Here is a 72,089-nt window from a genome sequence, read left to right as displayed (position 1 = left end):
CGATAACGATATATATCACGATATTTTACATTACATTACATTTGGCAGACACTTTTGTCCAAAGCGACTTACAATATTGAAGTGCAAATAATAGAAGAGGTTAAGTACAAAAATAATAGAAGTTAAAAATAAAGCATCTACAGATAGGGCCTTAAGGAGGTCAGAGGGAAATAATGGGATAGAGGAGTAGAGAAGAGGAAGAAGGAGATGAGGTTAGAATTAGTTAGTTTGTTAGAGGTGTTAGGAGAGTAAGTGCTCTTTGAAGAGCTCTGTCTTCAGGAGTTTCTTAAAGATAGCGAGAGATTCTCCTGATCTGGTAGTGGAAGGTAGTTTGTTCCACCATTGGGGAACTCTGTATGAGAACAGTCTGGATTGCTTTGTGTGAATGTTTGGCAAAGCGAGGCGACGTTCATTGGAGGAGCGCAGCGGCCGGGAGGTAGCGTAAGCCTTCAGGAGCGAGTGCAGGTAGGAAGGAGCATGTTCTGTCATCACCTTGTAGGCGATTGTAAGCGCTTTGAATTTGATGCGAGCAGCAACCGGTAGCCAGTGGAGCTCAATGAGCAGCGGAGTGACATGTGCCCGTTTTGGTTGGTTGAAGACCAGACGTGCTGCTGCATTCTGAATCATCTGTAGTGGTTTTACTACACAGGCCGGGAGGCCAGTCAGTACGGCATTGCAGTAGTGGAGGAGTGAGATTACCACAGCTTGTACCAGGAGTTGGGTGACCTGTTGCGTCAGAAACGGTAGAATTTTTTCGATGTTGTAAAGCGCAAAGCGGCAGGATCGAGCGGATCGAGCGGCAGGATCGATATACCACATTTGAGTATGTTTTCAGTTACTCTTCGAAAAAATGACAAAATAAGATCATAACTTATACTTATATTTATTTATAAATAAATTAAACACAAAAATTAGGGTATTCAAGCTGTGATTTCAGTTCGTTTTAGTTTTTTCTTTTATTTACCATTTTTATTAGTTTCAGTTAAGAAGAAATTTCACTTTCAGTTTTCGTTATTTTGTTCGTTTTCGTTAACAATACTACTTGGTTACTTAGCTATATGGTGATTATCATGCCATAGCTTTATATAAAATAAAAATAGTATTAAAAAACAGATGACTACATCACAGACTATTTCCTGGAGGCCGGCACACGGGTAAAAAACAAATATTAGTTAAATAAAAAAAAGCGTAAAAGTAAATAAACTGTGTCTGGGCGACAAAACCAAACAAAGAAAAAACAAAAAAAAATTACAATTTAAGAGCCAATAAAGTTGTACTAATCTCAAAGCAGTAACTTAACAGACAGAATACAAAGCTTTACCAGCGCTATGAGACGCAACACCTAAACAGAAGGAGCTGCGGACGCGTGACGGTTCTAGAGAAATAATTACAATTTTAATGAAAATTATTATATGGGTATATCTCCATTTTTCATACGTATGACGGTATGAAAAACTACAGTAATTTCATCAATAATTCATGCAAATTAGGGTTGGGCAGTATGACGGTTTTTCATACGTATGACGGTATGAAAAACCGTCATACGTATGAAAAACCGTCATACTGCCCAACCCTAATTTGCATGAAGAATTGATGAAATTACTGTAGAAACGATATATATCGTCATATCGCACAGCCCTACTTTATACTATATATTGTATATATGGATTGCTTGGCTGGAAGCTTTAATGCAAACAGCAACAATAGCTTAATGAACTGGTCCACACTGCAAGATATAGATTTCATGTTTTAATCTTATATCTTGCAAGTTGACAAAGCCAATGGCATATTGTTCAATGGCAGAAGTCACTAAATCAGTCAAAGTGTAGTCACCATAGTGTCACTATTAGAAAGTACAGCACTTACCTGACGTGTCCCACATATTCAGCTCAATCCGGTGTTTGTCTATCTCAAAGCTTGCTGTGTAGTTCTCAAAGACGGTGGGCACATAACTCTGGAACGACATTAGCACACACCTTTAAACACTTGCTAGTTTTAACATTTTTTACTTTCAGAGTTTTACAGTAACCTGCCAAAAGCAAGTTAAAGTGGCCCAAATCCGATTTGCTCATCAAATCCAATGTTTATTTCCAACTGTTCACACACTATTTTTTTTTTTTAAATGTGACCCAGATCTGACATTCATCTAAACAGTCTGCACTATGTAACTAATGCAGTATTGTTTCCAATAGGTACCATATATTTATGAGCTCAGTTACCCCATTATGACACCAATGAAACCCTTATTCACAACTTTCATCCATTTTCCTGTGTACTCTTATCTATTTTTCACTCTCCTCACTGCTTTTTTCTTCACCTTGACAGAAAAGTCACATGAATTCTGATCTGGCAGTTTCTGCAAATTAGATATGTATTGGATTTCAATACCACATATTGAAGTGGCCCAAATCGGATTTGAAAAGTGTCAGATTCAATGATTCAAAGTGTATTGACGTTCACACAGACAAACAAATGACACGTGTATCTGTGTCAAACAGATTTGGGCCAGCCTTAAATGTATGTTTTTAATTAAAAGTCACTGTGAAGTATTTGAATATTAGTTAATTTTCTAATTCTGTCACTACTGGTGCATTTTGACTGCGTTCACATGTTTCACAATCAATATAATACATTGTGAATGTGTTTATTACGGTGGCCGAGAAAGCCCAACGCAGTGCAAATGGAAAAGCGCTGCAAAAGCACAAAACACATCCATCAAAATTACAACACAGGCGCAGCAAATAGATAAACACGCTGCAAATACAACCACAACACAACGGAAGTGAGTCACAACACAACGGAATTTTCCCGGGGGACCTTAAAAGATGCTGTACCAGCTAAGCTGCGTCTTCAGTAACGTCTCGGACTTCACTATGTGTACAAAGGACAATAAGTGGCAAACAAGGCGTTTTGTGAAGCAGAACTTTTAATAAACATAACTTACTTTTCAGAAGCTTGTTTGCCACTTATTGTCCTTTGTATACAGCTGGTACAGCATCTTTTAAGGTCCCCCGGGAAAATTCCGTTGTGTTGTGACTCACTTCCGTTGTGTTGTGGTTCTATTTGCAGCGCGTTTTTCTATTTGCTGCGCCTGTGTTGTAATTTTGATGGATGTGTTTTGTGCTTTTGCAGCGCTTTTCAATTTGCACTGCGCTGGGCTTTCTCGGCCACCGTAGTTTATGTATAGTATTGTGATTTAGTTTTACCATTATTTTCCCCACTTAAAGACAACAGTTAAATAAATGACCAGTTTATATATTTTGTCTCATTTGTTTGATTTAGTTCTTACTTTCTAATTGTATTAAAGTTTTAGGTGGAAATAAATACAGATATATGTTAAATTCAGTTTAAAAAGTGTTTACAAACTTTTGAGAACAATTGTATGACCAGAACAAACACAAAAAAGTACAGCTCTGGAAAAAAAAATTAAGAGACCACTTCAGTTTCTGAATCAGTTTTTTCTGATTTTGCTATTTATAGGTATATGTTTGAGTAAAATGAACATTGTTGTTTTTATTCTATAAACAACAAACAACATTTCTCCCAAATTCCAAATTTAAATATTGTAATTTAGAGCATTTATTTGCAGAAAATGAGGAAGGAGTTCAGAAATCAATATTTGGTGAAATAACCCTGTTTTTTAATCACAGTTTTCATGCATCTTGGCATGTTCTCCTCCACCAGTCATACACACTGCTTTTGGATAACTTTATGCCACTCCTATTGCAAAATTCTAGCAGTTCAGTTTGGTTTGATGGCCTGTGATCATCCATCTTCCTCTTGATTATATTCCAGAGGTTTTCAATTTGGTAAAATTAAACAAACTCATCATTTTTAAGTGGTTTCTTTTTTTTCCAGAGCTATACTTTTTAAATAAAATATCTACATGTGTCACGTAATATTAGCCACATTATCCATAGTTACTGAGTTAAAGTGGTATGTGTAAACAGTGCTATGCTGTAGTTGTAGTGAACTTACCTCAGGGTAGCTGTCCTTAGCGAACACGTGCAGCAGCGCCGTCTTGCCACACTGAGTGTCGCCCACCACCACGATCTTACAGCGGCTGCCCTTCCCTTCCATCACCCGCTCCGGACCGCGACCACCGGGGAGACCGCTGTCAGCAGCAGCAGCAGCAGCGGCGGTGGGTGAGAAGGTGGGAGGGCAGAAAGTGTAAAATAGTCCTGAGGGAGTGAGAGAGCGAGACGAGCGCGGACAGAGTGCAGCTGTCTGTCTGAATCCAGAGAGAACTGAGTCAGAGAGAGAGAAAAAGGACAAAAAACAAGGGAGAGGGGGGAAAAAAAGCAAAAAAAAAAAAACCGGTAGAAAGAGTAAGAAAAGAGAACTATATGAAAGAGAGAGGTATAGAGACAGAGAGCACGCGCAGCCTCTCCTTTCCCACGGTGACACCGCGCTCGCTCCCTTTTGACACTTCGCGTCTCCAGTCTGGCGAGTGGGTCGCACCCCGCCCCTTAATCTGCATAACCACACCCACAGAACCCCCGCCGTCCAATCAAATCCCCAGATGGCGCTAATTCCTCGCCTTTGTTCTCATTCATTCCTTTGTGTGTGGCCGCGCGGAGCACTTTCATGACTGGTCACTTTTTCAGGGCACAACTTTATTATTACAGATGTTTAGGTGATATATTAGTTAAGGAATATATATATATATAATGTATATATATATATATATATATATATATATATATATATATATAATATAAATGTATTTATATATATAATGTATATAATATTATATATATATATATATATATATATATATATATATATATATATATATATATATATATATATATATAATGTGAAGGGCGCATTAAACTTTTTACGAATTTTTAATTCGAGACATGAGACACACATAATACTACTAATAAAACACTACTAATTTAGAACATCCTATTTTTTTTCTTTAATTCCATTTAAGCTTTTCAGGTCCAGTCAATATCCAGAAATGATACTAAATCCAGTATACAAAATAATAAAATAAAGAAAGAAAGAAAGAAAGAAAGAAACTTTATCGATCCAGAAGGAAATTTAGTAGACAATTAGATAAAGGATAACATAGTTACATAGTGGATACTATTATTAATTTATAAAATAAGAAATTATGTATTTACTGTGGATCTGTATTTCATGTGTGTATATATATATATATATATATATATATATATATATATATATATATATATATATATATATATATATATATATATATATATATGCATGTATATAGTATATATAGTATAATCACTGGTAATGGGATCATATTTGAAATGTGTAATTGAATGTTTGCTTCTAGTCCAGCACTACAGAAGGCATTTTAATACACTAAATTATTTTGCAGTTAGATCAGAACATAAAATGCTTCCAAGGATGGTTAAAGAAATAAATATAAATAAATAAAAAATCCCAGCCTAAAACTGTGTATGCCCCACCTCAAGCCCCCAAGACATTAACTCCAATATACATTGCCACCATGACCTTACATTACCCTACATAAAATTCTGGCACTGGGCTATTGATGACAGGGTTTTCATTTAGTCTTGTCAGCAGTTTGTTCTACAGTAGCTCTTCTGTGGGATTGGACACCCCAGGGTTGCCATCACTCCACAAGGGTGCACATGGCTCTGAAACCAGCTTCCGTTTGGCCTACTTTGGAGCACTTTCTGTCAGTACAGACCACTGTAAACCAGAATCACCCCACAAGACCTGATGTTTTTTTTTTGCAGATGCTTGGACACCCAGCCATTTAGCCATCCCAATCTAAGAGACAAGAGTCTCATACAAAACAAGAAAGCCTCTTCCACCACAAAGACCACCACACCCAGCCCAGCCCAGCTCAGCCCAGTCCAGCCTAGATTGGACTAGACCAGACCAGACAGTGATCCACACTGATGTTCTACTTATGTAAAAGTGGCTGGCTTACCATAGAGCAGATCTGTGATCAGAGACTGACGCTCTTTGTTCCTGAATTGACTGTCATAAAGTCCCCCAACCCCTCCCTACACCCTGAATGTCGAGATTTTCTGGCCTAGTTTAACAAGGCACGTTTTACTATATACAGCTCTGGAAAAAAAAAAAGAGACTTCTTAAAAATAATGGGTTTCTTTGATTTTACCAAAGTAAAAACCTCTGGAATATAATCAAGAGGAAGATGGACGATCACAAGCCATCAAACCAAACTAAACTGCTTGAATTTTTGCACCAGGAGTAAAGGCATAAAGTTATCCAAAAGCAGTGTATAAGACTGGTGGAGGACAACATGCCAAGATGCATGAAAACTGTGATTAAAAATCAGGGTTATTTCACCAAATATGGATTTTTGAACCCATAAAACATTATATGAACTTGTTTTCTTTGCATTATTTGAGATGTTTTTTATTTCAGCCATTTCTCATTTTCTGCCAATAAATGCTCTAAATGACAATATTTTTATTTGGAATTTGGGAGAAAGCTGTCTGTAGTTTATAGAATAAAAGAACAATGTTCATTTTGACTGAAACATTTACCTATAAATAGCAAAATCAGAGAAACTGATTGAGAAACTGAAGTGGTCTCTTTTTTTTCCAGAGCTGTATGTTACTATACACAAACACACACACAGTTACATATGGATCTATAAGATCCTGTGATTACACCTTGTACAGAAAAAAGCAAAAGCAACATTATCTCACTCAGACAGTGTGTAAATACGGACACCCATTGCCAAGCGAGTTGATGGCTCTGTGGTGTGCTGGCTCATGTAACTGGTGATGTAACTGAAGATTGAAGTGGCAGTGTCTTCTTGTGTATTTACAAGACAATGTCTGGATGCAGACTTTCTGGAGCTCTTTTCAATGCAACAATACAATGAGCCAAAACTCTAGTGAACAGTGATGTCACTGTCTTTTAGATGCTTTTGGGTTACTGCACTGAAAGGTACAGTTGTGGTCAAAAGTTTACATACACTTGTAAAAAAACATAATGTTATGGCTGTCTTGAGTTTTCAATAAGTTCTACAACTCTTATTTTTCTGTGATAGAGTGATCGGAACACATACATGTTTGTCACAAAAAACAGTCATAAAATTTGGTTCTTTCATAAATTTATTATGGGTCTGCTGAAAATGTCACCAAATCTGCTGGGTCAAAAATATACATACAGCAACATTAGTATTTGGTTACATGTCCCTTGGCCATTTTCACGGCAACTAGGCGCTTTTGGTAGCCATCCACAAGCTCCTGGCAAGCTTCAGGTCGAATGTTTGACCACTCTTCTTGACAGAATTGGTGCAGTTCAGCTAAATGTGATGGTTTTCTTGCATGAACCCGTTTCTTTAGCACTGTCCACATGTTCTCAATGGGGTTTAAGTCAGGACTTTGGGAAGGCCATTCTAAAACCTTAATTCTAGCCTGGTTTAGCCATTCCTTTACCACTTTTGATGTGTGTTTTGGGTCATTGTCTTGTTGGAACACCCAACTGCGCCCAAGACCCAACCTTCGGGCTGATGGTTTTAAGTTTTCCTGCAGAATTTGGAGGTAATCCTCCTTCTTCATTATCCCATTTACTTTCTGCAAAGAACCAGTTCCACTGGCAGCAAAACATCCCCAGAGCATAATACTACCACCACCATGCTTGACAGTAGGCATGGTGTTCCTGGGATTAAAGGCCTCACCTTTTCTCCTCCAAACATATTGCTGGGTGTTGTGGCCAAACAGCTCAATTTTTGTTTCGTCTGACCAGAGAACTTTCCTCCAGAAGGTTTTATCTTTGTCCATGTGATCAGCAGCAAACTTCAGCCAAGTCTTAAGGTGCCTTTTCTGGAGCAAGGGCTTCTTTCTTGCACGGCAGCCTCTCAGTCCATGGCGATGTAAAACACGCTTGACTGTGGAGACTGACACCTGTGTTCCATCAGCTTCCAAATCCTTGCAGACCTGCTTCTTGGTGATTCTTGGTTGACTCTTGACCATCCTGACCAATCTCCTCTCGGCAGCATGTGATAGCTTGCGTTTTCTTCCTGATCGTGGCAGTGACACAACTGTTCCATGCACTTTATACTTGCGTATAATTGTCTGCACAGTTGCTCTTGGGACCTGTAGCTGCTTTGAAATGGCTCCAAGTGACTTCCCTGACTTGTTCAAGTCAATAATTCGCTTTTTCAGATCCACACTGAGTTCCTTTGACTTTCCCATTGTAGCTTTTGTAGCTGAGTCTAATCACTGGGTCAAATGAGCCCTATTTAAATGGGCTCATGAGAAGTCAACAGCTGTAGTCAATCAGAATCACTTACAAGAAGTGAAGAGGCCATGACATGAAGCTAATTTGATTGACACAACTCGCTACATCACCAAAATTGACAAATTTTGTTGCTGTATGTATATTTTTGACCCAGCAGATTTGGTGACATTTTCAGCAGACCCATAATAAATTTATGAAAGAACCAAATTTTATGACTGTTTTTTGTGACAAACATGTATGTGTTCCGATCACTCTATCACAGAAAAATAAGAGTTGTAGAACTTATTGAAAACTCAAGACAGCCATAACATTATGTTTTTTTACAAGTGTATGTAAACTTTTGACCACAACTGTATCTGCAAATAAATGTTATTCAACATGCTACATGTATATAACAAGCAGCTTTTTAAAAACAAATTACAATAAGTCAATCCCATTTACCTGTCTCATAGCCATGTTTTGTTCAATGTAAAAGTAACTGACTACATGTACTAATACAAAAAAGTACTGGGACACCTGAAAGTAGGGGTGGGCGATATGGCTCTAAAATAATATCACGATATTTCATGGTATTTTCACGTCAGCGTTATTTTTGGCAATATGACTATTTTTTAAATTATTTAGAATTTTATCATTGCATGCAATATGATACGGCTAACAGATATTTAAAAAAGACTATCAGATTTGTAGAAGTCGTCAATGATCCAGAATGTCATGATACCAATAATGCACTCCAAATATCTACAAATATCCAGGATTAAAGTAAAATAAATGATAAGACAGATTAAATCTGTCTCTCGTCGATATATAATGAGTAATGTGAATTTTTCTTTTGCTAAATTAGGTAATTAGGGGTAGGTAATATGGCACGATAATTCAGGGTATAATATCGTTCACGATATTTACATTTTTTGGAGATATTACGTACGTTACGAAATGGCACACCCCTACCTGAAAGTTTATCCTTGTGACTTAATGGTCAAATATATTGTCCAAGAAGCAGAGATACACACATTGCATGTACACTTAAGGCTGCATTTATAAAAAAAAAAAGGCAATACTGTTCTTGTTGGGGCCTCTGGTTCTACAGTCTTGTGCAGATTTTGAATTAAGTGTATCAAACCAGAGAAACCCCAAAATTTTGCAAAAGCAATATGTCTCTTCCAGAACCAGAGTCCATCTGCTCCACCTGCTGTCATTGTGTTGCCACTGCAGCCGGGCGTGATCACATGAATTCTGAAATGTGTTGCACCTTTACAGCCAAATATAACTCAAAAGTGGTTCTTAGACTGTGTTTTATTGCTGTGAACTAAAGCAGTATGCATACCTGTCAAGTTTTGGACTTAAAAATAAGGGATTTTTTCCGCCGCCCCAACAGCCCAAACGAGGGGAAACATTTTTTTAAATACAAAGTATAAATATATATATTTTTTATTTTATATATATATATTTTTATTTAATAGATTTAAAATTGAAATTGAAGGGTGCACAAATTTACAAAAAGGACATGGATCAGATATATTCCATAAGTAAATAATAGTCCTAAGGGGCCTACACAATTAATAATCTTTCATTAATACTTCTTTCTATCGTTCAGTCCACTCCTGATCAGTTCAGTTAATTTCAGCCCTCTCCACATTTTCTCTCTCTCCAGCTCAACCATCTCTTCTACCCCTTCTAAATAATACATTACATTACATTATAATACATTACCACAATACTTGAGATGTAAACAAATTCTAACAAACCCTAAAACTAGCCCTGAACTAATAGAGTTTGGAAATGATAGTTATTGGCTGATCAGGCACATCAGGGCAGGGCATTATATGTATGTAGATTTTTCTCAAACCCTGAATATCTATCTAGCTAATTCTAAAGTTAAGCTAACTGAGTCACAAGCTATATTTTATTAAACACACAGTGAGTTTAATTTATGTTTTGATTCAGAGAAGAGTCTTTTTAACCAGCTATCAGAAACAATCTCATCACAGTTTACATAGTTAGTTACCTTTCTTTTAGAAAAATCTCCGTATATCCAGATTAGTTTTAACGACAGCTGCTCCGACTAGCTGCCTGAACTCACAGCGAGGGGAGGGGCGGGGCTTCCCGCACACTAAACTGCGCTCCGCAAAACCAGATTGAAAACTGATTGGCTGTTTCTCCTGAAAGGCGGGACTTTCTCCTTGAACCGGCACCACGATTGGTTAAGAGACACACAGCGGTCAGTGCATTGTCGCCTGTGGCCTATACATTTTTTTATTCAGTATAATACGGGAAATTTACGGGAAAATACTAATACGGGAGGACGGCGGGAAAAAGGAGTAAAATACGGTAGTTTCCCGGCCAAAACGGGAGACTTGACAGGTATGAGTATGTTTTAATTCAATCAGAAAAAGCATTGCTTAAAAGGAGACACCTTAAAATAGGCCTACCACAGACAACAAATCCTTCCAATAAAAGCAAGTCTTTCCCCCACATATCGGGATCGATCATGTCAATTGTATATTTATTCAGGTTAAAGATCAAACATTAAAAAATAAATGAAATACTCTTATAAAACACTAAAAACTAATTTTAGGGAGGTACCTTCAGCAAGACTCCCTGAACCTCACACCAAAAAAGGTACAATATAAGTACTTTCTTGCACTCAAAGCTGCACTTCATAATCATAGCCTTAAAGGTATAATATTGGTCTTTACAGGGTCAGATGTGTCCATTCACAAAGTCTTTCCTAACAGCAGAAAGTACAGATTTATAACATTTAACCAGCCAAAAGTATCACTGTACTAATAAATACACATTTTATTTTTTTTATTTTTTATTTGAAAGCCAGATAACTGGATAATGTTCTTGACAAATTCAGTTGATGTTTATACTTTTTACTGATACAAAACAAAAACACTTTTACTAAAAGGTACTCTATTGTACCTCAATGTAAAGTACAGGCCCAGCAATTTTAAAACATTTAAAAAACAATCCTGTACTTATTTTTATTTGTGTGTGGGAGCTGCAATAAAAGGTGTGTGTAAGCTTCAATTTAAAAAATAAAATAAAAATAATAAAGGACACTCTGAAACAAACCAGACACTAGGGAGCAGCATGAAGACAAAAAATCTTCCCAACTTACAATGGTTTAACTATGTTAATGCTTTGAAAAGAAAAAAAAATGCAGGGGTCATGGGATCAATAACATGACATTTTAACAAATATCTGCAAAATCATGAACACATGAGCTAAAACACTGTTCTCCAGCAACACACTTGGAGACACAAATCAGACAGTATGCAAGAAAGGAACAGAACAAAACCTAATATTTCCTACAAAGCAAAACACAAAATACTCCAAACTGGCCAATAATCAAATACACTAGGCCTATAGACACTAAACGTGTGAAATATACACACTTGCATCTTACTTACCTGTTTTATAAACCAAACCCCAGGTGGCACAAACAAATCTCTTATTAAACCAGGTTAATAATTACAGGTTAAATACCTAAAAACAAGGCAAAGCCCAAACAGCATGTAAAACTAAAGCTTAAAACACAAGCTTAGCAGTGTGTGGGCTCAATTAAGTGTATAATTTAAACAAAATTAAAACAATTTAAAACAGAGAACGCAATAATAATACGCTTACCACATCCGCTTCCGGCATTTAAAAAGTTGGCTCCTCCCTCAATTACTCCACCCAGGGCTCCTATTGGTGGATTGATTTCTCTTTTTTTTTTAGGGCAGGTAAGCAGGACTCCTGTGGAGGGCGAGCCTGGAAGCCAGATACAAACAGATACAGACAAAAGTAAGGTGTGGAAATAAGAAGATTGAGGTCATTTTTACACCTGTATTTCACACAGGCACAACCTACTAAATGCGCCACAACAAAGCACGCAAAACAGCATATGTGCATAGGTTTGGTAATTAAACCTTTACAGTTTGTTCCATCTACTGATATATAGTATAATAGTGGTACAAGTACTAGTATTATAGTACCAGAAGTAGTATAGAAAGTAGTTGTAGTAGTTATAAAATAAGTAGTAGTATTAGGATAAGCACTAATACTAATATAAAGAGCATTGGTAGAAGTAGAGCCAGAAGTAGTAATATTAGTATAAATAGTAGTACTAGTATAAGAAGTAGTGGTGTTAATATAAATAGTAATGCTGGTATAAGAAGAAATGGTATAAGAAGTAGTAGTATAAGTATAAATAGTAGACTAGTATGAGAAATATTGGTCAAACAATGTCAAAAGTAGTAGTACTAGTAAAAAAAAAAGTAGTATTAGTGTAAAAAGTGGGTCTGGTATAAGAAGTAGTAGTATTAGTGTAAATCGTAGTACCAGTATAAGAATTAAGGGAAGAATAAAATCAAAATAAGTAGTACTAGTTAAAAAGTAGTGGTATTGTATAAGAAGTAGTGGTATTAGTATAAATAGTAATACTAGTCTAAGAATTAGTGGTCGAACAATGTCAAAAGAAGTAGTTCTAGTACAAGAAGCTGTAGTATTAGCATGAATAGTAATACTGGTATAAGAAGTAGTAGTATTAAATAAGTAGAAGTAATATAAGAAAAGTATTGTCAAAAGTATTAGTACTATTATAAGAAGCAATATTGTATTAGTAGTACTAGTATATGAAGTAGTAGTAGTATAAATAGAAGTACTAGTATAAGAAAGAGTAGTATGTGTAAGTAGTACTAGTATAAGAAGTAGTATTATTAGTTTAAATAGTAGTATTAGTATAAGAAGTGGTAGTATTGGTATAAATAGTAGTACTGGTAAAAAAAAGTAGTAGCATTCATATAAATAGTAGTACTGGTATAAGAAGTAGTATTATTATTGTAAATAGTAGTACTAGTATAAGAAGTAGTGGTATTGTATAAGACGTAGTGGTATTAGTATAAATAGTAATACTAGTATAAGAATTAGTGGTCGAACAATGTCAAAAGAAGTAGTTCTAGTACAAGAAGCTGTAGTATTAGCATGAATAGTAATACTGGTATAAGAAGTAGTAGTATTAAATAAGTAGAAGTACTATAAGAAAAGTATTGTCAAAAGTATTAGTACTATTATAAGAAGCAATATTGTATTAGTAGTACTAGTATAAGAAAGTACTAGTAGTATAAATAGAAGTACTAGTATAAGAAAGAGTAGTATGTATAAGTAGTACTAGTATAAGAAGTAGTATTATTAGTTTAAATAGTAGTATTAGTATAAGAAGTGGTAGTATTGGTATAAATAGTAGTACTGGTATAAGAAGTAGTAGTATTAGTATAAATAGTAGTACTGGTATAAAAAGTAGTAGCATTAGTTTAAATAGTAGTACTGGTATAAGAAGTAGTAGTATTGTATAAGTAGTAGAACTGTAAGAATTAGTTGTAAAATAATGTCAAAAGTAGTAGCACTAGTATAAGACGTAGTGGTAGAAGCAATGTGGTATACTAGTATAAGACGTAGTAATAGTATAAGTGGCAGTAACAGTGATGGTAGTAATAACAGTATTAGTTGTAAAATAAGTACTAGTGTTAGTAGAATAAATAATGTGTAACAGTAGTTGGAGTAATATAATAAGAAGAAGTAGTACAAGTGTACAGTAAGTAGCAGTAGCAGTAGCACTGATATACTAGTAGTAGTTGCAATGGTAGATCAGGAAAATGTGCAGTACACAGAAGTGAATCCAGCAACAGGCAAAACTTTTAAGTGAAGTTTAAGTGAGGCCCTTATACTGAATTACTAAGTTTTACCAGAAGAGGGAGGCAGATTCTGTCCTTTAAACTACACATTACTCTAAATCCACCACACACTCGATTACCTGTGTATTAAAATATTAATATACTATTTATTATTTCATCTTTACACTTCTGTTAGTGGTTCAGGTGTAAATTGTGGAGTCATTTTTCTTCTTCGTCCTATTTTCTCTCTCTCTCTCTGTATAAATGCCTCAGAATGCAGTGCTTTGCTGTAAACAAACACTGCAAACCACAAGGATTGAACCACAACCACAGGGCCACAAGTGCTTAAAATTGTTTTTTGAATTGTACCAACAGTGGAGTAATGTAGAACCACCAACCAAATATGTGCAACCAATCTGAAGAACCGTTTAGACAGACAAAAACACTTGTCTAGATGTTTATTTGAGTTGTTATGAACTTGTCACAACCAGTTCTAGTGCCTTTACTTCTTTCTTGCCTTCCTATATATCACATAACATTTTTTAGATGTGGCCACAAATTGCTTTTAATTTTATACAGATTGTTTCATTGTTTTCATTAATTAATCAATTGGTATCATATTTTCTGTATTAGATCTAGATGTTTAATCAGATATGTGCTAATCTGAAAAAAAAAAAAAAGATGCTAAGTTTAAGCTTTGGCATCTCTGTTTGTTTTTTAACCTCTGATCCGGCCTACTGCCCACACTCCAGACCTATTTTCACACCCCAGGTTGCCAGGTACACACAGAATGCCTCGGCATCTTTCTACAAAACTTCATGACTGGACACGGAGTAAATTACAAGAGTGAATATTGCCATTGCACTATAGATTTGCATGCTGAATTGCATAATTTAATTATTCGATGAATTTTACGTTAAGTCAGGTACAAAGCAGTAAAGCCACTCCACTGAAGTTCATTGATATACAGGAGTTTCACTTTAGTTCTCCAGCACCGGGGCTGGAGTAGCATTAGCATTAGCTGCTAACTGCTATTTTCCCATTCAGACGTAAGTATTATCAGCCTGTAGCCTGCTGCTAACCCCGTCTAGAACTGCTGGAGCAGCATTAGCATTAGCTGCTGATGTTAAAACAAGCTATGTGGGACGAACTGCTTAGCTAATATTGCCCTGGCTTACGAGAACAATCAGGGTTACTTAGTGTAGTGCTGTCGGGGGGCATTAGCTGCAAACCTCTAGCAGTTAGCCACTAATGCTAATGCTTCAACCTTAGTTCTGGAGAAATTCGGAAATCAAAGCTTATTGTAAATAAACAGAAGCCCTTTACTTACCTAAATAAACAGGTTGCAGGAGAGAAATCTGTGTAGATTAACATCCAGCGCTCGTTTGACTTTAAAAAGAAAGTCTTTTTTGTTACAGTTTTGTTTACTTAGCTTAGCTTTATTTAACTTAGTTAGCTTCCCACCCTCCCCAGCACCCAGCGGTGAGACCTGCTTAATTAGAAGTTCCTTATAGTGTGTCTTAAAATGTGCCTTATAATCTGGTGATCCTTATGTATGAAAGAAGACCACAAAATAGATGTTCATTAATAGTGCGAAAAATACGATATATGTTGCCATTGCATAGGTTCTTGAACTGTAAGTACAGTGTCCTCAACCTGGCAACTTGTGTAAGCTTGTAACCTGTGAGGACTCTCTTATCCAGAGTGCCTTAAACAGCATTCTTTTAAATCCATCCAGACAATAATATTAGCTAGCATTAATGCCAGAGACTAATGGTTTGTACCTTTAATCTTACTTACTATCAAATACAGAGGTAAATTTGGACACCCAGACAAAAAATGTCCCCATACTCAACAGTTAGATGCAGTACAAACATTACATTCAGACTACGTCCGAATGTCAAAGGCATTACTGTACAACATGTAAGTGTAATCACAGGGATTTAATAAGCTAACAGAGCTGAATTAAGTGCTCTTGAAGGAGATGGATATTCACTCTGCATTTAGAGACAGTGAGCGACTCAGACGTTGTATTTCAAGACTGTGCTTGGAATGATTCACTGAACGTAGACCAACTGGCACAGTGCCAATTGTGCATTAGCGACTACGAGACAAAAACAGTACATACATTTCAGAAAATCAATCAATAATTAATCTGTTGATGTGTGTGCACGGCCTGTCAGCAGTTAGGCTGTGTCTGGATTTCCAAGTTTCCAGTTTTTAAAACCTTATACTGCACACATTTTGATGGTGCATTCATTTGGTGAGATTTTATAGATTAAAATAATAATTAATAATATGTCCCCCCACAAAAATCAACGTTTTAAAAAAATCACCAATTTATTAAGCAATTTGGGAAAACCTTTCAAATATTTCCATGCCGGATTTGGTAATGATGTAGCTTTGGTACAAGAGTATCTTAATAGCTAATTCTAGTTATTTGATATTGTATTAATAAAATAAAATCCCACTTGCCACTGCAATGAGAAGTTTAGTTGGGTGGACATACAGTATATATAGACTCACTGACAAAAAAGTATGAAAGCCTTGTGGTGAGTGCTTTTATATCCTTATTTTTATTGTGGATTTTTGGACTTTTATTGCATTATTTTTATTGCATGTCTACAGAGTCATTTAATCAAAGGCCTAAAATGGGAGTGGCACCACTATTCTACAATGAATGTATTTTATCAACATTATTTTAAAATGTTTTTTGCCAAAACCTATTGCATAAACTACCATGATCTACCATAAAATAATTTTGCAGGTTTTAGTGCTTTCATAACAAAGTTGTGGAAAAGCTTTTGATGTTTGGGCAAGCGGTTGTGGTTCCCTTTATCGCCATTGTACGCAATGTTGGCATGTTCTCTATAACAAAGCATTTCACAACAGCAACCCATACTACATGACTTTGTTTAAATTGAAATAATATACAGCACCAGTCAGAAGTTTGGACATACCGTCTCATTCAATGTTTTATTTATTTATTTATTTCTGTAGAAGTCATTCAGACTATGAAGGAACACATAAGGAATCGTGTAGAAACTTAAAAACAAATCAAAATATGATGTATAAATCATTTAGGTGGCTCTTATCTGGGGTGCTGTTAACTTGTGGATTCAGTGGCTGGTAACTCTGATGAATCTTTGTTGTGCAACCTGGGGCGGTCCTGATGAGTGCCAGTTTCATCATAACGTTTCTTAACGCTGACTCAGAAAACGGCAAGTTTTCATCTAAGCAAAAAGTGCATACTTTAAAGAATCTAAAATATAATACATATTCTGGTTTGTTTAAAATATTTTGTGTACTTAATAATTCAACATTTTTCTTCATAATTTAAATGACTTTATTATTAATCTACAATACAGAACATTTTACTTGTACTGTCATTTGGCAGAATTTTTAAAACATTGGTGAAATTCTCTGTTAAAGTATGTGCTGGAGTTTCCTCTAAACTCCTCCAGTGCCCTTTGGCTGTATACATAATGAACAACCCTGCATAGACAAGGGTCACATTCACTTCCTCTCTTACAGCCTCATCTAATGTCTTTTAATATCACCGTCACTGTTGGACTGTAGGTGGGGGGTGGTGGATGGGGGCTCTTGGGCATCAGAAAGGACAAAGGTACAGTTGAAGCCTTCTCATACTGGACTGTATTGTATTGTAATTCAGGAAAGCCCAGTGCCAGCCGGTCTGGTACCAGTGGTTTCATGCACTGCCCAGTGGTGACCCTGACTTTATAAATGATTGCGAAGTAGAGCTGTTCCGAGCACCATCACCCACTCTGCGTTTCCTGTTTCTCTTTATGCACTTCCTGTGTTCCTTCTGTGTGTGTGTGTGTTTTTGCTGCTCTGTACCATCATGACAGAGTGTGTTTGTGTGAGGGCATGTGGGTGTGTGTGCAGGCATGCATGACCCAGTGCATTCATTATTCAGCAGCATTATTCAACATGTGTGCTGGGCCCCCACTTGTGTGTATGTGTGTATCTCTGTTTTGCATAACTGAGATAGAAAGAAAAGATAGAAGAGATGGAAATGTGTGGATTTTAATGGCCTGCAGCCTATTTTCATATAATGTCAAAAATAGCACAAGGTTCACAATGTTACACCTCTTAACACGCTCGTATAATTATATTTGCCGTAGCAAGTTATGTGAGTATTGTCAAGATTGTCACAATGAACAATACCTTTAACAATACATTTACAAGCACCCACCATCTCATACTATGGCAGTTTAGCCCCACCCACTCGCATTATAATCATATGGAAAGCTTCAGCACAAAGTTCTATTTTATTGAGAAACAACAGAGTCCATTATAATAATGAGATTATTTGTGCAAATCTTTATGTCAGAACCTCTGGTGGAACAGCTGATCTGTTGATATACATAAATGAATTTTAACCTGTTGGCCGCCCCAAATATTTAGTATTTTATTTCAGTTAACAATAGTAAAATACATTCCAATATATACACTACCAGTTAAAAGTTCATTCCCTGTTTTTCCAGTTCATTTTTGACTTTTATTTAAGCTCTTCGGATCCAGTGAATAACCAGAAATTGTACAAAATCCAGTGAACTTAAATGGTACAAAAGTGTCAGGGCTTTTAATGAAATAATAACTGAAAACATATTTTGTATTGCATATTGGAAACAAATTGTGTATTGTAAAAAAAAGGTGATGGCTAAAGATATTTGACCTAATGGATGAAATGGATTTTAAAAAATGACAGTTCACAAAGTAAATTATCAGTCTTTCCTTTACAGAAATTACAAATACATTAAGCCAGAGTGCAGTGAGTAGTGTTTTCTTAGGCCTTCAAAAGACTCTCAGAAACTAGAGGAAACTTGTACACACAGAGGTTTGGCTGACCCACATGGCAATGCCTTTAGCTCAGTTATCAGTTTTTAGCAGTGAAGAGAAGACTTAAAGGTCTGACAGATGAACTGCAGTAATAAAGTCATTGCTAAGATGGCACTATAAAAAAACAGCATGTCTGAGCCATGCAGAACTGCCACTGGATTTTATTAAAATTGGGGTGTTTTAAATCTTTCAAACAGTAGTGTTTAGATATTTCTACAAACAGAATGTAAGATGTTATATATGTTTTTAATTCTTTTTTTTTTTAATGTAAGTATTGTTTTATGCACTGTACTGCTAAAGCTGCTCAGCAGCAGCACTGAGACTATTGTTATTCCACCCCTAGTGATGCTACAATATATATATATAAATGTAAATACTAACAATTAACAAATCTCTTATAAAATGTGATTAATCAAATCAAAGTGCAACACGTCGGCTGCATATGTTTAGAACAAGTTTGGAGATAGCCTGTCTTATTTACACCTTTATGTGATTATGCTGCATCATATTCATGTTATTTGCTGTGGAGCGATGGGAAAAGTGTAGGGTGCAAGATTAGTTCTCTCCTGGTTCTTGGGAAAACTGCAAAAGCAGTACATAATAAATGCACCTAGACAATAATAATAAAATTAATTTCTACAACAACTATTAACTGTGACTGAACTGTTAAAAATAAAGACCTACCATCCAGTTTAGGAACTGTGATCCAGATAGACTACAACTTGAGTGGGTGTTCATATACACGTCCATGTTCAAGTTTTGAACTCAGACATGTACCGTAATTCTGGTTTCAGCATTGCAAAATCCAAATAGCTCTCTAAGGCCTTCAGAAGAAGAAACCCTCTTTTAAAAGACGTTTCTTCATTTCTATTTGTTCACTTCCTTTGCTGGAAAACACACACGCAGACTGAAAGTCAGAGATGAGTTTTAGTGTCTGAGACCAGAAGAATTCAATAAGGGATCTGAGGGTAGATCAGGACTTTTACTCGGAGATGGACGGGGAATAAGTGCACTCTGTGTGTTGACAGAGATAACAATGGTGTGTGAGCTTTCTGTGATTTCCCTATCCATCCCAGAGAATAGGGGGAATAAACAGACATTTCCTTCTGACCTATTAGTCAGTCTCACTCTCTCTCACTCTCTCGCTCTCTCATACACACTCACGTACACACACCGAGACACGCATCGCTCTCCTTTCTGGCACTGACCACAACTTCCACCCTTTATGTATGATTTCCTTGACAAGCTGATTTCTCCTCACTCCATACTAATAATATACATCCTCCCATAAATGCAGCTGTTATCCCACAGGATAACTAAATGTCCAAATGTTTGTGGACATCCCTTCTAATGAATGCTTTCAGCTGCATTTTGTTGCCAAACCATTGCTGACACAGATGTGCACATGGACACACACAACCTGTCTAGTCCCTGTAGAGACCTACTCTCTCGAGCTCATAAACACAAAAGTAGTGTGTAGAATACAACTGGGCCCTGGCAGGAAGTTAACAGGCCCTGGCCTTGGCAAGTAAAAGGCATTGTGTAATTTCAGGATCAGTGAATTAATCACCTAAGTGGGTGTATATATCCCATATTAAATATTTTAGAAAACCTGTGCACCAAATTATATTAAAGATGCATGTTGTCACACATTCTGCCACAAAAGAAAAAAAGGTAAAAAAAAACTTTAAAATTGGTTAAGATATTCAGGTCTATAATGCATGTATGTAACCTTCTAACAAAGGATGCACTGAAATCAACATTTGAAAGGTCAAAATATTGCATTCTGCACATATTTTTGTAAGTAATTTTTAATTTTACATTTTAGCTATTACATTATTTAAATTGTCTAAATGTATAGGTTTAAATTAATTAAATATAATTCTTTTTTTGTTTATTTGTGCTGAACATCACAAGTGCTTTTTAAAAATTATTTCTGGACCAAATATTTTCGGTTGCCAAATATTTGGTGCATCCCTACTTCCAACCACAGCTGTATATGGAAAAAAATGAAGAACAAAAGATGAAGACATAATGAAGAAATTAAGAATAATATAGTCGAATGGGAGAGTTTAGCTAGTTTTATTTTCTTGTGGGGGAAAAACAAACATCATAAAATAAATAAATAAAATCAGAATTAACAATCTTCAGAAATAACAGAAACAGTTCATTTCTTTGTTATTTTCTTCCATCAGGAAAGCTTAATTCACCCTAAATAAAAGTAGTTAGTAGTTAAGTAGTTAAGTATTTACTAAAGTTCTAAAGTCTGTAAAGTATCTGGGAACCTAAATCAGACTTTTCTTTCAAATTGGGTTCATTTGGCTCCTTTGTTCCCCCTGTGTAAATGTACAAACTATTTCTAATGATTGTCTTCCCAAAGTCTAATAAATCTCAGCTGTTTCATCAGTATCATTCTGTTTTGGGTGTAGAATGGCTGAACCCTGACCCATCAGCAGAAACCTGACCAATCACTGGTCACTAACATAGCCCCACCCTTTCTTCGAGTCTGAGCAACCTGAATTGGCCAGCAGGTGAGCTGTCGCTTAGCAACCATCTTACTAAGCTAACCAAATATTAATAGAGTTATTTTGTTGACACAGCATCTCCTTCCTAGGTATGAGTGTAAAAAATGCAATATAGTGATGAAAATGATAGACAGTTGACACTTGTCAGTCAAGCACAATTATTAGAATATTATGACCACGCCCACTTCGGGCTTTCTCAGAGAGGAGTGTTTTCTCACATTTCTGCTTAATGTTCATAAGATCTAAGTTAAGTATTATACAAAAAAATCAATATATATAATCTTTTATTCCGTTCCGTGGTTCCGTCACTGCGGGCTTTGTGGGTCTCTTTGCGAGCGCACTTTTTTGTACCAAGCTGTCAAGCAGAGCCCATTGTTGTCGAGGCATCTCTCTCTCTCTTTTTTTCTTTCTCTTTCTCTTATTATCTCTCTCTCTCTCTCTCTCCTCCACGCCCTCAGTTTCTCGCCCTCTCTCTCTCTTTCTCTCTCACTCCGTTGCTGTGGAAAAAAAGAGACGGTCGTTTTGGGGTCTTTACTCCCGTTTACACTCTCTCTCTCTTTCTCTCTCTCTCTCTCAGCTCTAGCTCCACCTCTCTCCCTCTCTCTCTCTCTCTCTCTCTCTTAGCAGCGACACTCCTCCTCACGCTACTCCTCCAGCCCAGCTCTGAGGTGTGCAGCACCGCGCAGCGAAGCCCGAAGCAAGTTGAGCCCCTTTTCTTTTTCTTTCTTTCTTCCTCCGCTCTCCTAACCGCCGCACCGACTCCTCCAAACATGTCCGGAGAGGACGCGCCGAGCCAGCAACAGAACGCCGACGAGCAGAAGCAGCAGCAGCAGCCGCAGGAGAACAAGAAGCCCGCCGAGTCGCCCAAGACCGAGAGCAAGCCGGAGACACCGCCCGCCGAGGCCGCCGCCGCCGCCGCCGCCACTGCCGAGGCTGCAGCAGCAGCAGCGCCCGCGGACAAACCTGCCGAGGAGGATGCGTTCAGCTACCGCGCCCTGGTCCTGACCGGCTACGGCGGCTACGACAAGGTAAAGCTGCAGGTGAAGAAAGGGAAGCCCGCCCTCAAGGCGGGAGAGGTGATGGTGCGCGTCCGGGCGTGCGGGCTCAACTTCGCCGACCTCATGGCCCGGCAGGGGCTGTACGACCGGCTCCCGTCTCCGCCCGTCACACCCGGCATGGAGTGCTCCGGTACCATCGAGGCTGTGGGCGAGGAGGTGACAGACAGAAAAGTAAGAGCCACTTTTTTCTTTTGTTTTCTGTGCTCATGTTTCTGTGTTTAACGAAAAAAAAACTGCCTAACGTTAATTAATTCAATATCTAGGTAAGCTAGTTTAGCTAGCCAGCTAGGTTAAAGCTAGTTAACTAACTAGTTAGTTAGCTTAGCTAAGCTATCTTAGGTTAGCGTTAGTTCTAGTTAACGTTAGTTTTAGTTAAAATAGGTCCAGTTAACTTAAATGTATTGACACATTTGCCAAGTTTACTTTAATACTGATAATATATAAATCATAAAATACAGAAAATGAGAGGAGTAACGTTACAGAAAGCTGTTAAACTATCTAAAGTAATCATGTCTGATTCTGAGGCGACTGTTAATGTTTACTCAGGCTTAGCTAGTAACGCTGGTCACTGTGATATGAGCGCCTCTATCTCTGATTTCAGCAAATATTTTAACGACTAACAGCCTTTAAAGACACACTGACACTTATAAAGGACACGACATGTTATATTTATTGTGATATAATGACCTTTTGTTTGTTTTATGAGAGAAATTGTCGTTTTTATAAAGCATTACGTGTCAGTAACTCCTAATACAGATAACTGTCGCTGTTTCTAGGAGACAATAGGTGCGTATCTCAGTGCGTATGCAGGCGAGGGGGTGTAGCCTCCCTGTATTACTGCTCTCAGCTTTCGGGCTCTGCGTTCAAAACCACACACTCTCCACTCTATCCTCCTAGTGTATAATGTACCCTATTACACTAATGAGTATATTGTTTTATATTGTCTTTGGTTGGGTGGACTCTTCTAGAGCATTCACTCTTTGCTGACAGTTGTAGCTAAATCACTTGTATTAAAGCACCAATAAGTATGATATTGTCTGTACTCAAAAATGCCGTAAAAAGTATCAAGCTGCTTTAGCAGATGTTAATGAAACATGCAAAAGCCGTCAAACACAGCATGCTGAAGCCTCTTCATCCCTCTAAAAAGCTCCATGACCAGAGATGGAGTAAAGCACGAATAATAATTGGCAGTGCGTTTGGCAGATGGAGACTTAACAAGAGCTTAGAGCCCAAAAGGACTACAAGACGGATGCTGATCCAGCTAATTTTCTCGTTGCTCCTTTTATTCTTAGCAAAGTAGTTAATCACAAACAGGAATAGGCATTTTTAAGTCATTTCAGCATTATCTAGGTAGAGGGAGAGCATATTAGACATAGGTAAGGTGATCCAGAACAGTTCTTATGACATGCTAATGTGAACATCTATTAGTCACAACAGACTACAGCTTACATTTTACTACCTCACTAGCAACCATCAGGACAGAAACCGAAAGTTTTAATATGTATTGACTCAATTTAGCTACAAATGTGATTATATAAAGGCTCTATATTATTTAAAAAAGTTAAAGTATGAACTACACAGCATCTCAGTAGGTCCTCTTTTATAATGTTCTTGTAAGTTTGTTCTAGCAATAAACTTGTTAAGAACTATCTTCCCAAAAACATAATGTAATAGTCATTTTTCATGTTGTTGGTATTGATTGGAGATACACCCCTGCACTGCTTTTAACAAGGACTAGACAGTGGGGAGTGATGGAGAGGAGAAGTGAGGAGAGGAGGTGGGGAGGTGCCCACCCCTCCTCCCACCACCACCTTCTAGCCGGCGCTGACAGTGACGGACAGGCGGTGGGGAAGCATGCTGTGATGGCTGGAGCAAAGACAACCATGTCATCCGCTGATAAACAATAAAATCTCGGTTCAGCTGGAGAGAAAAGGGCGAGCCCACTTTTTTGGCCCAGTTTGCTGAATCTATTCATCCCGGAGCATGTGGTCCTGTGGTGACTGTCGCGGGCGGGTTCTCTCTGTGTGTGTGTGTGTGTGTGTGTGTGTGAGGGGGTAGGTATGGATACTAGGGTGGGGTACTTTCTTTAAAAAGAGTATAGTAAGGGAGGGAGGGGGTGCATGCTGGAGGATGCTGGTAGGTGCAGCAGCGACACTTTTCTGTCTCGTGCACGACGCGCAGGAAAAAGGGCGAGGCGCGCGCGAGGTATGCTAGCTAATATGTGCACGCGCCTTTTGTCACGCTGCCGGTATTGGGACACGTGCAGTGAAATCAATCGATTTGATTTATTGACTTGAAATAAACGACCCAGGCCAGATTTTTTGGCCAGCATTGATCCACATTAACTTTTCTCGTCTTTTGCACATCAGCGGATACGCCCATCTAAAGGCTGCGCGCCATTTACGCATTATTTGATGCACTTCTGGGATGTGAAGAAACGCAGCCTGAGCAACTTTACACTGCGATTAAATAAAAAAATATATATTTATTAAATACATTTTTTTTTATAAAAAAGAAGATTTAAGGCACACTTTAAGTGTTGAGGCAGCGCTGTCTGGTCACGTGGTGTTCTGTCGCTTCCATAGGAACAAATCGATGATTCATGCGTGATGGTATCCATGGCGACGCCCTATGGCAACGCGCTCTGATGGCTGCTGGATGAAAGCGTCTCCGGGTAGATGTGTGGAGATGCTGATGGGAAGATGATGCTGAAACGTTTACTGAATCTCAAAGGGCTCCAGACTGTCTGTGTCACACAATCCTACAAAAAACGTAATATCTTTGAAATAGTGAATAGGGATTTTTAATCAACGTCAAACTAAAAAGTTACAAAAAGCTGTATATTAGGGCTGCATGATATAGAACCAGATCTCACATGAAGTTACAGATCCAAACTCATAATGGTAATAATAAACCCTATGACCCAAGATTGAAAAAAAAAATATCTCAGTTCAATTCAATTAGAATAATTACACTGTCGACTTGACGAACAGCATATGGCCATCACCTCAGTAATTTTCACATTATGTTTTTTAAGCAAGCAATTTCTTTTTAGACACCTGTTATAATTATGCCTCATGCCAGGGCATAACCCCACCCTTCCACCATCCAGCATTGAGCTGTGAAGCAGTGAAATTGTGTTTTCATGGAATGATGGTGCTCCATCCAATACTTTTGGAATGAAGTGAGGTGATGGGCATCCTACATCCTGACCTCACTAATGCTTTTGTTGCTGAATACAATCAGATCCTTAAAACAGTGCTCCACAGTCTGGTAGAAAAACATCCCTGGACAGTAGAGACGGTTACTCCCAACAAAAGCAGGATATATATATATATATATATATATATATATATATATATATATATATATATATATATATATATATATATATATATATTTTTTTTTTTTTTTTTTTTTATTTTTTTTTTTTTTTAATACCCTTGATTTCAGAGAAACAATAATCAAATGCGTATCACAATACTTTTGTATGTATGTAGTTTTAAATACAGTATCTCACAGCATATAACTGTGACTCCCTCTCTTTTGCTTCCCCCACAGGGTAATAAAAATACATTGTACGTTCTGACCAAGTTTGAGAAATATTGGTTGTTCCAGTAGTAACCCTTAATTATAATAGGCATATGGTGCACCTATTGCCTCCAATTGCTTACCATGCCCAAAGCTGAGTTGTTTGCTTTGCAGAAGTCTAATACTTTTGGCATAGATTGTAGTGGTGTTTGTGATCCAGAAAAAATATTCAGTGGCAGTACCTAGTTTCACTAGGCTGAATACAATCAAATCCTAACAGCAGTGCTGCAGCAAAGGAGGGACAGACTCCCTGTTTTAAAAAAAAACAAGAATTACTTGATTTAACAGATGGTTGGACATTGTCTACAACATTATCTACAAACTGTTATCTACATGGTCTTTAAAGTTATCAATTCTTTAATGTCCATTTAACATCCATTAAAAAAGAATGTAGCTCATTCATCGTGTGTGTGTGTGTGTGTGTGTGTGTGTTTAATGGACACCAAGTGAGAGCAGAGATCAAGCAAGATGGAGAAGAGTAAGGCGTTGTCTCAGCAGCTGAGCAAAGTGATGTCTGTCCAACTTTCCCTCGTCTCGTTTATAGTAGAAATTAGATTAAAAGGTCGACCGCCCTGTCCTGTCCATCAGACGCAGAGCTGTGGACCAATGCTTTTTACAGGACTTCCTCCTGCCTATTACACACACACACACACACACACACAAACCACTCATACTGACTGGAATCGCTGGTAAACATGAGCACTTTGGAATCTGCTGATGCTGACTTTAGTATAATACCGCAGTTCATAAGGCGAGGAAGAAGAACTGCCACTGTCGTTTTCTCTGTCTCTCTCTCTCTCTCTTTCTTTCTTTCTCTCTCTCTCTCTCTTACACTCGCTACTCCTCTACTCCTGTGGCTAATAAAATTAGTGAATGAACGCTGGCTTTGACATCACCTCACACAACTTAAAAAAAAGGAGGAATAGTTTCTCATCTGCTTCCATTCTGAATCTGTTTCTTCTCTGTTTATCTGTTTGATAAGAACAATTAATATTAGACACACACGTATGTATATGGCTGCATTTATCAGACAGCCCTGCTGGATCAGTCACATCTGTTCTCAATTATCTTTCTCCAGCCCACACTGCCAGGATGGAATTTCCTTCTGCTTTCTCTCTCCTCCTGTCTGTCTGTCTCTATTTTTCTCTGTCTGTCTTTCCTTCGTTGCTCTTGCTCTCTGTTAGTTCTTCTCTTTATTTCTTTATTTTATTTTATCACTCTGTTTATAACTATTTAACTTGCTGGTTTAAGGGCTGATTTAGTGTGAGTTAGGAATAGGGATGTATAAAAATGAAAGTTAAAGTTTTTAGCCAAAACTGGAACTAAACAAAATGAATTATCTAGCAAAATGCTTAAAACTAAATACGTTTTCTTTAAATTTGACCCTTTTTTAACGATTGCATAAATTCAATAGCTTTAATTTAGTTTGTCTTGCTTTTTTAAGAAAGATAGATAAGAATTATTCAGCCTTTTGACTTATTTCACTAAATACAAAAGTAGGACTGGACAATATATGGCCAACATTATAAGAATATATTTATTCATTTTAATCTAGACAGTATATTTCCAATATTAATATAAAGAAAAAAGGTTACATAAACTGTCAAGAAAACCCATGATGTATGACAGTTCCTTGAAATGAAATAAATTTCTATTTCTGGAAAAATATTTTATGTAATTCACCCTGTAATGAATGTACAGATAGGTGCTGTAAGTAATGTATATTAAAATATTGTAAATGTGTTTAAAACCTTATCACTAGTATTAAAACACTTTATATTATGAGATATATTCAATATCCAATTCACACTTCACTACATATACAGTCATTCAATTGCCTCTTTTAAATGTCTTTTAAATATACATAATCTAATCATGAAGAGACAGCACTATAAACCAGATCATATCAAATTGTTGAATTAGTGTTTGATTAAACACCTGATGTACTGCATGTACCATCTAAAGATCTTACATGGCATTTGGATGAACTGCCTGGTGGAATTGCAGTGGTGTCTAATTAACCTTAACTGAGTCAGTCAAAGTGCACCTTTGATCTATTGAACAATGATTCACTTATGCAGCCACGATGACTGGATGGTGTGGTTGTGGCTTTAATATAGTAACTGTAATACACAGGTCTTAAAGCACAGGCATAAAGGTGAGCAAATCTACCTGCCATTATTGTTGCATATAGTACTCCATCTCGTGTCTCCTTTCCACCCAAGAAAAAGTCACAGTTCACCCTAAGGTTGTGGGTTCAGCTTGTAGTGGGTGAACGTTAGTTTGTTTGATATTTTTCTATGCAAAAGTCTAATACTTTTGGAGTATTGTGTGCGCCCATGTGAAAAACTAAATGCATGGAGTAATTTAGTCGTTTTTGATTCGCCCACCCACACCAGTTTAACCACATCAAGAATAAATATAGCTTCTGTCTCACAGCTGTCAGATGTCCATACTACGACTTTTTGGCACAAATAAAGAAATCATTACACCCTTGTTTGTCACTGTGACAAATTAGTATTATATTATCATTGTGCAAAATTTTGTATTAGTTGCTCCTGGACTCCCTCTACAGGTAGTGGAGTGCAATTCACTTTTACTTTAATATTGTAAATGCTAAATCTCAAATCACACTTTGAGTGCCCCTCATAAACGGGTGTACTCATGCAAAAGATTGTTGACAAGATGAAAGATGCAGAACTTGCGTCTAAAATGAAAAAAAAAAAAAAACCTGTGGACTAGGGCTGGACCCGAATATTCGGGTATTCGGATATTCGTTCGTTGAGTAGGTATTCGGTTTTTAATTTTGGTATTCGGATATTCGTTTTTTTTTCTCCTTTCCAGAGTTCCACCTCACTCTAACCACTTCTGTTCTCGCGGGTCCCGTCAGAATATTTTGCGCGCGGGACAGAACTGAACTGTTATTGGCTGGAGCGGGAGTTTAATCCAGACGATGCGGGAGCAAATTAATAAATAGTTAAGAAATCTGTAATAATTGTAAAAAAAAAAAAACCTAAAGAAAACTCTCAACGCGCTGGATGGACCGACACACACACGCACACACCGATGGTGTTTGGACTGGGGTAAGGAACGGGACCACACTATTCAGCGCTGCTGTTTTAATAAATATATAAGTAAATTTGAAGCATTAAATGTAGTTTATTTAATTTATATTAGGAACGTGGGGCGGGAGCGGCAGAAATGTTTGTGGCGGGCGGGCGCGGGATTAAAAGAAGCAATTTTTTGCGGCGCGGTAACGAGACAGAAACGCGGGAGCGTGGAAGAGTGGGTTTAAAAATCAGCCTCGCGCAGACCTCTATTATACATGATAAAAAAAAAATGCAGGCTCTTCGAAACTGATTTATATAATAAAACGTAAGGGGTAATGTGGCAACAGTAGGGGCTAAATCGGTTACAAAAGCCTGGCCTACAAAAATGATGTCTGAACGAATTTCCTCTTATCTAATATAATTTAAAATGGTTTAAAAATATAAAATAATTTCTAAACAAACAAAATATTTAATATTGAGCTTATAGCCCAAGTGCAAAAATACAAAATCAGTAATAAGGCTATGCCCTGCACAATCCTTAAACCGAAATAGACCAAGTACAATAACGTCATTAACAATGACTTTCCTCTACTCTAATATAATTTAACATGGTTTAAAAATATAAAATAATTTCTAAACAAACGAAATATTTAATATTGAGCTTATAGCCCAAGTGCAAAAATACAAAATCAGTAATATGCCCTGCACAATCCTTTAACCGAAATAGACCAAGTACAGTTTACAATGACTGTCCTCTAATATAATTAACAATGTTTAAGAATATAAAATACTTCCTGAACAAACGTTTTTTTTGTTTGTTTTTTTAAGCAAATAGCCTAAGTGTGAAAACACAAACAGCAATTTACTGGGCTGGCTTGCGCAGCGGAGAAACCGTGCAGCAGCAGCCTCGGTGTGGGGCAGCAGAAATTCCGGGATGAAAACACAAAGAAATCTGGGCTAAAAACACAGAAAAAATATGGGGTGAAAACACAAAAATCCGGGATAAAAACACCAAAAATCCGGGGTGAATATGTCTCGTCGGTCAGAGCAAATTGAACATTTTTCAGTGGATTAAAGGGGCCGTGATTTGCTTTTTTTTTTTTTTTTACCTCTTTTTTTAAAAACGAATATTCGAATATTCGCTTCGAATCAGTGCCGAATATCCGGAGCTCAAAAAACGCTATTTGGGCCAGCCCTACTGTGGACTGAGGTGGTTGAGGGCTTTACACATAAATGACTATGCAGCTTAACCAAAGTCCTTATAGGGAGGTCTGATCACTTATCCTGTCTACAGACAGGTAGTTCCATTCACACAGAACCAGGCTTCTCCATCTCTATGAATGGAGAGAGACTAAAATAACTGAATTCAGTAGTTTTGAGCATTTGGATCAATAATGCTTTATCTGTAAACAGATGCCAAATTGAGCATTATAAATATTTATGTTTTAACTATATATAATCTGGCATACAACTTCACCAAAGTTCCATAGTGCAGTAGCAGTGTTTCAGCCCAGAGTAGCAAATGTTAAATGCCATTCTCTCTATTACAATCAGTAGAGCAGCAACATCAAATCTGTATTTGTTATTTTAAGGTAAAATATCTAAATAATGCTGCTTTAATATCAAGACTGCAGTGATAAATCGATTGAACTGCAGTCGGCATTATTTGCCTAATAATGGGTGAGCCTGTTTTATTATATCTATTTATATGTATTTACGTTGACTGTGTCTGTGTACACAGAGCAGTGAGTGTGTAATGTGGGGTTCATTATTTAAATGTGGCATATGCTTTTAGCACTAAATCGCAGAAAGAGAAAGTGTGTGTGTGTGTGAGTGAGGCTGTGCACAGTGAGTCATGATAGTGGTGGGGTAGAGGCACCCACGTCTATTGATCTATGCTGTACAATGCCGCCAATTAAAAGGGAGAGAAGGAGAACAGTGTAGGGAAGGAAGAGAGACTGTGGGAGCGACAGGATCGAGAGAGGAGGGGGGAGGAGGAGCAGGGGGGAGGGAGTGAATGAGGTGGAGAGAGAGAGAGCGAGAGAGAGAGAGAGAGAGAAAGAGAGAATAAGGCAAACGATGAGAAGACAAGAATTGGGGCAGGGACGGAGTGAACTGGGAATAGTTTGAAATGACAGGGAAGGGGCGGGGGCTTTAGATGGAATCGCTCTCTAATTGGACTCAATAGACAGCTATGCTCATGTCTCCCTTGTGCCTATTAGTGTTTGTGTGTGTGTGTGTGTGTGTGTGTGTGTGTGTGTGTGTGTGTGTGTGGTTCAGTCTCTCTTTGGATATGTTTAGATGAGTTTGTGTGTGTGTGTGTGTGTGTTTAAGTGGTTATTGTCATGGTTGGTTTGGGTGTGTATGTGCGTATATATGTTTGTGTATGTGTCTCTGTGTATGTGTGTCCATCTGCCATTTTGTACATATGAGATTGAAGAGTTTAAAGGAGTGCCTGTCTTGTCTTTGTGTGTATGTGTGTGTTAGTCTGTCTGTCTGTCTGTCTTCTTGTCTCATGCTTATTGAAGCTGAAGATTCTGGCTGCTCCCATGATGCGAAGAACTCATCCTGTTAGAAAGAGAGAGAGAGAGCGAGAGGGCGAGGGAGAAGGGGTGGGGGGAATCAAGACAGGAGATAATGAATGAGGGTGAAAGGGAGGAAGTTATGGATTTTGGTTTTCATTTTTAATACCAAAATTTACATTATAAACACAGGGCAGACCGTTTAATCTGAGTTGAAGTTCTGCATTGTAAGATGAGTGCAAAAAACACCCCACCCCAGACCCCAGGCAGTTGCTTGTGTGTGTGTGCTTACAGTGTGTGTGTGTATGTGTGAGAGAGAGAATGTGTATACGCAATAGTGTTTCCTGTGTCTCTTGATTCCAGAGGAAGTAGTGGAAGTTTGCCGGATGGGTTTTCCTGTGGTGTGTATGTGTGTGTATCTGCACTGCTTGTAGGAACCCTGTACTTAAATTTAGTCAGCTCAAGTCTACAACTGCTTCGCCACGCTTTATATGAATTCCAAAGATCAGCTTCACACACTAATTGAACCAGTTCGCTCATTCCACGTGAAAAATCGGAAATGAACTCCCCGGCTGTGGTTTTCCCACTTACACAGTTTCACACAGCGCCTGAAACTAAAACAGCTGCACCAAAGCTCAAACCACAGTGCTTCTAGAATGCCCCGAGATACTCAACAAAGCACGCTTGAGGTTTTAGACGTTAGCAAGCATGACCATCTTGTTTATTTTTCATAGAGAACCTCGAAATAGTAAATATGAACATTTAAAGAGACATTTTGTGAAAATATTTCCTATTGCTTCTGCATATACAGTTCCGACACACAGGTTCGGTTTTCTAGAGTATCTACCAGCCCACAAACTATAAAATAACACTTTATAATTTCAGTTTCGTCACAACAACGTGTATCTTTGCAGTAGTCATATTGTGAAACATACAATATCATGTAAGTCCTAAATAAACCATATAGAGCATGCTACAACTTGCTTATTATAAAATGAAAAATTTCCTTGTTCATATTTATCATTATTTGCCCAACATAATCTATATTAATGTATATTACAGCATGTTAGATCTTTGACTTTGACTAACCATTGTAATTCCTTCGGCCTGTCAGATACTGTTAGAAAGTAATCCAGCTAAAAAAAAAAAACGCATTTCAGCTAATATGTTCCAAGACTGTTAAAGCTGGCCTCCTTGCCTCTTGCCATTTAAGAAAAGAAAAAAATTGCCTTTGCGAAAACAAACCAAACCAAAGGGGGAATATTTTCCAACCAAATGAACTTATCTATGAAATGGATACTCAGATTTGTTCCACGCTCTGAGCTCAGTAAAAGTAGTCTGATACAAGCTTGATCAGGGAGAAGTGAGAGGGGGACTTTTTGCAGTGAGAACATGATCCGACCTTAATACGACCCATCTTTCAAATATACTCCTTATGTTTGAGCTAAATGACTGTTCAGGTGCAGTTTAATCTGATTTATTACCCAGATTATTACTACAACTATCAACTAATGCTTGATCTGGGAGAAGTGAAGGGGTCTACCAAATGAATAGGCAAGGATTGCTTCCCCCCTGGAAAGCACAGACTCAAAGACATGGTGTAAGGAAAGGAAAGGAATGGAACTGCAGCATTCATGTTTTCTGCAGTCTTTAAGTCTGCAAGTATCAATTAACTACAGTAACATCAAATCCAACTTACCAGTAGCAAACTAAACAAACTTAAATTCAACATTGGTAGCCCCTTTACCACAGTGTGCTACCACATCTCATTAGGTTAAATGGTGATTTTGAAAGCTTCTATAACTTCAACAGAATTGTCATGGATTTTGGAGGATTGTGTTCACACCATGATTTTGCTTTCTTGCAGGTGGGGGATAAGGTGATGGTCCTGAACCGTAGTGGCCTGTGGCAGGAAGTGGTCGTGGTGGCGTCCAACCACACCTTCCTCATGCCAGAGGGGATGAGCTTCGAGGAGGCGGCAGCTCTGCCTGTCAACTACATCACCGCCTACATGATGCTGTTCGACTTCGGACACCTGCGCCCCAACCAGAGCATCCTCATCCACATGGCTGCAGGTCAGAGAGAGAGAAAGAGTGTGTGTGTGTGTGTGTGTGTGTGTTTGAGGGGGGGATATTGTCCAGAAATTACTTTATGCAGCTGTTGACAATGAGCCTAGTGGCTTTACGCCAGTAAATGTGCAATAATATTTCATTATAGTTTTATGACCTGCGCACTCACACCTGTGTGTGTGTGTGTGTGTGTGTTTGTGTGTAAGAGAGAGAGAGAGAGAGAGAGACTTGTTGCAGCTGCTAAAAGTGAACTCTTGGGCTTCTGAGGGAATGTTTGAGCGAGAATGTTCAGTATTGTTTTAGAATAGCATATGTGCGTACATCACCATTTTTGACGCTGAATGTGAAGAAAAGATAAAGTGTGTGTGTGTGTTTTGGGTGGATCACCATATCTTTGCCAATTAAATATCTGAGCTGTCTCTTGAGGAACCATTTGCACAAAGAGTCTGTGCACATGTGTTTGTGCTTGTGTGCATTTATGAGTGTTTGTGTTTGGGGCTGTATAATGGTTCTTTGAGCAGTGCTATAGAAGAACCAGTTTCATAAAGATGCATGTTTGTAATGGAGATAGTCAGCGTAACGAAACGTTCTTTAGACCATTTAGAGCTCATTTGTGCACAACACTGACTGATGACAAGTGTGAAAACCCTGACAACAGTGAACCGTCAGAGGTTCATTGCTATCTTGGCAATGCGCAGGCCAGTTTCCTCTGTTGAAAGCGCAAAAGCTCAGAGCCATTAAAATACAAAGTCAGGGCACACTTGGCTCTTAAAGGGAATGGCAGGTAAAATCCCTGATTCGTTTATTTCATGTTGCGCCTAAAACAAACCCATGATTAATTAAGAGAGCGCAAGGCATATTTTTTGCATCCTCACGATACGGACGACACACTAAATCAAGGTGCGCAGTTGGCGGCTCACCAACTTTAAAACTAATAAAAAATCTAATTTTAAAGTACCACAGCCAGTGTTGGACAATTAAAGTAGCTTATCAGTTTAAAATATTGGCCTTATCAATTGTCAGCAGATACTGATGCTTCTTAAAAAAAACAATGATCTGCCAAAACCATTATAATAATTCTGATATCATTGTGCATCCCTACCAATTAACGGAAGTTTAGGCAGGTTATCATCACAGCTATCACATTCTCTATTGTGTAATAGAGGTTTAGTTGCTGGGCAGGTGTAGGCCTTGCCATCAAGAAATATGTCAATATGTCTATAGTGTAAGTTATTGTGTATATTGTTATTGTTTGTATTGTTAATTCTGTAAAGTTATGTGTATATTCTATTTTATTTTACTGTTCTACTTGTAAATATTAGTGGAAACCTCTTGAATCTTGAAATATGGGCGGGGTTCAGGCTCTCTCAATGCCCCACATCGTTCTCAGTGTTCATTCCTAGTGCTAATAACTTGTATAATGCTTTATGTTTTTTGCTGTTGATGTGCGGAGGATTCTGATTCTGATTCAAGCCCTAATTTCAAATTGAATGCAGAATTTGATGTGTCTATGGCCCCCAGCATTGAGCATTGAAGATTTATTGAGCTCCCATCAATAATTTAGGATGAGTTGGAGATGAGGTACTTGCTGAATACAATCAAATCCCCACTGCAGAGCTACAAAATTTAGTGGACATGTTTAATATATCATTTCTAATATTTTAATACACTGATTTTTTTGGAAGAAACAATAAATGAACATTAGGGGTGGGCGATATGACCCTAAAATAATATCACAATATTTCATGGTATTTTCACGGTAACTATACTTTTGCTGATATGTCACTGAATAACACTGAATTAAAAAAAATATTTCAAGAAGACACTACTGCAACAAAATAAAAATAGAATTTTCTTGCATACAATATGATATGGCACAATATGATTTGTAACAGAAGTCAATAATCCAGAATGTCATGATACTAATAATGCACTCCAAATATCTCCATATATCCAGGATTAAAGTAAAAAATATATATAATCTGTCTCTTGTAGCTATATAATGAGAACAGTGTGATTTTTTTATTTTATTTTGCTAAAAACAGCAAAAAAAAAAGTATTACCCTGATTTGATAATTATGTATTGATATTATTTATTTTAGGGTGGAAAATTTTTGCGATATTGTTGGTGCATATTATATGCACTTGCTAAACTGCAATGTAATCACATTGAATAAAAACATGAACTTTGGACTCGGGTATGAATATTAGACTAATAACAGGGCAGATCTCATTATTCCATTGGTGAGTTAAAGAGTATGAACAGCACTTGTTGCTCAAGTTTTGGCCAGATGATGAAAAGGTTTTCATTATTTCTGAATAATGATTAATTTTACTTTGGCACGTTAAAAAAAAAAAAAAACCTCAAAAACAAAACTCACACATCAGCACTGCAGGGTAACATTGCCTCAGTTTGTGTCAGTGTGCGTCTCTCCTGCTGTGAAATGAGTAAGAAAAATGACTTTTGGAATCATTTCTAATTTAAACATTTGTGACCAGGTCAGCCAAGCACTTTACTTTAAGAGCTGCTAGTAATCTGTCTCACCCGTAACATTTCTGAGTACAGACAGTTGCTCTTAGTTTAAGGGTTTAGTTTGTAAATAGTAGCCTTCTTTGTATATTTGCAGCAGTGTTTTAGGCCTGCTTATGCGTTTATAAGAGAAGATGTGGCGTCTTGCTAGTGAGTCGTGTCTGGTTATATGAAAATAGATTTGTTTGCTTTCATTTTCGGTGCTTCAGTAGTGTATTTGTGCTGTTAAGTCAAATAAAAACCCCTGATACACCTGATTACACCTGATGGCACTGTGTTTATTTCAGATTTTTCAGTTTTCCCACAAGAAAACTAGTTTGTTCAAATATATACACTGCAAGGACTTTTACTCTTTTTTTATCTCTGAAAACAAGTGTCTTTACTGTCCAGGGAAAGGCTTCAGTGATGAGCGTTAGTGAGGTTACAATGTTGGATCATCACGACCCCACCTCATCCCCAAATCCCCAACTCATCCCAAATGTTTTGGGAAGAGTTTCTTTATTCCGAAGAACACATTTCCACTACTGCTCCAAAGCTCAGTACTGGGGGGATTTATACCACTGTAGCCCATATAGCCTGGCATTAGCCTTGGTGCTGAGGGGTTTGTGTGTATTTGTTTGTTTGCTCCAGAGAGTTCTATTCTGTAGGGATACATCTCTCCAGGGCCCAGACAAGCTGCGTGCATGCATTTGCAAGTCTGTGTCAGCAATTATAACTGATCTACACAAACATTCTGTGTATGTATATTGTTGCTGTCATTTGAAACACTTCTCTATTCACACTGTTCTCATTTCCCATTATATATCTACTAGAGACCATTATATCAAAAGTATCATTATCGGGAAAATACCATGAAATATTGAGATATTATTTTAAAGCCTTATCGCTCACCCCTAATTGTGATGCAAATTATGATGATTGGAACAATAGAAATGCTTAAATGCTTAACAAAAACACTTTTTGTTATGCTATGTACTTATTATATTTAGTAATACAACAATAAACAAGTTCAAGTTTGATTTTATTCATTTAGTGATTGCCCTGTTTTGTATGTATAGAGGTTGTACAAGATTTCTCATGTTTAGAATTGTATGATCATCAATACTTTATGTTTTGAATCTGGCATTCGTTTTTTATATTTTCTTGCAATTTCATGAAGAATGAATTAATAGAAATTCTCCAAAATAATAAAATTATATGTAATATTTGATATAACATTATTTATAATATAATAATATATTTTTAAAAAATTGCCTTACTCTAAATCACAAGTCTCTCCCTGCTCTAATAACTCTCACACATGTGGACCAAGTACTCTGAGCATGTGACCAATTCAGTTGTTACAGATGAGTGGTTTTGGGAATTATTGGAATTCTCTGGGTTTGGCTAATGCACATAATGAACATTTTTGCAGTGCAGAATTAGCCAATGGAAAAATCCAATAAATCTAATGGCAGACACATACCTTTTAAAAACAACAACAAAAAAAGAGGTTTTTGATTTGCTTCTTATTATTTACTATTTTATTCACACTTATACTCTATATAAGTATAAAAGTGACTAATATTTAGTTAAAAAATGCAGTATTGCTAATATGGCATAATAAAATAACTTTTTATCATTTGTAATATTTCCTGTATTATATTGCTAATAGAAGGGTCCATAAATTTATCTCCCATTGAAGTGATTCTGCTGAACGTGTAGAAATGTGTAGCATCTTGTGCTAACATATGTTAGCACTACAGGTGATGAGAAGTGTGAGATGCTGTTACTAACAGGCTCTGCAGGTCTGAGTGCTTATAGGAGAGATTGGGATGATGGAGCTCTTAGATAATGTGTAAGATAGTGCTGAAGTGCTGTGTGATGGGTTAAGAATGTACAAAAGAACAAATCACAATGACAGTTTATTTGCAGCATTTCTGCTGAAGAATTCCAGCATTCATTTTGCCATTAATTTAGGCTACTTCTTCTTTCAAAGTGTGTCTGGTATTATATTGTTTGATCACATTTTACCACAAAGGCAGCATTGCGCATAATGTATTGTCCAAATATTTGTGGACATCCCTTTTTTGTATGCATTTAGCTAGCTATTTTAAGTTGTACCCATTGCTGGCACAGATGAGCAGATGCACACATACACAGCTGCTAGTCTAGTCTCTGTAGGTAAGTATTGCTTCTCCAATAGAACTAGAATAGAATAGGATTCACTTGAGCAGATAAATATGAACTATGAGCTGTGGAGCAGTGGAACTGTGTTCCCTGGAATGATGGTGCTCCAATACTATCCAGCGTTTTTAGGGTGAGTTTGGGAGTTGGGGCTGAGGTGGGGCAGGGTGGTGGTTATCCAGTATCCTGACCTCACTAACGAATAAGTAGGCGAGTCTGACTCTGTGTTTGGTCTCTAATGTGCAGACTTTAGTTTGACAACATGGCGGACAATTTTGTCATTATTTCTTTTGAACAAAAACGAATGGATTGGAACCAATCTACTTCCTATCTCCAATGTTTTGTCAGAAAATGGCAAAACGCTAGAGGGAGCCTGCAAGTGAGTCCAAAATGAACAGTGATGAATGGAGATAAACCAGAAACTGTAAAAAAAAAAAAAAAAAAAAAAAAGATGGACGCCATGTTGCCGTTCCCATTCATTCGATGAAAATGAAGCCAAAATCTTCCGCCATGTTGGCGATCCTGAAAACTTGGGTCTGTGCAGACCAGAGGAGGGAGAAAGACTGTGGAGAGACAGCCTACTCATTTAAATAACCCCGCCCCTGAGGGCTGCCTCCACAGAGCTATAAACAGTCTATGGTCCTGCCCATACAGTCATTGGTCCCACCCCGGCTAGGTGTAACCCAGCCCTTTTACAATAACCACACCTTTTTGAGCTGAATAATGTTTTAAAAAACAAATTCTGTGGGGATATAAAAATTTGACAATATAAGCAGAGGTTACACTAGCTGCTGCATTTAAATAATGGAGGTAGAATTACAGTATATTGGACGTTTAAATAAAAACGATATAAAGACGATGCTCTGTCCAACTATACACAGTATATGAGATACACAGCTAACAGCTCAAAAATAAAAATAGGAACCAACCACTTTGCCCGAGTATTCCTTTAATTTTGTAAAGTAAAATAAAGTATTTTGCTAAAAATCCAAAGAAAAAGTTCCGGTATATTTCTGTGTGTGTTTTAAAAGCTTTAAAATAAAAAAACATATAGATCTTTGCTGCTTTAACATTTGATATCATTCTTTATTGAGGAAATTTTAGGAAACAATTTTTAGTATAAAAATGATCAAATGTTAATAAGCATAATTTTGATCAGTTGCTCCACATGAACTTGAGAGCGCCCTCTGGTGAGAATATGTAACGTCACTGAGCATGCAGGATAAAATGATTTAATTCTATGATTTTCTGTTAATTTTGTACATTTGTCAATTATGAAATACTGTTTAAATGAAGAAAGCAATTACATCCAACTAATTTAAATATTTGTTTCTGCTCATGGCTGTATTAGAAACACTAATGCTTACAATTTCAAAGAGCAAATCTTCGGGACTACTGCTTTAAAAATTCCATCATGAAATATCCCCAGAAAAAATCTGCCTGCAGCTTTCAGGATTTAACATCTGCACTGTTTGAATATATTCAATAAATGAATACGCACACATTCAGGGGTCTGGAGCGTTTCTGGCTGGGAGAGTGAATTTGAATCCTGGTGGACATGCGTATGTGTCCGTGTGTGTATGAGAGTGTGTGTTTGGCTCAGGAGGGAAGTACAGTGATCCATCTGGAGTGTCACAGAAAGCTGAACCTATCCAACAGCTCTGACTTCCGCGCCCAGGGAAGAGGGGAGGGGGTGATGTACAGGGGGAGAGATACAGCAAAAATTCCAATACTCATTGCAACATGCAGCTATTAGAGTTTTTGTTAATCCCCCTGAAGAATCCAGTGGTAAGAGATTTAATGGAATAGAGACAATCCAACCCAAACAGTTTTTCTTTTTTTGGTGCATTTGCAAAACCCCTGTGCAGAACAGAAAACATACATTTTTTATAGGGCTGTAATAAAATGCAAAAATCATGATTCAGTTCACAACAAGGTTTGGAAATCATGCTTAAGAATAACAATAAGCTCAATACAGCAGAGGGAAAAGTAAGACATTTACAAAATAATACACTATTGATGTAAAGTTAATATATACACAGCTCTGGAAAAAATAAGAGACCACTTGAAAATGATTTTACCAAATTGAAAACCTCTGGAATATAATCAAGAGGAAGATGGATGATCACAAGCCATTAAACCAAACTGAACTGCTTGAATTTGTGCACCAGGAGTAAAGGCATAAAGTTATCAAAAAGCAGTGTGTAAGACTGGTGGAGGAGAACATGCCAAGGTGCATGATTAAAACTGTGATAAAAAAAACAGGGTGATTCCACCAAATATTGATTTCTGTGTTAGGATTACATGACTCTTCAAAAGGAGATTTTTAGAGGCATACTCAAAACATAGGGCTATGAGAATCACTGGAAAGGTGGCGGCACAAGCAACTATAGAAACATTTTAAATTTGATTTAAATTTTTTTATTTTTCCTTGTTAAACATTACAGTGACAACTATATTGCCATAGGTTTATGTGAAGTTGGCCTCTTTTTTTTAATAACAAGCATAAAAAATTCATAGTACTTCATCTCAGTAGCTAGCTAGCTAACTTTCCCATTCCACCTTAAATGGTGCAACAGATAAGATCGGAAAACCCATTGACATGTTTAAATAGGCAGATGTTCATTAGCATCTATAATAAGTGTCAACAGATTTTCTGGTCTTTCTGAACGCAGAAAAATAACAAGTCAGTGATTATGGTAATTATTCATACTGTTCACATACAGCAGATTGAGATGAAGTTGAAAAAACTCTCGCTGGAGTAGGGGTTCAGCAATACAGTGAAAATATAGTGGATCATTTTACACAATATTGTAAAGCATTGTGTACAGACTATTTTATTAAGCATTGTACAGACTGCCCTGCACTGACTAATGATGCTCTCTTGGTAATAAATCACAGAATGTGTGTTGATGCTCAGTGATTGGTGTTCTACAATTACTGATACCCAGAATGTGCTTACAAACCATTGTATCGACTGATTTATTGAAACAACTATAAATATAAGCTGTGGGAATCATAGGGCATCTCATGATACAATATTATCACTGAAATCACTGAGATACTCACTATATCACAAGGCAGTTATCTACGATACTACACAGCATCTTTGTGTTAGTGAAGAGGATACAATGCTCCTAAATATGCAAATACCAGGAATTATGGATTTATTAGTTTAGTAATTGGATTTTTTTTAGCTGGAATTCACGACAGGACACTCACTAAATCATTTTAAACATTTAATATCTAACCACCTTCAGACAGCCTGTACCTGTTTTACTTGATTTTTATTTTTAACTTTTACTTTTTATTGTTAGTTCTCCTTTTAGTTTTTTATTTTCTCTTTTTATTTGTTTCCTAATTTTATTTTTTTATTTTATTATTATTATGTTATTATTATTATTATTATTTTATTTATTTTTAAATAGTTTTGTATTGTTGCTTATTAACTTATTTTGATTTTCTTTTATTGTTATTACTATTATGTTTATTATTATAATTGCTTTTATTTTTTTTTAGTTCATTTATTTATTTGTATTTTTATTGTATTATGTAAAAGTTAGTTTTAGCTAATTTTAACTCATTTTTGTTGTATTAGTCTTATTTTCTTTTGGTCTTATTTTTTATCAATTAAACCATACTTCATTATAATCATTAATTTTATTTTTTTATTTTATTCTAATTCTGTTTATTTTTTTATCTATTCTTATATTTTATTTACTGCTATTTTACAATAATTACACATCAGTGCAGAGTTCACTTTATGTCTGCTCCAAATATTTCCGTGCATAAACATTTCAGTCGGTTATTGCATCCATAAAGGACACAAATTGGAGGTTGTTAGATTTATAGACACCGGGCATTCTGCACATAGTTCACTGGCAGTATCTCCTCCTCGGACGTGTGTGTTTGTTGGTGTGTGTGTGTGTGCGCGCGTCAGACAGAGGGAGAGTGCGGCCTCAGGAAGCATTTGGGATTACAGTGCACAGGATGTTTTTTTTAAATTAGTCCTGGAACTGAAAATGTGTTTCCTCTTCGCATCTTGAGCCTCTGACATCGCGAGTCACTGATTGGCCCAGGCCGATGACTTACGACCAGGATGAAACAGCCCACAGTGAGAACATTTGGAAGTGCATGGAAGGGGGGTGGACTTTCACTCTGAATAAAAATGGTGCTTATAATGATCATATTAAGGATCTCATCAGTGCTTAAAGAACATTGACCCAACTGTATGTTTCATTATAGAGGGTGTACAAAAAAAATCCTGTTTAATTGAAAGATTTGCAACAATAAAAATAAACACTGGCTAGTGTGCTCATGGCAAGGTGACGTGAATTTTCAGATGTGAGAGTTTGATTGAGACCTGATAGTGGGTGCCAGATGGATGAGACAACATTCCTCTATACACAGTATCACATGTATAATTAGAGTATATAATAGAATGCATTATTACCACTAGGGGTGTGCCATATTGTATCGTACGCAATAATATCACCAACATATTTGAATTACATGAACGATATTATACCCTGAAATATTGTGCCATATCACCCACCCTAATTATCACATCAGGATACTATTTTTGTGCTATTTTTAGCAAAAGAAAATTTCCCTGTTCTTATTTCCCATTAATTATCTACTAGAGACAGATTATATCTGTCCAGATTGTATCTATGGAGAGATATTTCGAGTGCATTATTAGTATCGTGACATTCTGGATCATTGACTTCTGTTACAAATAAGATAAAATTCTTGTATTTTTTAATATCTCAGTTAGGGGTGTGCCATATCATATAATATGCAATAATAAAATGTCATTTTAATTTTGTTGCAGTAGTGTATTCTTGAAATATTTTTTTTTCATTAAATGTTTTTTTAAATCGCCAATAGTATCGTTATCACGAAAATAACATGAAATATTGTGATATTATTTTTGGGCCATATCGCCCAGCCTTAATTACCACCCCCAGTAGACAGCACAATGCAGTGCAGGGGATGATTTATTATCATGGCCGGTGATGTCTGCCTAGAATTGTCCATTATAAACAGACAGAAATCATATACATATTTATGCAGGAGGTTTTATGTCACAGGCATAGCCGGCAGGTCTGCAACATTCTTAGCTTGGGGCATGCCAGAAGTCATGGGACATGGTACTAGTTTTGCTATGTGTGTGTGTGTGTTACAGTGTAAAGAACCTTCATATAGTGTATAAATCTAAAGAATCTAAAAGGTTCTTGACGTGATTATACAGCTCTGGGGAAATAAAACCTTTCAGTTGTATTTATTGTTTACGCTATGTAGAATTTCTTGGCTCCGCTGAATGCTATTTGGCACCTTCATTCAGCTGCTTATATGGTCAGACCTTCTGGCTGCGCACAGAGCCAGCAGCACAGGAACACACAAAAACAAATCAACAGGCTCATTAATAATCAACCCATGATAAAGTTAACCTTGACCCGTGGAGGCTGGAAATAATACAGTGCTGCTGTAACTGCTTGATTTGGTTCTCGGGCAAAATACTACTATTGTGAATTAAATATATATCATATAGCCACATAAGCACATTTACAGAAGATCAATTACTGACATGCCACATTTCATAGTCAGTATTGTGTCACCAGACTTATTTTATGTTCAGTGGAAGCTCAGTAACGCTTCATTGACCTGCAGGATAAGCTTGTAGGGCCTCCTGAGGCACTGAATGTGGATGTGATCTTTGCTGGGATTGCTTGTCTGTTTGCATGAACACACAGTCATTACCACTGGGTGTGCTGTCCACTGTGAGTGGTAATGCTTTCTATGTGTACATTTGACACTCTGAACCACCTGTATAAGCTGTGAGTAAGGCTGAAAATTTGCCAGTGAGCTCATGGCAAGGAAACTGATACCCCTTAATGCCAGACCAGCCTTCCGTCTGTTTGAATAGGGAGATACCAAAGTACTCTAAGCAACATATTTTACATCACTGATAAAATATACGGTATGTACAGGGGTTGGACAATAAAACTGAAACACCTGGTTTTAGACCACAATCATTTTTTGTCCCGACAGACAGTTTTGGTGGAAACAGGAGAGTTGAGGTGCACATTGAATTCTGCCGTGATTTGATCAGCCGTGGTTTTATGTTTTTTGGATACAATCCGGGTTAGCACCCGAACATCCCTTTTAGACAGCTTCCTCTTACAGCGTCCACAGTTAATCCTGTTGGATGTGGTTGGTCCTTCTTGGTGGTATTCTGACATTACCCCGGATACCGTGGCTCTTGATACATCACAAAGACTTGCTGTCTTGGTCACAGATGCGCCAGCAAGACCAACAATTTGTCCTCTTTTGAACTCTGGTATGTCACCCATAATTCCATGGCTGGAATTTTCCATGCGATCAGGCAAGCGACTCTTATCAGAAATCTCTTTGGATCTCATTGGATATGAGAGGCAGCAAAAGTCATGGGACATGATACTAGTTACTGTAATGCCAGTGTATTGTGACAATTATTAACGCACAATAAAAAGTGCAGCCATAGTGGCCTAATAGAAATGATTGTCCATTGTTTGTCATGATATTACTCACGCTAGCTTGAATGCATGCCTGTTATTGACCTCATATACTCAATCTCAGACGAGTTGCTTTCTGTGTGTGACTTTTATATGGCGATGCTTTTATAGCATAAAATATTGCATTATATAATTGTTGGGCCTGTCGCCAGGCCTGTCGTAGGGTGTTGAGAGTTTGATGCAGAGAGTGAAAAGTTATGATTGAATTTTCCTCCTTAGGCTGTTGGTTAGAGTTGGTGCAGAGTCGGTCAGGGAGTTTAGAGAACACCACTGTATGCACACACACACAGTAAAACTTCTGAGAGGCTAAACTCTGAGTACAATATAGCAGTTCTGCTTTTTATGACTTTCTTTAACCAGGTCAAATATCACACTCCAGGCCCTGAACAGTGTAATGTCAAAACAATAAACCCATAATAAAACAATATAAATCCAAATGTCTGTTGATGCCCCTTTTAATGAATGCATATTTAACTACTTCAAGTTGGACCCATTGCTGATACAGATTAAGTTCAAACAGTTCAAACACACCCACACAGACTACAGCTTGTTTACCGCCTAGAGAAGTGTTGCCAATAGATTAACCTGTCGGTAGCTATCAGAGGTGTCGAGTAATAAAAATTACCTTTCAAATGACCTTTCATCACTTTACTTAAGTAGAAATGTTAGTTAAATATATACTTTACTGGAGTAATGTATTTTTCAGACAACTCATTACATTCTAAATAGCCTCGTTACTCGTTACTTACTTGTTTTCACTCTGGCTTCTCATTGTTAAAAAAACCCTATCCAGATAAACCTCTCCATCCAGATAAAGTAAATTCACTTGTGGTTGGATGTAGAGCTGGTAAAAATATACCATTCCGACACCCTATTGGTTTATACGCCGTTCATCACACCGCACATGACATCACACCACACTCCAGCAAGAATATAGCAGAAGTATGTATTCTAGTATGAAGATGATCTGGGCAGAGGCTCAAAAGAACTTGAAATCTCAAACTGTCCCAACTAAGCTTCTTTAATATGTTTACATTATACTAAAATGCATTCATAGCGCATGCCTAGCGCATGCAGAATTTTTAAGGAACACAATACTGCAACAAAATTACATGTTAAATTGCATATGCAATATGATATGCCACACAAGAATTTTATCACATTCGTAACAGAAGTCAATGATCCAGAATGTCATGATACTAATAATGCACTCCAAATATCTCCATATATCCAGGATTAAAGTAAAATAAATGATACTGGTCAGATATAATCTGTCTCTAGTAGATATATAATGGGAAATGAGAACAGTGTGAATTTCTTCTTTTGCTAAAACCAGCAAAAAAGTAGTACCCTGATGTGATAATCAGGGATGGGTAATATGGCACGATAATTAAGGGTATAATATTGTTTATGTATGATATTCAAAAATGTTGGCAACATATTTTGCGTATGATACGATACAGCACACCCCTAATTTATAGTTATGTCTTTTAGAACAATTCATTTTGGGGAAGGGAAGAGGTAGTGCTCTATAGGACTTTATGGCATAACCTGAGTATTTGTCCTTTTTTCCTTATATTACTTTTACTTTTAGTATTACTTTTAAGTACTTTTGAAAGCAGTACATTTTATACTTTGTGGAAAAGCTTAAAACTTGATGTATTTTAAAGCCCAGTTTCTATAATTTTACTTGAGTAATGAATGTAAATTCTTTTTAGACCTTTATTTGCTACCATGCCTAATGCCTGGTGTGGGCTGGAGGGGTGTAATGAAGCCCCCAGCACTGAGCTGTGGAACATTGGAATTGTGTTCCCTATAATGATAGATGGTGCTCAGTACAGTACATTTGCGATGAGTTGAGGGGATAGTGGATAAACTGTTGGGGTGGTGATTGTCCAACATCTTGAATAATACTCCTAAAACCTGGTTTTGCTGAATGCAGTGAAATCCTTTTGGAGATTGCAGTGACAGCAGTGCTCCAAAATCTAGTACAGTAGAAATCCTTTACTGGACAGTAGAGACAGCTACTCCAACAAAAGCAAGACGTTTTCCCCTCTTTGGTTTTATACTTTATGCTGTAGTGATATTTCTGAAGCATGAAAGTTTTAAGGCCCACTCTTTCTGTCTCTCTCTTTCTTTTCTTTTTTTCCCTGCTGTCCTCTGGTTGCCCTCCTCTTGTGGGCTGGGATGGCTCGCGTGTTGGGAATCTGTAGAATTCCTCAATGTTTTAGAGAAAATTCCTCCTCAATAGAGAGGGTCATGCTGTTGTGACCGAGAGCGCGGCTGCCAAGTCTGTGTGCGCATGTGGGTGTGGGTGTGAATGTGTAAGTAGAGAGGGGAAATATAAAGACTTCCCTGTATCCTGTGTATGTGTGTATGTGTGTGTGTATGTGTGTGTGTGTGTGTGTGTGTTGTCCTGATGTAGCCTTGTTTAAAACGAATCTTATTAGATGAACATCACTCCTCATTCCCTCTTAAAAACAATGGAATTTAATCCGGAGCATAACAAATGGAATTATCCTTGGGGATCTGCTTATGTGCCTGGATGGAGTCTCTCTCTCTCTCTCTCCCACTTTCTTTTACTCTCACTCTCTTTTGATTGTTTTTGCTTCTGGCTGTCTCTCTTTCTCTATTACTCTCCCTCTGCCTCTTTCTGTCTTTCTTGCTTTTTCTTTTTCTTTTTTTCCTTTGTATTTTTCCTCCCTCTCGCTATCTGTGTGATTGTTTCTATCCCTCCCACTTTTTGCTCTCTCTCTCGCTCTCACTTACTTTTGCTCCCTCTCTCATTGGATAATTTTCTTTTTTCTTTATTTCACTTTTTTCTTCTGTCCCATCTTGCCTTCTCTTTCTCTCTCTCTCCATAACTCCTTCTATCTGCATGACTGTTCCTTTTTTTCTCCATCTCTCTTGTCTCTCTTGCTCTGTCTTTCACTCTTCCTTTACTTTTCCTCTCTTTTTCCCCCCTCATTTATAATTTCTCTCCTTTTTATACTTGGCTTGTTTCTCTCTTTCCTCTCTCCTTTGCTCTCTATTTCTATTACTTTCTATTCCTCCTTTCCTAATGGTTCATTCTCATTCTGTTTTTCTTTCCTGTTCTCTCTCTCTCTCTCTCTCTGTCTGTCTGTTGCTCTCTCTTCATCTCTCCTGCTTTGTCTTTCTCTGGAAGTAAGGGTAGAACTATGCAGGTGCATATTTCAGAAGATTAGCTGATATTAGCACACATGAAGGACGTTCAGCTCTGCATGCCCTGCTGTGTGTGTGAGTGTGTGAGTGTGTGAGTGTGTGAGTGTGTGCGTGTGTGCGTGTGTGCGTGTGTGCGTGTGTGCGTGTGTGCGTGTGTGTTTAGGGCGCTCCTGGCAGTTCCAGCGTAGGTCTTGTGATGGGGCTGACCCCTCAAGTCACGGGGCACATTGACCCTTACACATAGACACTGAGATCGGCCACAGCATTAAAACCACCTGTCGCCCAAATAGTTCTCACCCATCCAGGCGTGGACTCCACGAGACCTGTAAATACATCCTGTGATACCAGTAAGACTTAAGCAGACCTGTTCGTTGTAATGTGTGGCTGTAGTCATCACAGTCATCACAAGTTTGGCCATCATCAGTTTCTTTTGCTTGCCCATTTTTCCTGCTTCAAACAAATCAACCTCAAGAATTGACTTTTCATTCACTGCCTAATGTTCATATTAGTCAGATTTTAACCAGAGAATTTCATTTTTGTGTGAATTGATAATCAGATTACTGGAGTTTAGAGCTTACATCAGGCTCAAAATATCCACATTCTGCCCGAGCCCACTCCGTCCCGTCCCGCCCTGTAAACTATCCCTTTGAGCCTGATTTAAACCCGACATTTAGAGAGTAAAAGGAGAGTTAAAATTGAGCTTTTAAAACATTTTTGGGCTGTTGGGCTGGTCTTGGCAGAGATTCTATGCTCTACTGCAGTTATCAGATTATTCAAGTAGTCATGCAAACAGCATACTGTATAAATAAAATGTAGATTTGTCTAAAATGAGAATAGGAAATATAATTTTATAAAAGAGAGCTGGGTTTTAGCTTAGTAATCATATTTCTCTGTGCATATATTCTCTGATTTCTTGATTATGATCAAGGAAATAAGCGCGCAGCATTTAGCACAGCCCACGCAAGTTAACAGAGTGATGATGACACTAGAATATAAAATAAAAGGATATAAATAGTTGTTTTATTTTAGCTGAAGTAAGGTCATTTTGCATCTAAGTGTGTTTAAATGTGAACAAACTAGGGCTGCAAATAATTATTAATTTGGTAGTCGATTAATCTGCCAATTATTTTTCAGATTAGTCAGCAATTGTTTCTGTCGTGCCTTTCATCTCTGGTTGCTGTGGGTACAGCTCATGTTTTTAGCTTTCTCTATCAGTTAAACAACTGAACCTGAGATTTAAATGCCATTCAAATGTCCAGAAAATTGCCCTTTAAATGTGTAAAGTGATGCTGCTTAGTGAGAAAGTGTGTGATCTGTTGTGATTGGGCAATTTTTGGAGTAAACTGAGGGAGCCCATTACCCTTATTCTATTTTGTTTCTGTCCCCAGTAATTTGGGTAGTGCTACTAATTAACGACAACTAACGACAATTACCGGGAGTCGAAAATTAACATTTAAAACATTTTATCGATTTAGCCCTGACAAAAACGTGAAGCCAGGATTTACATGATGTTTTGCTATGGTTTTAATGTTATGGCTGGTCATTGTACAGGCACACGCATATTGTGGGAACAGAAAAGAGTGAACAGGTGAATGTGAAGTGCGTAGAGCATGGAACTTGTGTGTGTGTGTGTCTGCGTGTGTGAACACAAATGTATTGTGGGCAGACAGGGCAACTTGCCTGGAGTTGCCATGGCAACACAAAGCAGATTCACCCCAGACAGAGCAAGAGTCATGAAGAGGAGACAGAGGAGAGATAAAAACATTAATATGGTTGCCTTCCCTTACTTTTGAACTACAGATCCTTTCCACTCACACACACATACATGCACACTCATTTAACCTCACACACACACACTCACTCTCACACACACACACACAGCAGAAGATGGTTGAAGCCTGTTTGATAGATCTCCCGCTCTCAGCTTTTCTCGCCCTGTTGGCTGCTTCCTGAGTGAGATCTTCACAGCGTGGGAATGAGAACTGCTGAACTGTTAGCATTAGCGCTTTTTGTGTTTTCGACAGTGAAATTCAATCGTCAGCGAAGGCGCTGTACAGGCGATTCACATTCTGGACACTGAAAACTGAATTTCGTATTGCGTCAACAATATTTCTACAATACGTTGCCCTCCCTCAGCCTGGCTGTGTGTGGTGTTGTGCTATTTAATAAGCTCTGGCCTTTGCTAGGTCATTCGCAATGACCTTTACCAGTGCATTCTCCTCCTCTCTACTTCCTGCCTCACTCTCGCGCCTATTGTTTTGCACACAAGCTCACTCACACACAGCTCATATGCTTGTGAATATTATGTATTCATTTATGCATGCATTAGCAAATACTTTACCATTACTGCTTTAGAAATTTTATTAAAGTCTTACTAGAAGTAAGTATTTGTAAAATGTAATTAATAGAAGTCATCTACTATTACCCTTGTGAAGAAACATTTAAAGACACTCCTACATTGATTATAACTTAAAATGCTGTTGCAGATTATTAAAACATGATCAAAAAATATTAGAATAGAGCTGGGTGATTTTATAGAACAATATATAATTTTGGTATTTCTATATTTATATTTTAGTGATTCTCGGTTACAAGTTTAATGTGTGTAGTTCTGACTTGACTTAATTGAAACAAGGTTTATTATATATTTTTTATTTTATGAAAATAGGAGCAAACACCATTTAGAGCCATAGAGTTAAATTTGTATGAAATTGCAACAGCGTTTTAGGGCCACTCTTTAAAAAAAAAAGACAGCTGATTTATGAGATTAAAGTTGTATAATTATGAGATTGAAGTCAAAATATTACAAGATTAAAGTTGTAATATTATGAGATTAAAGTAGAAATATTACAAGATAAAGTTGTAATATTATTTGATTAAAGACGTAATATTATGAAATTAAAAGTCTAATGTTAATGTTAATTGTTAAACGAAGATTAAATTCGTAACATTTTGAGGAAAAAATAGGTGACGACATATTGATGTAATCAGTATAATTAATCAATAATTGATCAGTATATTTGATTATGTGAATTTGTTGATTTGCATCTGTACTGTGCAGAAGCATTTCTGAGTGAAGAAGGGTTAAATATTGGGTTTAATATTCTGTACCAGTGTGCTGGAAGGACCATCCCTGCTAAGCCTAATAGATTCATTCTATAAACTGGGGTGTCTGGTCTCTTTTCGCGGTAGTTTTTCTGGCCTTGTCACGCATCTTTACGTACTTACGCCACACGTACAGCCTCTAAAAGAGGATCCAGCTCAGTTTTACTGAACGCGAGCAATTGGTGGAGCAGTGGAGACTTCAGAAGAGGAAACTCAGAGCTCAGTAGCTCATTCACTCATAGTAAAAACAAAGAAACAAAGAAGTGAAGTTTCTGACTGAGTGCTCTCTCTCTCTCTCTCTCTTTCTCCCTCTCTCTCTCTGACTGAACATAACCTGGAATCGGATTCATCCGCTCTGAAAGGAGACCGCGCCACACCCGCCCGGTTTAAAAATATTCTTCCGCATGCTCGGTGCAATCACCCATTCTCACCAGAGAGGGATCTAAATCCCAAAACTTACGGACATCAGTTTTATATATATATATATATATATATATATATATATATATATATATATATATATATATATATATATATATATATATATATTAGTAGAAATTAAATGATTGAATTATTGTTCAGTTATTTTAATCTAGCATACATATGTACACCCAAACCACTTTTAAATATCCATGAATTAATCATTTGGTTAATTGGCTAATTGACGAAGAAATTAGGTGCAGCCCCATTTAACACACTCAGCTAATCAGCCAGTTCAGCATGTCCTGAATTGAAAGTGGTGGGCAAGACCAAAAATCACTAAAATACCATTGGGAAGCACTGATTGTGGAATAATTAGTCATGAATCAGGTGTTGCTGATGCATTGTTTCTGTGCCATGAGATGGCATCATTGCTATGTTTTTTGTTGTTTTACCCAGCTTACCTTAAAGGATTCAAGTGTGTGTGTGTGTGTGTGTGTGTGTGTGTGTGTGTGTGTGTGTTTTGTTGACTGCTGAGGTCTTATGACCACTGATTTGTTTTTTTACTCCTCAGCTGCCCTTTACTTATCTGCCTTTTTAATAAATCTCTCTTTCGTTCTTTCCCTGTCTCTCTTTCTCTCTCTGTCTCTCTCTCTCTGTCTCTTTCTCTCTCTGTAGGAGGAGTGGGTATAGCTGCCACTCAGCTATGTAAGACGGTGAAGGATGTAACAGTGTTTGGCACTGCCTCTGCTGCGAAGCACGAGGTTATCAGCGAAGGTGGAGTCACACACCCCATCGACTACCGCACACGGGATTACGTGGAAGAGATCCGCAAGATCAGCCCTAAAGGTACTACAAAACCACTAACTTCAATAAGCTCAGAACGGAAAAGCTGACTTAGCTTCTATAAACCCAAGAAGTGAGGCCTAAACCTGCTCGTTTCCAAATCCTAAAAGAAAATAGAAATTGAGACACTAATTTTACAAGATGAGATATTGGGTACACGAGAGCGAGGCGAGACAAAATGTTAACTGTATTTTTTAATGCAAAGTTGAAAAGTATGGTTGAAAATATTTAAATCAAACTCACAAAATGAAAAACTGCAGATGAATTGTTAAATATTAAGTAAGAAAGTAGCCATCTTGTAATGGATGGTAATCAGCATCCCTATATTTATGCATCCCTATACCTCAGCATCCCTATATTTCAGCATCCCTATACCTCAGCATCCCTATACCTCAGCATCCCTATACCTCAGCATCCCTATACCTCAGCATCCCTATATTTATGCATCCCTATACCTCAGCATCCCTATATTTCAGCATCCCTATATTTCAGCATCCCTATACCTCAGCATCCCTATACCTCAGCATCCCTATACCTCAGCATCCCTATACCTCAGCATCCCTATACCTCAGCATCCCTATATTTATGCATCCCTATATTTATGCATCCCTATACCTCAGCCTCCCTATATTTCTGCATCCCTATATTTCTGCATCCCTGTACCTCAGCATCCCTGTACCTCAGCATCCCTGTACCTCAGCATCCCTGTACCTCAGCATCCCTATATTTCAGCATCTCTGTACCTCAGCATCCCTATACCTCAGCATCCCTATACTTCAGCATCCCTATATTTCAGCAACCCTGTACCTCAGCAACCCTGTACCTCAGCATCCCTATATTTCAGCATCCCTGTACCTCAGCATCCCTGTACCTCAGCATCCCTATACCTCAGCATTCCTATACCTCAGCATCCCTATACCTCAGCATCCCTATACCTCAGCATCCCTATACCTCAGCATTCCTATACTTCAGCATCCCTATATTTCACCATCCCTATATTTCAGCGTCTCTATAACTCAGCATCCCTGTCCCTCAGCAACCCTATACCTCAGCATCCCTGTACCTCAGCATCCCTGTACCTCAGCATCCCTGTACCTCAGCATCCCTGTACCTCAGCATCCCTGTACCTCAGCATCCCTATATTTCAGCATCTCTATATTTCAGCATCTCTATATTTCAGCAACCCTGTACCTCAGCAACCCTGTACCTCAGCATCCCTGTACCTCAGCATCCCTATACCTCAGCATCCCTATACCTCAGCATCCCTATACCTCAGCATCCCTATACCTCAGCATTCCTATACCTCAGCATCCCTATACCTCAGCATCCCTATACCTCAGCATCCCTATACCTCAGCAACCCTATACCTCAGCATCCCTGTATTTCAGCATCCCTGTATTTCAGCATCCCTGTATTTCAGCATCCCTGTATTTCAGCATCCCTGTACCTCAGCATCCCTGTACCTCAGCATCCCTATACCTCAGCATCCCTATATTTCTGCATCCCTATATGGATACTTGAGTGGCTGCGTTCCTAAATTGCATAATTCCTATGTGATTTCTTGAATGGCTGCATTCATATGTTGCTAAACCCCCTTTTTGGTTCACTATACGACTGCATACCTATATGGTATTGAGTTATCACACAATATATTAATATGACCTCAAGTCATTTTTGCCGATCAAAATAGCGGTCATTGTATTGAATTAGTAAGGAGGGCATAGTAACATGATTAGGTAGTGAAATGAGTGCTTAAACATTTGTTTTTATTTATTTTGATATTAAAAATAGGAAAAAAATGTAATAGAATTGTAATGATTTAAGCTTCATTGCTCTTCAAAAGTGTGTAATTGCATTATTATGAAATTATCATTATAACAGAGGCATAAAATGTCTTAAAATGACATATTGTAACAGGCCTACATGTATGCTTCTCCTGTGTCACAGTATCACTGTATCCCTGTATAGTAATCTATCTCACTGCTTTCCTCTACGATTTTCCATGTTGCTGCATTCATTCTTTTTTTAGGAATGTCACTTTTCTGGGAGAGACATAGACTGAAGGTCTGCTATGTACTATGTTACTACTTCCCCTAAAACGGATACAACTGTTTTTCCAGCTCAGGAAAAGCCTGGATGGTTCTGGGTTCAGTGTGTTTTGTTGTTTGCATTCCAATAACTTATCTGGATGGTTGTTTTAACCTTGAGGTGTATTGTTTCCTTTCAGTTCCCTTCCCTTCAGTGTGTGTGGGTGAGGATGAGTGTCAAATTAAGACTCAGTGTGTGCTTAAAATCACATCAAATGAATCAGCTGTGACACACACACAGGTTGACAGATATGTGTTGGTTTTTACTATGATGTTAATGGAGGAACACTGAGCTGTCGAGAGAAAAGACAAAGAAAACATTGATGAAGAATTTTATAAAAGAGCAGCAAGGAAAGGCACTAACACATGTCCTGTCCCTCTCTCCTCAGGTTTGGACATCGTTCTGGATCCCCTGGGTGGTTCTGACACCAATAAGGGCTACAACCTGTTGAAGCCCATGGGAAAACTCATTAGCTATGGTGAGTTCTAGGGCTAGTGATCTGTATCAGGATATAATTCATTATATCACAATATATACTGTATTTTTCACACTATAAGGCACACCAGATTCTAAGGGCCATTAGCTTTAAAGTCAAACGAGCACTGGATGTTAATCTACACAGATTTCTCTCTTGAAAACTGTTTATTCGGGTGAGTAAAGCACTTCAGTTTATCCACAGTAAGCTTAGATTTCCAGATTTCCACTAAGGCTAGCCAGACAGAGCTACACTGAGGAACCCTGAGTGTTCCGATAACCCAGGGTGATTTTAGCTATCAGTTCAGCCCATGTAGCTTGTTTTAACATAGCAAACACACAGACTACAGTTAGACATACTCGCCTTTGAAAAGCGAAAGAGCAAACTAGCACTTAGCGCGATTAGCAGGTAATGCTAATGCTGTTCCAGCAGTGCTAGCCGGGGTTAGAAGCAAGGTACAGGCCAATAATACTCGCCTCTAAACAGCGAAATAGCTAGCGCTTAGCACGGTTAGCAGCTAATGCTAATGTTAATACTGCTCCAGTCTCGAATCTCGATGCTGGAGAACTAAACTATAATGCTGCACTTCAGTGGAGTGGCTTTTCTGCTCCTTACAACTTTGACTGGTTGAATACACACACAAGGTGCACAGAATTAAAAGGCGCACTGATGATTTTTGGGAAAATTTAAGAATTTTAAGTGCGCCGTATAGTGCGAAAAATACAGTAATAGAAGCTTTTTATAAATAAAAAGTTGATTTTTTAAGCCAATCCCAATTCTGGGATCAAACATCAAAGTACACCACTGCTGTCAAGTGACATATTGTTTTTGAAAATCAGCACTATCAATAGGGGTGGGCGATATGGCCCTAAAATAATATCACAATATTTCATGTTTTTTTTTTTTGCAATAACGATACTCCAGAATTAAAGTAAAATAAATGATACTGGACAGATATAATCTGTTTCTAGCAGATATATAATGGGAAATGGAATGGGTGATAAGGCACGATATTTTAGGGTATAATATCATTCACGATATTTAAAATTTTTGACGATATTATCATGTACGATACGATATGGCACACCCCTAACAATCGATATTGCAATACAAAATATTGCAATACTTCAATATATCAGTATTTTCTGACACCCCTACTACAGTGCAGAGGATCACCCAGTACAGAGTACAGAGAGTTCACTTCTGCCCACAGCTGTTTAAAATGGTTAGATGTGCAGCTTGAGTTGAGAATCCACTAAATTTATTGCTTTATGCTCGTGGTTAGTTAGGCACTGTCCCGCAGGCCACAAAGAGCTCCATTCAAGGGCGCACTTCACTGAAACGCCTCATTGAAAGCGACACTTTTACATTAATGTGAGGAGAATGTAGGCCTCAGCTGATTGTGTAGGATAAGCATGCATGATCAGCTCCAGCGTGCACACAAGCTCCTTGCTTTCCCCCCCGTCAGGAAAAAAAACCTCAATGCCCATGACAAGTTTACTAAACAACACAACGCCCTTCAGTCCCCATCCTGCCCTCTCCTACACACTCTTGCACTCGGCCTTCCTCCCTTTCTTTCTCTCTTGCACTCGTGCTTGTTCTCTTTCTCTTTTAAAGTGTTTCACTTCTTTCACTTTCCTTAGTAACTTTCATTTTGTCTTTTTCTCTTCTGTTTTCTATTTTTATTACTAAATAGAAAAGAAAATGTTTTATATGAGCAATACTTGATTATTTAGCTAGGATTCCTATGAAAGAACTCTATTGGAGAAATTAAACAAACAAAAAGTAACTGTGTGGAACATCATTAACCCTTTCAGACCTTGTAACCATTACATGGATATCACCTATTTTCATTGCACATAATACTTACTAATTGAGACAGGTTGTCCATTTGAATAGACCATAAAACAGCCAATAGAAAAAAACACCACTACTCAACTCAGACATATAGAGAAATATATATTTACTAATTTTATGTGATTTAGAACACTTTTTTATCATGATTAGGGATGGTCTTTAAAATAAAAAAGGTATATTAATATCAAATATAAAAAAATAAGTTATATATTTAGTTAATTGGATTTATTTTTTTAAATACAGTCTATATAAGAATATTAGAGTCTTCTTTTGCATGCATTGCAGACAGAAATCGGCATTCTTATATGTTTCTATGACTGGATCATAATTATAATGTAGAATTCCTCTTAAAAAAATAAACAATTAGGGACAACTCCTTTGCAAAATTTGAAAACTAATGTTTCTTTTACATTTATTGTTGTGACTTAAAACTGTTAAAGCAAAATAAAACCAACATATGTGAAGCCAATATAAAAACAGAAACATTATTTAGCTATTTTTTTTTTTTAAGAATAGCAAGAAGCTCATTTCAATTTCAGTTACGGAAAAGAGCAAAATGTGAAAATCATTCCCACATAAATATCTGTACAGGTTTCTGACAGAAGCAAATTTCTTTCTACTAAATTGTATATGTAAAGATATGATCAGTTGAATCAATTCAATTAACCTTTCAGATCATGCTTTTTTTTTTTTTTTTTTTTTGCATTTTTTTTTTCCCCACTTTTTCCCTCCCATTTCTCATTTGTTCACTTTCTATCTTTCTCAGCCTCTAATGCTCATGCGCTTTCTTTCCTTCTTTCTCTCTTTTCACTCCTTCTCTCTCTCTCTCTCTCTCTCTCTCTCGCCCTCTCTCTCCCTCTCGCTTCAGCTTATCAGCATCATGGCAGTTCAGTGGAACAATGGGCCCTCTATCTGCCACAGAACCCGGAATGTGTCCGAATGTAGCAGACTGGGCTAGGTCCAACTCTCGGCCCGATTCAGAGTCCGCTTTGTGTGTGTGTGTGTGTGTGTGTGTGTGTGAGCGAGGACAGGAGGCAAGAGATTTTGATGGTACTTTGAGTGGCTACAAGGCAAAAATAGGACTAAACGGAATACTGTATATGTGTGTCTATATATACGGATAATAGTAGTAGAGTCACAAAACTATAATAAAACTACTGATATTGATTGATTAATGTAATATAATGATGCTTCTTTTGGCATGCTAACAGCGAAACACTGCATATGTTCCCTTTTTTTGTGTGATTTTAAAGCCAAGAAAGCAGGTCCAATCAGAACAATCCATGATGTGGTATTGAGAAAGCAAGGATTCATCAACTATATTAATGTAAGGTTAAAAATCATCCAAATTTTGTATCTATGGGAAAATAATGTTTTATAGACAAAAAGACATGAAAGACAGAATGACAGAGGAAATCTGGGAAGGAAAAGTGGGGAGAGAGAGAGAGGGAGAGAGAGAGAAAGAGAATGCAGTGATAGACATGGGAACAGAAGTGTGAGGGGATGTGAGGACAGTGAGAAAGTGGGGGTCAAAGAGTGCAGTGTTGCAAAGTGAGAGAGCGAGAAATGGAGGGAGGAAAAGAGGCATGTAATGGGTCACTAAATGAAGAGGAATCACCAGTGGAACTGCTGAAACAATGGCTCACCAGCCGCTCAATTCAGCCCACACACACACACACACACACACAAACACAAGCTCTTATTCAGGCGTACTTGGAGAACACGCTCAGAATTTAGACGTTAAAAAATTCCCTCAGTAATACGCTCAACCACAAAACACACACAGCGCACACAGTGGCACCATTCATGGGGCTAATCTACTCCCTAAATGAAGTGCAAAAGTGACACACTTCTAGACAAAAACAAGCAACCGCACATATAAGTCATACATGCAGGTTTACACTTCGATCAGGCATAACATTATGACCACCTTCTGACATAACATTATGAGCACTCTGTAATCACAGACAGTAGTCTTTCAGTTTCCAATTTGAGTGGTTTTGAGTGAATTAGGCACAGCGGTGCTGCTGAAGTTTTTAAACACCTTAGTGTAACTGCTGGACTGTTAATAGTCCCCAGACAGCATCCTGTGGGCAGTGTCCTCTGATTACTGATAAAAGGACAAGAGGATGACCAACACAAACTGCAACCACAGATGAACTTCTCTCTCTCTAATTGGCTTCAAAGCTTCTAATCTGAAGCAGCTTGGTAGGAGTGAACAGTAAGTGAACACACTGGCTGCATCCAGAAACCTCAAAAGTTGCTGCTTTCTTTCCCTTTCCTCTCATTTGTTAATTAATTAATTCATTCATTTATTGAATTTTGTAATAGACTAAGTAGAAAGAATACAATTTTATAAAATCCTATAAGCAAATAAAAAAAGAGTTAAAAAAGAAAAGTAAAACTCATGTGATATTTAAAATATTTCATACAAATTTCGATTTTTTTTTTCCTGCAATGAGCAGGAGTTTAAACATTCACAAATAATGCACTTAAATTTATGGCTGCTGTGATTGGCTGGGCAGTCTTAGGGGTGAGCTGAAAGCAAGCATTGTGATTGGCTCAGTTCGTCAGTAGTTAACATCATATCTGAAAGAGCTCAGATGTCCCATTTTCCCCAGTTACTTTGCCTTCTCTTTACTAATTTTGCTCTTCTAATCCCCCTCCACTCCTCCACCTTAGTCCAGGCTAGGAAGGGAGCAGTATGAAGGGAGGGGAGGAGAAAAAGCACTGTTGTGTCTGATCCACTCATACTAGCACAACACACACCAACATACTAGCCCACCACCATCATGCCAATGCAGTCACTGCAGTGCTGACAATGATCCAACACCCAAGTAAGACCTTTTCTGTGAGGTCCTGACCATTTAAAGAACAGGGCGAAAGGAGGATGATAACCTACAGTGGTCATAATGCTGTGCTTCATTGGTGTATATCAGCAGTTTCCTGACCTCACTTGAGTCCTGAGTGAAAGCACTAGGTAAAAACAGACCTGCGGGTCTGATTACATATAACCAGTGTTTTTATAGTGCATAAGTGTATAAAACAAGTCCTCAATTTACTTCAAAACACCCATTACTTCTCCAAAGACAGAGAATTAGTGGTTTTCACAACACCTGCTTTCACGCCAGGAGACCCTGATTTGGTGAATGTTTTTTTATTCATATTCAAAACAGATTAATAGGGTAAATCAGCTTAGGCTGTAATCACACAGAAATAATATACTGAGGAACAACAGGTTTATGAAAGTGTTTTGCCCATGTATCCAAAGCTATGTCCAGTGAGCACCAAAATATACAGCTCTAAAAATAAAATAAGAGACCACCTTAAAATAAGGATTTTATTTTATTTTAGCCAATTAAAAACCTCTACAACCTCCTACAAGCACTGTTATCTTTTGTGTGCTTGAAGTCAGGTGCTGAGTATCTTCACTGATTGTAAAGCATCTATCTAATATCTCTTTCTCAAGCCTCTGTATTTCTGTTTATGAAGTCTTTTGCAGGTAGTAGTTTCTGACACATACACACCTGCATCCTGAAGACTGTTTCTGATTTGTCAGACAGACAGTTATTTGAGGATTTTTCCAGAATATTATTGAAGATTTTGCTGCCATCAGCAGTGGAGGACTTCCTTTGCGTACCAGTCATATTGCAATTAATGAGCTCAACACTGCATTAGTTTTTCTTAATGATATTTCACACGGTTAGTTTATAGCTATAGTCTGACCAATGTCTTTAGTTGTTTATATGAGAGGAATTCTACATTTCACTTGTGCATTCTTTCTTTGTAATAATATTCCACACAATTACCTTTTTGTAATACCAAGGTTTGATCAGTGTCTCTATAATACATTTCTTTTTAGAGAAATTTTAGAGGAATTCTGAACTGCTTTAGAAGCCTGGAATTGTAGATTTCAGTAAAGATTATGTAAAAAGATTTGTGCCTTTGCGTTTCAGTCTGCTTGTGGCCACTAAGAAATTTAACACAAAATCTTGATTTTGTTGCTTCCACAGGTGCCGCCAACATGTTGTCGGGGCAGAAGAAGAACCTGTTTGCGGTGGCTAAGACCTGGTACCAGCAGTTCTCCGTTCACACGCTCAGTCTGATCCAGGGAAATCGCTCTGTGTGTGGTTTCCATCTGGGCTACCTGGACTCTGAGACTGAACTCATCTCGGAGGCCATGACCGCAGTGCTGGACCTGTACCAGCAGGGCAAAGTCAAACCCCGCATCGACTCCACCTTCCATCTGGAACAGGTGTGTATAATAGAAACTAACTTGAGGTTATATTGCATTATTTTATTTAGATTTTTTTTATTTGTATATTATTTATGTGGTGATAAATCACAAAACGGTATGAATATAAAATGGGAATCAAAAAGACAATAAGAAATAAGTGTCTAATAGTACCGTATTTTTAGCATTATAAGGCAAACAGAATTATAAGGCTCACTATCAGTAAAAGTCTATTTTCTGGTCTATTTTCAAACATAGCCATGTTTCCCTTCTAATTCAGCAGTTTTCTCTGCTGGATGGTGAGACCTGTAAAGCTATGCTAAGTTAAGTAAACAAAACTGTAATTCTTAAAAAAAAAAAATCTTCTAAAGTGTTTCTGTTTATGTACAGTAAGCTTAGATTTCCAGATTTCTACTAAGGCTGAGTGAAGCCGGATCAGCTGCTAATGCTAATGCTGCTCCAGCAGTGCTAGCCAGGGTTAGCAGCAGGCTACAGGCCGATAATACTCACCTCTGAACGCCGAAAGAGCTAGTGCTTAGCATGGTTAGAGAATAATGCTAATACTGCTCCAGTCTCAGTGCAGAAAAACTTCAGCGGAGTGACTTTACTGCTCCTTACAACCTGACTGGTAAAATTCATACATGAGGTGCACCAGATTATAAGGCTCACTTACGATTTTTGGGAAAATTAAAGGATTTTAAGTGTGCCTATAGTGCGAGAAATAAAATTGTCGTTGAAATTGTGGAATACAGTGTGATATTGATTCAGTAGTTTAATAGAAAAAAATATTCAGTTTTTATAATTTTATTTCTTTTAAATGAGTTAGAACCGTTTTATTGCTCCATTTTTTCTTTACATTATTGTTGCATTTTTGTAAAAAAAAAAAATGTCCACCTTTTGGAATAACAACTTTGATTAGTGCTTAGAATTACATTGTAGCTGTGAATGCACCAAAGTATAAAAATATTGGCTAAAACTGAACAAAATAAAATATATGTGTTTTAAGGCTTAAAAAAAAAAAAAAAAAACAGATTTTCATGTAGTTTTTTTTTACAGGTTTTCAGTAAATTTCCCTTTTTTTACCACTAAAGAAAACAACAATTATTCAAATTCTACCACTTACCATTTATATACTTATTGAATAATTTTTGGTTGCCAAATATTCAGTGCAGTCAGTATTATAGCCATTCTATGTGTTTTTGTGGAATACTAAAGTCAAGTTTCTTGTTGACATCATTCACCATCTGTGTGTTCATACGTTTGACTGACTGACATTCAGGAACCTTTCGCTTCTCATTTATCTGTTAATTTTCATTTAATACATCCCTCTTTCACCCAGCTTTGATGAAAACGACTTTTCTCTCTGAGCTCTTACCTTTCATACTTCATCCCCCTCTCTTCCTCTCTCCTCTTTCTCCTGTTGCTATGGAGACCTCTCTTTGTTGGGTGAAGAGTGGGGGTAGATGGCGGTGAAGTTGGTTGTAATAAAGCTAGGTGATGTTTACAGACACAGACAGCTATAGCATACATTTAAAACCGATGTTTCTGATATTTGATTGGGTGTGGCACATCCAGAGATGCTGTTAGTATACAGTGCATGCATGTGATCTCATATAAATTCAAGTCAATATGATGAATCAGTGTGATTTTGATAAAATCATTTTGACTGCACTGTTGCTTGGCTACATAGTTTACTATTGATTATTGCTATTTATTTTGTATAAATTGTGTTTTCAACATTAATATATTAGCTGACACATTTAATCAGGAAGTTAATTATTTAACCAATGTTGTAAAAAAAAGTTCACTCTCTTTACAGAGCTTGGTAAAAAATATATATTTGTTTTTATTTAGAGATATAAACACTGATTCTAAGTTTAGAAGGTAGATCACCTTAGATTTTTTTATATGGATTAAATCTCATAACTAATTCTTGCTCTCTTATCCATCCCTACTATTCTATACTATTATGAATATGAACTTTTTTCTTTTGCATTATTTGAGGTTCTGAAAGCTCTGCATCTTTTTGTTATTTCAGCCACTTCTTATTTTCTGCGAATAAATGCTCTGAATGACGATATTTTTAATTGGAATTATGTGAGATGTCTTATAGTAGTTTATAGAATAAGACAACAATGTTCATTTTACTCGAACATAAACCTAAAAAAAGCAAAATCAGATAAACTGATTCAGAAACTGAAGTGGTCTCCAGAGCTGTATATACACATACACACACATCAAGCATGAAAAGCATTGAATGCTTTGATGTTGGGTTCTTTATCTCTTTAGCTCATTATAGGTCTCTCTCAATCTACTAGTCAGTGTCAGGGTCAGGCCTTTTCTGTTGCTAGGAGATGTCTCTTTGTTGCCATGGTGTTGGTTGCTAGGTGGTGTGGTGTGGGAGAGGTGGATGGTGAGATGAGATGAGAACAGAGAGAAAAGAGAGATGGACAGAAGAGGAGTAGAGACTTGCTGACGTTTTGTTTGCTCTGTAGAGCTGAAGCGATTTGCAAAATTTAGATTAAATGATTGGTATGATACTGCTGTGCCTCAGTTTATAAAGGCACAGCATTTATTGTTAGAAAACTGTACGATTGTCCATATAAACTAGTTATTTAGGAAAATAGAGCACTAAAGAAAACCTTACAAAACACTGGGCCAGTTTCCCAGACAGGGATTAAGCCTATTCTCGCCCTGCACAGCATTTGGAAAGGTAAATACAGTTTATGACTAGGCTGTCTGGAAAACTGAAAGCCTTTATCAGCCTAAGCCAAGTTTTAGTGTTAAAATTAGGACTGAACTGTATAACTGTAATATCTGTATAACTGTATACAACTGTATACATCTCTTAGCTGACAAACCCATCATGATAAAACAATATCATTTGAAATATAATCACATTTCTGGCTGTGCAATAGTATATTAATTCTTAAAAAAAATGAACATGAAATTGCATGCATTTATCAGTATTTTTGTTTTGTGATATTGTGTATTGCAATATAATATTCTTTAAAACTTTTCTAGATAATAGATTGGTACCAGACCCAAATTTTCTCCCAAATTTACAAGGACAATTACCCATCACACTCATTAGGACTCCCCCTATCACTAGTGATGCCCAACACACCAGAAGGGTGAAGACTAGCTCATGCCTCCTCCGATACATGTATAGTCAGCCACCGCTTCTTTTTGTACTGCTTCTGATGCAGCATTGCTGAGTAGCATCACAGTGCGCTCGGAGGAAAGCGCAGCAACTCTGTTTCAATACATCAGCTCACAGTTGCTTGTGCTGCAGACATCACCCTTTGGAGTGATGTGGGGAGAGAGAGGGTCATCTACCCACCCAGAGAGAGAGCAAGGCCAATCTTAGGGCTCTCTTAGGGCTCTGGCAGCTGATGACAAGCTACATGAATGGGATTCGAACCGGCAATCTCCCCTGATCATAGCGGCAGCGCCTTAGTCCGCTGGACCACTCGGAGCCCTCAATGTTTTAAAATTTGATTGTATAAAAATTGCTATATAAAGGAATCCTTACAGTGTGCCAATGTATCACCACATATTCTGTCGTAATACCTTTATCATGATAGGTATTGTATTGCCAGATTTATCGTATCACCGATACACAGTCCTAGTCTTTGGAGTGTGTGTATCTGTGTCATGTGATCCAGTATTAGATCAGCCTTACAGCTTGTTAGATATTCTTACCCCAGCAGATGGATCTTCAAGCTGCGCTCTCACTCTCTTGTACACTCTCTCTCTTTCTTTCTCTTTTTCTCATGCTTTCATGTCATTCTCTCCATGTTTCTCAACCTTTTTTTTGTTCTCTTTCTCTTTTACAGGTCGGCGACGCCATGCGCAAGATGCAGGAGAGGAACAACATCGGAAAGGTGATCCTCACCACCGAGCCCATGAAGGAGGAGCCCAAGAAGGAGGAGGCCAAGAAAGACGAGAAGGAGGACAAGAAGAAGGACGACAAGAAGAAAGACGACAAGAAGAAGGAAGACAAGAAGAAGGAGGAGGCCAAGAAGGAAGAGAAGAAGGAGGAGAAGAAGAAGGAGGAGGCCAAGAAGGAGGACAAGAAGCCGGAAGAGAAGAAAGAGGAGCCCAAGAAGGAGGAGAATTGAGGAGGGCGGCTAGGCAGAAAATTTTGTTGGCTGTGAATTGTGTTTTGTGTAGGGAGTAGGGGATACTTTTGAGTCTGTGTGTATGGGTTTGGGTGTATGTGTGTGATTGTGTGCGTGTGTTTGTTGGTGTGTGTGTGTGTGTGTATGTATGTATGTATGAGTGTGTTTGTGTTACGGGGTGGTGGGGATTACAATGTAGTCCAGCTCTCAGCTCAACCCCAGGCGATTACTCTGGCCTTAGATCAACATCTCTCACTGAAATCTGCCATCAGTTAACCAGCCTTACACACATGCTGCTTAACACTCACTAAAACACACACACACACACACAAACATTTTTACTCTCACACACACATATACACACATACATAGACAGACACACACATCATAAAACAGGGACGTACCACTCCTCCTCTATGCCACTGTATGTATCTATATGTTATGCGTTGTACTTTTTTCCGGTAGTATTCATGCCACAGCACAACAGCACGGTTCTTTGTGCTGTTACTAATCTGTGACTGCACGCCTGCCTGTCAGGTGTGCTATATCAGTATTATACTGCCACATATACCACTAAAAGTATTCTTTATGCTCAAACACCCCAATACTGTGTCACACTACTAATATCTCTAGCCTTATTTCCGTGCCAAAGCACCATATTGCTATTTGTATACCACTTATTGAATTGTTGAATCTCTGATTATCTATATATAACAGACACAAGCAGAATTGTGTTCGTTGCTCTATCTCTCTTTCTAACCACTCCTTATATCGTCTTCAGAAAGTTGTGTACTTGCTTGCTAAGGATTATGGGTAAAGGCCTGGGTTCAGCGGGAGTACTACAGTGTCCCCAGATCTGCCCCGCCCTCTTTCCTACATCCCTACCCAACCGTCTCTGGCCTGGAATGTTCATCTGTACCCACCTTTCTGTCCCTCTCTGTCTCCTTACTGATTCTCTCTCTGTACCCTCCCTCTATTTCTCATTGGACCAGACTCACTGAGTGGCAGCAGAATCACTGAGCTCACTTCATGCACACACATACACACACAGGTCCTGTGGCAATATGGAGGAGTCACTGAGGTCTCTGATTGGCTCAAAGAGGGAACAGTTATTTAGATGTAAGTAGGCACACTGACTGACTGTCGCCTAAAAAAAAAAAAAAAATGGGGACAGGCTTTGGTTGTACGTAATAAAATGCAAAAAAACTAACAAACGCACATTCCTCTAGAGGTGGGCGATACTTTTTTACGATATAAGACACAGCTCAGAAAAAAAGACCAGTTCTGTCATATTGTAAAATATTTAATGCATCTCCAAAATGGTAATTTAAAAAAAAAATTTGGACACAATGTGAACAATAAGTTTCAGTATCAAACAGTCAAAACATTAAAAAGAAATGGAGTTGACTCTCTGAACTTTTATTGGAAGTCAATGTGAAACTATAATTTTGCCACATTCTATTACTATTATTGATCCAGATTTAAAAATGTAAAAAAACAAGCACCAATGAACTTTAAATCAGTCAGTTTTTTTGAAAATATAATTTTATAATTTTATTATCCTATTAATTCGGAACTTTCAATAAAAAATCAATCTAAAAAGATACTTTTCAAATGCATTTTGCAGCATTACATTTGGTGCATTTCTCATAATATAAAAAAAAATCACCAGATTCAACTTATGACAAAAAAAGTGACAGAAATCAAAAATACAGATACAAGGGTTACTGAACATCGAGGTATTGCCCACTTCTACATTCCAAATGACTTTCTCTTGTTTACAGCACTATGCAGTTGTGGACCAGCAAAAACATGCAGAGACTGTTACAAAACGGTAAGAGCATGCTGTCAGCTAACAAACCTAATATTATGGTCTGGAGGAGAGCTGTGCGTCTGAGGAACACTAGAAAAAGGCAGCAGCAGATTATCCAGAAGCCAACGACACGTCATTCTGCACTGTAGCGCCCATACACATACTGGCTTCAGCTGTCAGGACAAAACAAAAGATGATCCTTCACCATTATTAAAACACAGCAGCCTTCCAGGATTTTAACAAACCCTGCTGCCAAGCCGAACCAATTACGGCAAACATCTCCCTCCGCACAAAGACACACACACACTCACATTCACATACACACATTCTCAGGTTATTGTATTAGAGGTAGGACGCTGAAACAGTCGGCGTTTGAGATAAATGTGAATGCAGTTTCATTCCAGAGGCCTCCTCCAGGATTCCACACGATCCGGAGCGTTCTGCTCTGATGCCTGATGCTCTGACCGCTGGCCTTAAACTCTCGCTAACTCGCTTCACATTAGCCTGTTTTTCACATAACTGCCTTTTTTTTTTAGTCTCTAGTCTGTCTTTCTCTGGCTCTCTGCCTCTCTCTACGGCTCTGTTTTACCGTCACTGGTTGGCATAGCAACAGGCGGTTGGCCAGTAAGAGATGACAGTCAGGTTGCCCCTCCTGCCCTCCCCCTACACACACACACATGCGTGCACTCTCATATACACATGTACGTACTATACATCTGTATATGTATGCATGTTATGTAGCATATATAACATCCACAGTATATATGCTTGTTTGGTACAGCAGCAGGTGAAAGTGGCCCAAATCTGAATGCAGTTAATCACCAAATCTGATGTTTGTTATTTATTCTTTTTAATGTGACTCATATCTAAAATTTGTCTGAACAGATTACTTTTCGTACATGACCCTTGTGTACAAAAGAGCTGTGCTTCACATGAAGTTTCGGTTTCATTTTCATCACCAGAATTGCAGAAGCTGTGAAGATGAGTTTAATCTGGCAGGCTGATTTTTGTTTTTAAGAATTTGCTCAAGCCAGCTGTGAAAAGGGTGCGTTTTTCAGCCACGCCCACTTCGTGTTCAGACATTTGAATGTCTATCAGATTATAACACCATATATGGAAGTGGCCCAAATTGGAATTGAAAATATCATACATCTGAGACAAATCTGTGACAAATTTGTGTTACATATGACTTAAAACATCGTATGTTGGTCACTTTTTCCTGTTGTATGAACTTAGCCCCAGTTTTCTCCTCTTTTATTCTGTTCATCAGTTCTACAGCTCTAGTCAGATGTTCAATCTAAGGTCCTGAGGCGTTTGCAGATTTCCACTTTCTTCCAATTACTTCCATTTAATTCCGTTTAATTCCATTAGTGTCTTTGTTGCTCCATTCAGACAGACTGCTGTGTCAGACTCCAGTGTCAGAACCCTTCCCCCTCCCTCCTCTGAGACCTGTCAGTCAAACCCACTGACTCCTCCCTCCTCCTCTCTCAGCCCATTCATTCCAGTGTGTAGTGTAGTGTTCTGCTGCCTCGACTGGAGATATGGATGCATAACCCCTTGCCTGCCCTGCTGTGCTACAACCTGTCAATCAAACCAGCTGACTCCTCCCTCCTCTTCTCTTAGCCCATTCATTCCTGTAGTTTGTAGTGTCCTGCTGGTAACTGCTCTCCCTCTCTGATCTGAGAACTGTCAGTCAAACCCACTGACTCCTCCCTCAGCCCATTCATTCCTGTGGTGTGTTGTGTTCTGCTGCCTCTACTGGAGATATAGAGACACTGCAGTGGTTTCTATATTTTCAGTATTCAAGATTCTCTCCAGTGGATCTGGGTTCATGTTCGTTTTGATTAGTTTTGTTTGTTTGAGTTGAATGAACTGTCCTCTATGTATGTGTGTGTCTGTATGTATTGAAAGAATGAAGGAATCCAATCTGGTATGTGTTGTATGTTTGTGTGTATGAATGTGTGAGGGTGTGTATGTGTATGTATGTGTGTCCTCAGGTCAGTTGTCAGATTTAGATAAAATATGTTTTTTCTGTCTCTACCTCCCTTATGCTATGAGATAGAATGCCCCATTCCTTTCATTACTTTTTATCCTGTTATATATCTCTCTCTCACCGTCTCACTCTCTCTCTCTTTACCTTTCTCTCTGTCTCTGATGAATGACCTGTGTCGGTTTGGTATTATTTGCACTCTGCTTGTGGATCTTAATGCACTTATAGGGATGGCAGTCCCACTCCCAGTCCACCGTTCCTCAGGAGTCTCCCTCCAGCTTTCACTCACAGCCGCTCACTGCTAGCGTACACATGTACTATAAACAAAATTACACACATACATACACACTTACACACACTTCCTCTAGCTTTCTCTCGCTGCCTTGCACACAGTTACATGCATGTATATTCATACACGTTTCATTTAACACAGAGGGCACTGGCAGGCACATGTGCGTGTATATGTAAATATATTATGCACAGTCACTGACCCTGTTACCACAGTCAATCATCTCGACTACAGTCTTTACATCTCTCAGATACACACACACACACACACACACACAGAAATAATTGCACATCGAACATCAAAAAAAAAAAATTAAATAAAAAAAAAAAAAAAAGAGAACCAGCTCTTCCTCTCATACATGGTTGAGGCAACCCAGAATCCACCAGGAAGGGAGTGGCACTGCCATCCTTTTCTAAAGAGTGACAGTGTTCTGACTCAAGACCTGGAACTGGATTCTCATCTAAGGTTCAGTTTCGGATCTGAAATTTTTTGTTTCTTTTTTTTTTTTTTTTTTTTTTTAAGGTTCTGGTTCTTTTGTTGTGTTCCTCTGGTTCCTTTTCCAGTCCTGTTTTCTTGTGATGAATGTTGCATCAGAGCACCAACCCAAACCAGTAACCCCTCCCAAACCTTCCCTTCCCGAGCAACCTTACAGTGAAGGGTGTCCGTCCTCATGACCTTACCTTTTCACAATCTGCATTAATTTCTTTTTACAGATGGTTCTGTTTTGTTGTTCTTGTCGTTGCTGTGTTGTAAGCCTACTCTTCTGTTTGAGGGCTTCAGTTTGAAATGCTTCTGCTGCAGATTATCTATAGTATTATTCTGTTCTGTTCAAAATGTGAGGAGTGATGTCATATGATGTTGGTCCTAATGAAGTGTGCCAAACTCTGTCTGAGGCTCAAGCCTTTTCACTTCAGCTATGCTTTTTACAACTTATTACAACTTTAAAAGGGTTCCTTCTCTAATGGAAAAGAATAACGTGCACAAGATGTACAAGATGTATGAGATAACAACATATAGTCTTCTTATATGGTTACTTTTAAAGATGACCAGCAGGGGGAGTGGTTAAACAAACAAACAAACAACAAAAAAAATAAAAAATGAGAGAAGCCCTGAGACAGATGCCGTTGTACCTGTCGTGTGTGGTTGACCGTGCCCCCTTAAATTTTATTGGTGCTTAACGATTGTTTCTGGCTTCTTCTCTAACGTTTCCGATCTGATCCAATCCATGCAAAACCATGTCTAGTTCTCACTGTGCCGATTAACGTTAACGAACACCGGAATACCTCCGCATGCATGAACGTACAGTATACGCCTACACACGCTCTGCACACCAGCTCTGTTCTCGAAGGGCTGATGTCGCGTCGCACCCAGTCTCGTCTCGTCGCGTCTCGTGACGTTTTCCCGCCCAATCTGAGGCCAGAACAGTGTAATCATGTTTACACCACCACCGCAAGTGTGTACGTCGGACAACTAGGCACTAGACACTGCCTGTTCAGACATCATCGCTTCACAGTGCATCTCCATCTCCAACGCCACCATAATATAGACCCCATTACTGCGATACAGCAGGCTGAACAATTTGATGTTAAGTTGTGTGCTGTGAATATATTTGCGCGCTACCGGAAAAAGAAAGAACGACGTTTTTCGCTAAGCTTATTTTTCGTAGTAAATTTTCTCCCGTAGTCTAAGATGTTTAACAGGGTCTTGTTCCATCGTGAGTAACTGCACTGTTGACTGCATCGCTTGGCCTGAACCTTCTCATCCTGGAACTGGCATCATATTTTTTTAAAGATTTCGTCCCAACTCTACTGTCGTCTGCTGACGCATTTCAGCGCTGCGATGTTTTAGAGTTCCAGAGCTCTTTTCCGGTTCTAGGACTTGCTCCAGTTGTATGACATCAGAGCTGTAGATTCCACGTATTCCCTCTGCTTCATCTTCTCCTTCGTTTTTGTCTGGCTGTGCCGTGGTTAAAAAAAAAAAAACAAGAATGGAAAAAATTATCTGTCATTACGGAGTTGACGTCGGAAATCATGCCGAACCCGATCCCAGCATTATTAACATCTAGGCTACAAGTGCATGCATTCAGTGGCATGAGGTTTATACATTAGCACACATTAGCTCGTTTTTTTGCATCTCCTACGCTTCCCCCCCTAACACCACCACCACCACCACCTTCTTCACATGGAAGCCTGTGCAGTGCTGAGATGAGCTCAGATGCAGGTGCGAGCGTCTCTCGTGGATATGGGATGGAACGACGTGGCTGACGGCCAGAAGAGCCGCAACAAGGTTCAGCTGGAGCCCGAAAGCTTCCTTCGCCTCCTCCTGCTCTTCGTTCCACAGCCCCAATGTCTTTCCCAGAACAGGAAACTCCCTGCAGGTTTTCAGAGCAAGAGCGCGTTATGTTACTCAAGCGGCTTGAACTGGCTTAAGAGTAGCCTTTCCATTCGTTCATCAGATACGAAACAGCATATCCGTGCCAGCAAACACTGACGATGTAATGGTGTTGGATAAAACAGTATATTAAACTGATAATCCTTAAGAGCGTCATCAGGATCAGTTTACAGATCGTTTTTAATGCAAAACATGGAAATGTATGGAACACATGGCACATGGTTGGATGATAAAGTTTGTCGGATACTTATATATCCACTATGTATTGCAGAAGTAATCTGAAGTGTTAATATCGTTTAATATCAGGGGTTCAATCAGGCAGGGGTCAGTCAGTGTTCAATGAGGAGCACCTTCAGTATCAGCCTGTGTGCTCTAGTTATCTCCATCCATTTGCCTCTATCCTATTCTTCATATTGACCCTTATCAGAGGCTCCGTCATGTGGTCATT

General features: G+C 38.0%; 2 protein-coding genes across 2 annotated transcripts in view; one reads left to right on the top strand and one right to left on the bottom strand.

Annotated features, from left to right (window-relative positions):
* Positions 1-4,606, bottom strand: part of rnd2 (Rho family GTPase 2) — a 47,141-nt gene extending 42,535 nt beyond the window's left edge. Inside the window, exons 1-2 of the mRNA XM_022665048.2 lie at positions 3,979-4,606; positions 1,867-1,954 (exon numbers count right to left, since the gene is read on the bottom strand). Coding sequence (XP_022520769.1) covers positions 1,867-1,954; positions 3,979-4,080 — 190 coding nt within the window. The 5' untranslated portion in view covers positions 4,081-4,606. The remainder of the gene's footprint in view (positions 1-1,866; positions 1,955-3,978) is intronic.
* A 17,263-nt stretch (positions 4,607-21,869) lies between these two features.
* On the top strand, positions 21,870-71,238 carry vat1 (vesicle amine transport 1). The gene is made up of 6 exons (XM_022665050.2): positions 21,870-22,512; positions 33,372-33,579; positions 52,213-52,383; positions 54,857-54,946; positions 60,814-61,055; positions 64,874-71,238. Exons 1-6 carry the CDS (start codon positions 22,054-22,056, stop codon positions 65,156-65,158), a joined length of 1,455 nt encoding a protein of 484 aa, XP_022520771.2. The 5' UTR covers positions 21,870-22,053; the 3' UTR covers positions 65,159-71,238.
* The last annotated feature ends 851 nt before the right edge of the window (positions 71,239-72,089 follow it).

This window comes from Astyanax mexicanus, chromosome 19, assembly GCF_023375975.1.
Source record: "Astyanax mexicanus isolate ESR-SI-001 chromosome 19, AstMex3_surface, whole genome shotgun sequence".
Classification (NCBI taxonomy): Eukaryota; Metazoa; Chordata; class Actinopteri; order Characiformes; family Acestrorhamphidae; genus Astyanax; species Astyanax mexicanus.
This window is presented reverse-complemented; position numbering and strand designations above follow the sequence as displayed.

Bases quoted from the DNA above. Each gene is read 5' to 3' on its own strand.
- vat1 (XM_022665050.2), top strand. From the start codon at position 22,054: ATGTCCGGAGAGGACGCGCCGAGCCAGCAACAGAACGCCGACGAGCAG. The intron at 33,580-52,212 runs GTCAGAGAGAGA...CTCTCTCTGTAG, and splicing joins CCTCATCCACATGGCTGCAG to GAGGAGTGGGTATAGCTGCC. The intron at 52,384-54,856 runs GTACTACAAAAC...CTCTCTCCTCAG, and splicing joins CCGCAAGATCAGCCCTAAAG to GTTTGGACATCGTTCTGGAT.